At 33.7% G+C, this 62992-nt stretch overlaps 1 long non-coding RNA gene across 2 annotated transcripts; it reads left to right on the top strand.

The window, feature by feature from the left end:
• The first annotated feature begins 31287 nt into the window (after positions 1–31287).
• Positions 31288–58874, top strand: LOC136042683 (uncharacterized). 2 transcript variants are annotated; one of them, XR_010621390.1, is made up of 3 exons: positions 31293–31635; positions 33421–33582; positions 57364–58874. It is a non-coding gene; the product is annotated as an uncharacterized LOC136042683 (long non-coding RNA). The 2 variants fall into 2 exon arrangements; XR_010621389.1 differs by lacking the exon at positions 57364–58874 and having other exon boundaries at positions 31288–31635; positions 33421–33692.
• The last annotated feature ends 4118 nt before the right edge of the window (positions 58875–62992 follow it).

Genomic DNA, 62992 nt, shown 5'->3' with positions numbered 1-62992 from the left:
AGAAAATGATAAACTACCTTTTCTAGATATCTTATAGATTAAATGTGAGCTCCATTTACTTTTTTCAGTATATAGAAAGCCTACACACAGTGATAGGTATTTGAACTTTGACTCGTGCCACCAATTTCAGTGAAAAGAGGGGTTGTAATGGCACTGGTGGATAGATCTTTCAGAATTTGTCCCAAGGAGTTTTTAGATTCTAAATTGTTGTATTTGAGGGATGTTTTATTTTGTAATAGATACCCGATTAAATTCATTGATAAAATAATAAGAAATAGACGCATTAAATACAACAATAGAGTTACTGGGGTTTCCCAGTGCATAGAATTAAACATGCCAAAAATTTGCATTTCTTTACCTTATGTACCTACTTCGGGGGAGATGCTAAGAAAAATTTTAGGTAAACATAACATTGATACTTGTTTCCAATCAGTGAGACCATTAGGTAGTTTTTTTTTAATTCTGGGAAGGATATAACCCGGGAAGATATAGTTAGTGGGGTGTATAAAATTCCTTGTTTCTGTGGAAAGTCTTATATTGGTAGAACTCACCAACAATTTACTAAAAGATTTATTGAGCATCGCAACTCAATAGAAAAAAAAAACTACAATTAAGAAAGCCTCCAGAAACTTTTGTTTCGGCTCTAGCTGAACATACATTCTTTCATCCCGAACATTTTATACAATTTGATGAGGCTACAGTCATTTCTAATGATAGAGGTTTTTTCAGTGGGCGAGGGAGGCTATAGAAATTAAAAAAAACATATATTTGCTAATATTTCAATAGATAGAAACACAGGGAATTTGAATATTGACCCAATTTATTATGTTCTTTTGAAAAATGAACCAATAATCAATAAGGGAATTAAAATTTTACACAATCACAAGGGGAAAGATTACCTCCTTGACCAAAAAAAGTTGCTTCAATATTAGCTTACAACAGGATTATTTCGCAACAGAATAGTTAACTAAGTTTCAATTTTCATAAATTTTCCTCAGTTGCACTTTGAATCTAATTGAAGCTACTCGAATAGCTTCTTTTCCCTACTTGGATAAGAAACGACAATTGTATTTATTATTATTGATGGTGGTTTTATTTTTTTTAGTTTAGTTTTTTTTTTTCTTGTGTTTAGGACGCCTTGTTTGGATACAAGCGAAATATCTGCGTTGTTTTAGTCTTTCCTCTCTACTGGCCGTTGTCTTGTTTGATGGTTTCTTGTTGTACTTTTTATAGCACTTAAAGCCCCCTGCCCCTACACCTAAGTAAGCTAAGTTGTCCATCGCAAAACACAATGCATGTCATTTTTGAGGTATCTTTGATTCAATTTTCTTCAAAATTCATCCGTCCATTCAAAAGTAACACTGAATTAAACGAAAAACTCAAATTTTTAGCTCTTAAGGCCACCTCACCCTCGATCTAATGAAGCTAAGGTCTTAATTTCAGAAATCTGTGTGTTTTATACTTCTAGGCATCTTTGATCCAATTTTCATGGAAATCCGTTTCTCCATTCACAAGTTACACTTAATTAAACTAAAAACTTAACTTTTTTTTAGCACTTTAAGTCCCCACCCCCTCGTCTTGTTTTGCTAGGGTCTTCATCCTTACACTTGATGTGTCTCATGGTCCTGGGCACCTATAGTTCAATTTTAATCCAATTGGTGGTTTTATCACTATACGCGATTGTACAGACAGACGGACGGACAGATTTTGAGACGTCTTAGGTAGCCATGTTGCTGATTGAATCCCGAAAAAGGAAAGAATACCATAGCATCCAGTATCACCCGGGCAACATCGCCTATTTGGATGGTAGAAAAAATCCATCAAGATAGGTATTTAGGATCTGTCTGTGCGTCTGTCCGTCTGTTTATGCAATCGGGATTACCGCGAGAGCCACAAGTCACTGCAAAAGCACTACACAAAAAAAAGTTTTTGCATCAAAGGTGAGTTATTTGGAAAACAAGTACATTGTCAGTATCCTCAGTAATAGGTATTTCGTAATCATACTTAAGTATCAAGTAACGAGGGGACCCTGGAGTTTGTACTTAAGTAAAAGTAAAGGAGATAAAAAAATTTTCTAAGTAGTACTTCAAGTAAAACTACGTTAAGTAGGTGACAGCAGTGGTGTGTGTGTGTGTTTGTGGTTGCGTGTATCTGTGCGCGTATGTGTGAATGAGCACACTTGTCTGTGTTTGGATGTGTTTGTATGTTTATTTTTGTGTACATGTGTGTGTGTGTGTTTGTGTGTGTGTGTGTGGGTGTATGGGTGCATATGTGTTTAGGTGTTTGTAAGTCTGATGTTAAGTGAGAATGATTAAAATCACATATTCTAAATGTTATAGTTGTTAATTTTTTTTCTATGTGCATAGAAAACTTTACACTCCTAAGCACTTACAAAAAAACATTTAAAACTATACCATAGCATGTGGTTTTAATCATTCGTACTGAACATCAGGTTTACAAACACTTACATATATGCACAAACACACACAAACACACACACTCACACACACACAGAAACACATACACACACAAACACACACACTCACACACACAGACACACATACACGCACAAACACACAAACTCACAGAAACACAAGCATTAACACGTACACATACACACAAAGATATACCCATACACGCTGAGACACACTCAATCACAGACACATAAAAATATACACACATACACACTCAAACACACACTTACACGCACACACACACATAAACGCAAACATACACACATACAGACACGCACAAATACACAAACACAAACACAAAAACTCACAAACACAGACAAAAAACATGTACACACACACGAAGTCTTGCATACTCACTTGACCCAAAACGCACAAACACAAACACCCACAAACACTACCGTGCAACCTAAGAAAAATACTTAAAACTATAACATAATACATGTTTTTAATAATTGTTACTTAAATTAAGGCTTACAAACACTTACACAACACAAATAAACACATATATACAAAAATATACACACAAAAATACAAAGACATTCAAAGTCACAAACACACACACATACACGCACAAAAAGACGCACAAAAACACATGCACACATACATAAGCAGGCACAGACACAAAAAAAGCGCAAACACACTAGTGGCGCCATTTCAGAAAACCTTAGGGGGGCCGAACATCAATTTTGGACCACCATCCAGTCTTAAAATTTTAAATTTCTTGAACTTGCTTTTAGTTACTGTAATACCTTTGGGATTGGCATTTTGTAGCTTATTTAAGGACCAGAAATAGAAACGTTTACAGTATAAATCAGAAACTTACGTACGGATGCTTCAGCAATAGATTTCTCCTTTCTTCATTTTTTAAGTCGTCCACAAGCTTCTCAAAATCGAGCTCCTTCACTGCTGCCTTTTTAGATAATATAAGCAGCAAATGCAAAAGTCGTTCCTTATCTGTTGTTTTCCGGAGGTAGTCCTTCATAAGCCACAACACACAGAAAAACGTTCACTTGAGCACGTGGTGAACGGGAGTGTGAGGACTACCCTGATGACCTTAAGAAGCTCAGAATAGGTTTCTTTCAATCCTTTGAGGCCTTCGAAGATATCTAAAGCGTTTGCCAGTTTCTATGGAGGCTGTGGAATCTCTTTGGATTCGGGATTAAGCCAGCGTGTGGCTTCAAGCACTGGCATCTGGGCCGAAAAGTGCTCTTCAAACTCATTTAACACTCTGTTCTAAGCCTTTTAAAACTTTTTCTGCAATTTGTCTTATGTTTTGTATTTTCGGAGTCAATGTTGTGCTTTCCAATTGTTGTAGTCTCAAATAGTCTCTTAGTCTTCCGTATGTCTCCTAAACTCGTTTTGATTTAGCAGATATGGCTGAAGAGGGGAGCACTTGTTTCTGACAGATCAGCTCCGGCGTTATTGGCTATTTTCTTAGATTTGCCGTATAGGATACGAAAATATTCGTCATCGCGCATTTTCCTCAGTTCGTTCTTTGTTGCAATCATGAAAGTGCAACCATCTGAGATGACCATTTCTGCTGCCGGTGGTCGTTCAGAAAAAGGCTTTATCACTGCAAGAACTTCGTGAATGAAATGCAAACTGAATATGAAGGGAAACAATTCTAGCTGGTTCTCAAGGCCCGTAGCTTCTGCCGCTGCCTCCCTGTCTGAAGATTCTTGAACTACTGACAGAGCTAGAAGTATACAGTCGTATCTAACCAGGATCTTAGCCACTGATCTATATCAATGAAACCAACGTCTCTCTATTGTCCTTTCAAGCGTTAGAACAGGCACATTTGGAGTCTTCTGAGCTTCGACGAGCAACTGGTATCGAGTGTTGCTGTTGGAGATGAAACTGTAAAATGTTTGCAAAACTGAAAATACCGAGGAAATTCTTTGTATATTCTGCACACGATCGCCAATGACAAGGTTAAGTCTATGGGAATGACTGAGTGTGAACACTGCTTGTGATTTTTTTTCCCTGAGACGGGCCTGTTCTCCTAAAATGTGTCGAGTCATTACACTGGCCCCGAGAGAGCACTGTCCAGCACACTTTGCCAGTCAAGGACATTACCCTTTATTTCGTTGTAAATGAAGTCACTAAAAATCTCAGCATCAATCTTGCGCATGTGATAGCAACCTAAGGCCCATTCTTTGATATTCAGGTCATAAACATAGTGCACTGGGATCGCGAGTTGTTTTTTTTTTTCGAGAAGTCTTTCGTCTCGTAATCAAGAACGGTAAAATATTTTGCTTCTCTGACTTCTTTCACGATTGAACTTTAGATTATATTTCCAACGACCTCAGTATAGTCATTTTGGTACTCGTGTGACATATAATGGCCATAGGCCTAATGAGAGTTTTTCATCAAGTCCAGACTGCTTTTCGTTAAAAGATGTACTGTCTCTGCAAAATTCCCTTGATTGACGTTAGAGTCCTACTTATCATGGTCTTAAAACGTAAGATATTCCCGTCAAAATAAAGCTGTTTTTAGTAAAGCTTTTACGTACTGTCTATTCTCCAGTATTTCTTTTTTACGTTCTTTGGATAGGCATGACGCAACAGATTCAGCCACCTCCGTCTCAATAGTCTTAAACTGAGTCAAAGAGATAGTACGTGCTTTGTGTCGATTGCTGTTTTCGTGCTGCCGTATCAGTTCAAGAATTTCTTTCCACTTTCTAAATCATTCGTCAATGAATGCTCTAGCTCCATACTTTCGCCTGATCTTAGCAAGGATCCACTAAAATGTTGGCAATTGAAATAGAGCATCGACTCCTGTTTGTTCGAATATTTGAGCCATGGCAATGCCAAGAAATAGGAGTTATTAATTTATCTTGCGATTCCCGATCGTAGGGGAAAGCTGGTCAGTCAAAACTGGTTGGCTGGGGCTATCATACGAGTTCAAAGACAAATCAGTACTGATCGTTCTGGAAGCCATTCCAATGTTTGTGGTTTGCACAGATTTGCCTCCTCCAAAATTTGTCTCACGTCCAGGGTCGTTTGTCGGTGAGATTTCAGTTACCGATGGATTGTCCCTAGTCATCCCAGCATCACTATCCTACAGTATCCTTCAATTGAAAAAAATTTAGTTCAAAACAATAGAGAAATATTAGAAATATAATTCAAGAGCGTACCTTAAAGCACTCTTATGGGCCATTTTATAACCAAAAACTGTATTGGTTATATCTAGGTTGTCATACCTAAAAAATTACAAAAGTCTGTAGCCATTACTGTTTTCTTTTCCTACACCAAATTTACCTAGGCTAGGATACCATCTATCCCTATTTCTACCAAACTGGGCATGAAAATCTTTTCTACCTGGTACCCTGTCTATTTCCTCCTGCAACTGTAAGTAAAACTCATATAAGTCACTAGGATCTCCATTAGTCAGTTCTACAGGGACATATACTACTATAACTGATACCCTGAACTCTTTAGTATTAAAATGAAAAATTATTATTCTATTATTAATATCTTCCCAGCCTAAGCAAGAATTAGCAGCTTCTTGTTCCTTATTCATCATGGGCCTTACTGCCTGTCCATATACCCCGTCCTCCTGGGCTGAAAAATAAATTCTTTATCACCAAATTTCATGCTTTTTCTGGTTTGAATCTTTTGAATTGGTCAGTCATATTGTCGATACAATAGTAATTTCTTAACATCATAACATTTAAAGTTCCAATTTTCATGTTCTTTAAATCATTGAAATAATTTTGGTCTTAGGAAAAGCAATGATCTCGGATACTAATGCAGGATGAAGAAGAAGAAGAAGAAGAAGAAGTTTATTCAATATACAAAATTTATTAATTTTATTTCGTATTATACATTACGAAATAAAATTAAAAATGGAATTACAATGCACATATTCCCCCTCGAAAGGCTCCATGGCCAGGGATACAAGGGGAATACAAAAAAATACAAGCAACAATTACAATATAAGCAATATATATATATATAAAGGGATACAATATAAGCAGCAACTACACAAAAAAGAGCATACCTGAACATAGAGAACATACCTGAGGCATGGGAGTCAAAGCGCAGAGAAGACATCCATACACCAAGAACAGAACACGCGACATCAACTTCTCAGAGAAGAAAGTTACTCAATTTGATTCCTTAATAAATGATCTTTAAGAATCATTTTGAAATTCCCAAACGAGTGGCATCTTTGTACTGAAGAAGGTAGTGAATTCCTGACATGTTGACAGGCAATGAAGGGATTAAAATCTCATCGAATAGTAGGGGTAGCAGAATGTAAATATTATTTGAAGAACGAAGGCTACATGAAGCTGAATCAAAAATAAACATAGGACTTTTCCGAAGAGATTTCGAAAGATTGCCGTGAAGCTGATGAAAGACAGAAGAAGCACAAGAAATGATTTAAATAGACCGTAGACTTAAGAGCGGTGTTGGTGAGGAACATTTTGTGTCCAGAGCCAGTTGCCGTGCTTTATTATACATGACAGAAAGTGACCGCAGCGTAGATAGAAAATTAGATATCCATACAGTGGGGCAATAGGAAACATATGACTGGACACGACAAAAAAAAAGAAGTTTCAGAATAGATTTGGAAAATATATGTCTAAGTTTTCGAATGATACTCGAACTCCGTGAGGGGACCACATGTCCTCTCAAGTGTACAACGGAGTGCTTAAGCTAGCTTAGAACTGGACAGGAAGAAGTTACTGGGACTTCATATGAAGATTAAAGGCTTTGTGCAATCCTACGCCCATTTTGGTCAAAACATGGTTTTCAGTAAATGGTGATGATATTCCATCCACAGGAGCCAGAATCTTCTAAAGAAAGTCCCAAGTCCATTATCTCCAACTCATCTCATATTCATGCCCACGAATATTATGCTAAAACAGAGAAGCAGCCCATAGTAGATAAACTATCTAGGAAAAAATTTTTAGCCAGAAAGAACCCGTCAAATCAAACCAAGCCCAGAACATTTATTTATTGATCAGAATTCCATGTAAATGCTCTGTCGTTTACTAGGCCATAATTTCCTCTACTGATGCGACTCCTTAGGTGGGAATAAAATTGACCGCAAGGTCCCCAGTTTTGCAGGTACCCCGAAAGGGTCAAGGCCACCTTTGCAGAATCAGTTGTTTATAGACCTGGATCTTACACCCTGCTGGAGTTTTCATGCTGTAGAGGATTCTTCCACGATGGTTTTCTGTGTCACCATTTATTTTAGCCTATTATTGGAAGAAGGTTTGTTACTTACAGAACATACGGAAACGCCAGTGTGCCCTGTTGATTGCAAATTTGAGGGGCCTTCTTCCTTCTCCACCTGTATTTATGGGCCCGGGCGAGTGTCCCAGGTTTTATTATGGACCCCAAGGGATAAGTTCTCTCTTCCTCCGTGCCTCAAATGGTTGTATCGTACATACATGTAGGGCATTCTCTTATCCTCACCTGGGGACACGTAGAGTAGCTTTGAAGAAACAGTAAAACTTTACAGAAAAAGTTAGAAAAAGCTAATCAGTTCGACAAAAATACACTGTCTTCCTTATAAAAGAAGTTTTAGTTCTCCCCAATAAATTTTCCCCCAGTCAGTTTAGGCGAGATTTGAATTATATTTTCTTACATTAGCAACAAGCAGAGTAAATAATACAAACATTATAAATATGCACTTCAACAACAAAAAACTGAGAAAAAAGTGTAGGGAAAGATGAACCTTCGTGTTTCCCATCCCCATCCACTCAATCCAATCGATTCAATCAATCCCTGTTTACCACAACTAAACCAAAGACCAAAGAATAAGTTTGAACTAGCATTGCTTAGAATTTCGAAATTTTTCTTTTTGTTTCTTTCGCAATTGCTAACATATATTACCGATTTGGATAACCCCAGAACCAAAATCATGGTCCAATGTTGTTTTTTTTGTTTTATTGCAAAATGCGAGCTCTCCAATTAGATTTCGGACAAGACTTTGTCAACGGGAACATGAAAACTCAGATTTTATAGCTGGTTTTCTTAACTTTTTCAGTTTTACTTTTGAAGTTACGTAAAAGTGTTTTATCTGATTCATTCGATAAAAAATCAACCTGAAAATTAAACCAGAGTTACAAATTCTGAAAAGAACTTGGTAGGTTTTTTTAATGCTAGATATAATGAACATTAAGAATTTTCTGGTTACTTTCTGTAACAGGGCTTTAGAGTTATCAGTAATCTTAACTATTTTGCCTTATTTATATGAAAAAAAAAAAACAAATAATAAAGTCGTTCCGCCTTTCTTTGAAAATAATCTTTATCTTTTATGTTCACAAATTAATTTAAATAAAAGTTTTGATTGTTTCCGCAACTATAAATTTGTTTTAATTATTTTAAGCAGCTTAGTCGACAAAATCTAAAGTGTGGTAGATTTACAGTCAGTTTGAAAAACGAAGTTTATTGTTGTTGCATCTTTATTTCTTCCTCTTTCCTTTCGACTTTTACTTCCTTTTTTGCACCACTCGCACCGAATGAATTCATTTTTCAATAACCCAATTTGAACAGGAACTCAATTCAATACTTTTTCCCGGTTCATTATTTGGTGAATGGTATCTAGAAACTAAATATAAAACATCTCTTTGCAAGATGTTAGCCTAGACAAAAATGTGCCAACTGACGGTATTCATTAATTCCTGGAGACTCTTCAATGTCTCCGAGCCCAGAAAGGACTTTACAATCCCCTGCCAAAAGTGTTTTGGAAAATGGGTAACCATAAATTGATTGAGGAGAACGGCAAAACCAGGATATTTTCTTGAAATGCAATAATCGTTCAGTATCTTCAATTGGCTATTTAGTAATAATTCACAGCAGAAATACAGTAAAAAACAGAAAAAGGAGAACAAGGATTAAAAAAAAAAATTATATGATTGAAATTGGGAGCCTCCAGAAATCAGAAGGGTGTGCCCCCCCCCCAAAAAAATGGTGATACTGAAACACACAAAAACACACCCACTCTGATATTTTTGGGGAATGATTAAAAACACGTATAGTAAAGGTTATAGTTTTTAGGTTTTTTCTAATTGCTTAGAAGTGTATGTTCGCGTGTTTCTATATATGCTTGTGTTTGTATGTGAGTATATATTTGTACATCTTTGTGTATATGTGTGTGTGCTGGTGGGTGCGTGTATTTTTGCGTATAAGTGTGTGTGTGTGAGCGCACTTTTGTGTTTATATGTGTGTGTTTGTGTGCGTGTTTGTATGTGTGTTGTGTGTGTTTGTGAATGTGCGCGCGCGTGTGTGTGTGTGTGTTTGTGTGTGTGTGTGTGTGTGTGTTTGCGTGTGTGTGTGGTTGTATGTAGGGGTTTGTAAATATGATGTTAAGTGGTAATGAATAAAATCAAGTATTGTACAGGTTACAGTTTTTAATTATTTATATAAGTGATTAGAAACCCTTACAGTCCTATGCACTTAAAAAAACATTTAAAAATAAAACATAATACGTGGCTTTAATCATTCCTACTTAAAATCAGGTTTACTAAACCTTACATACACACAAAAACACACACACAAACACATACATACATACAAACACACACACAAACACACATATAAACACACTCACACACAGATCACACAAATATACACACATACATGTGTGTATGTAACACGTGTGTGTATGTGTACAAACATACACACACAAACACACACACAAACAACACACATAAAGACATATACACCCACACACACAAACACACACCCACATACACACACACACCCATTCACGAACACTTGCACACATAGATAAGCATAATCAAACAAACAGACACAAAAGGAGAAAACACAAACACACACAAAAACACACGCACTTACGCACACACAAACACGCAAACAAAGGCACACACAGATATACACCCCTAAGAACTTTCAAAAAGTGTTTACAAACGCTTACACACACAAAAAAACATACACAAACCCAAAGAAACGTTTAAATACACAAATGAACTCACAAACAGACACAAACAAAAAACCACACAGACACACAAGCGCACGCATAGGCAAACAAACGTAAACACACACAAACAAATAAAATTACCTATTGTTCATGTTATAGTTATTAATTTTTTCTAAGTGCTGGGAAACCATTATACTCCCAAGCACTTGAAAAAGTTTTAAAACTATTACATAGTGCGTGGTTTTCATCACTCCTCCATAACTTAAGGCTTACAAACACTTACATAAACACACACAAACGCACATATACATACAAACACACACATAAACACACGTAAACTCCCAACAAATACACACACACACACATACAAGCTCAAACAGACACACAAATACACACACTCATAAAAACAAACATACACACAAACACAGAAATAAACACAAACATACCCACACACATAAACATAATCACATACACACAGAGATACAAAAATACAGACACACAAAAATACACAAACAAACTCAAACAAACACACATACGCACACAAACACAAAAAAAAACACACATTCAAAATATACCCACAGACATATTCACATACACTTAAAAACACACACATACACACGCAGTTACGCATGTACACAGACGCAATCAAAGGCACACACACATATACTTCTAAGCACAAAAAGAAAAATCAAAACCAAAACAAAATCCTTGGTTTTAATCGTCCTTACTTAAAATTAGGTTTAAAAACTCTTACACACACGCAAACACATAAACACAAACACAAAGATACGCACAAACACAAACATATTCACAAACAAACACACACACACACATGAAGAAACATACACATGTGCAAGCATACGCAAACACACAAACAAACGCAAACTAACACACACAAAGACACACGTACACAATCCTAGGCTTCCAAAAATGTTAACATAATGCTTGGCTTTAATCATTCCTACTTAAAACTAAGTTTAAAAACACTAACATACACATAAAAACTCAGGCTTGCACACACTCACGCACACAAATGCAAGCACAAATGAGCAAACAGACAAACACACACTCACTCTCACTCACAAAAAATCAAAGACATAAACACACATATATGCAAACATGCACACATACGCACGAAAACGTAAACACACATGCACATAGACAGGCACTCCTAAGCAATAACCAAAAACATTCAAAAGTATAATGTAATACAAGGTTTCAATCATTCCGACTTAACATCAGGCTTAAAATGCTTACAAACCCGCAAGGACACAATTACACACACACACACACACACACACACACACATACACACACATATACATGCACAAACACAAACACATGAACACATACAAAAACGAAAACAAACGTAGACCTTAAGAAAAAAATATAAAAACATAGACGCACACACGCATACTCACACGCAAGCAAACCTACACTTGTGTGAGGATGTGTGTAAATTTTTGTAAGCATGATGTTAAGTGGGAATGATTAAAACCACGTATTGTATACGTCATAGATTTTGATTTATTTTCTTCTTCATATGCTTAAAAGCACTTAAACTGCTAAGCACTTGCAAGAAAACATTCGAAAGTATAATATACTTCATGGTTTTAATCATTCCTAATTAAAATTAGGTTTACAACCACTAATTAGGCTTACAAACACTCACGCATAAATATACACAAACAAACACATACTGACACACTAACAAACACACATATACACACAAACACACACAAACACTAAAAAAGCACTCAAAAGTAAACAGACATACCCACACGCGCAGCCACAAACACACACACACACAAACACACACTCATAAGTAAACACACACACACACACACACACACGCACCCGCAAACACACAAACACACAAATACAAACACATACTTACATACAAATGCACACACACACACACACACAACCACACAAACACACACAAACAGACACAAAAAAACATACTCAAACACACACACACAGACACGAACATACATGCACAAGCATGCATACAAACAGACGGACACAAAAGCACACTCACACACACAAAAACACATGCACTCCTAAGCACTGGTAGAAAAACATTCAAAACTATAACAAAATGCGTAGATTTCATCATTCCTACGTAAAATAAGGCTTTACAGGATTGAAAGCTTGCTCCTAATCGATGACTGAGGGCCGAAGTTGTTTGACAACGAAGAGACTTCTCAATTATTAACCTAAGAGCGAAAACATGGTCAACACATCCTCTGCCTTTTCTAAGACCGCATTGCACTACCCTTAAAACTTGTCTACGGTATATCTCAGTCTATAAAGTATCATATTACTCAGTTATTTGCTACCTATAGAGACCCGACTAATGCTTCGATAATTACGACACTCATTCTTGTCACCTTTCTTATACAGTGGTCTAATTAAGATTTTCCTAAAATCTTTGGGTATTACCCCTTTTTCAAGAATCATGTTCATAATCTTCAGTAGCTTATTCCTAACCTCAGAGCCACCATATTTAAGAAACTCATTAATCAAACTATCAGCACTTGGAGTCTTATTATTTTTTAATCTTTTTAGTAGTGTCGCTAACTCTTCCTCACTAAAAAAATCTTTCTTCACATCCAAGGTATGACAAACTTTTTCATTTTCATCTATATTTTTCCAGCAAGTGTATCTCGGTTTAGCACATTCTCAAAACGTTCCTCCCATCTTTCTTTAACTTTTTATTTATCAGTAATTGCCCAATTTTTCTCTTTAACTGGGAGTAGTCTGGATTGGCTACTCCCTTTTAATTTCTATACATGCCAGCATAACATTTTGCTAGTATGTCGTCTAGCCAAATCTCCCAGATCCTCAGCTATTTTATCCATGGCTTCCACTTTACATCTCCATAGCTCATATTTTAATGCTCTCTCCACTTTCCTTACATTCCTTTTATTCTCATAGGACACATCACTTAGATAATACTTACACAAACCCCTTTTATTCTCTATTAAACATAAAGGTTTTTCACTAATATTCCTAGTTTTAGTCTAAGCAGTCTTCCCTAAGACACCATTAGCATTTTCAAAAATTGTGTTTTGAAATTCTTCCATCCATCTTCCACATTGTCAAGTTTCAAACTCTCAAGTTTAGTATTCAACTGTTCCTGGGAATTTTTTGGAATGCATCTTCGAGTCTACCATTATCAAAACTTTCCGGGAGGTAGTTAGTCTTCCAAAATTTTAGTTTTAAATTAACCTTAGACACTACCAGATGGTGATCTTTACTTTTAACATCAATAACAGCACTCCTATATACCATAGTATCTTTTATTGATCCTGCAAATCTTCTGTTTACAAAAACAAAATCAATAAGGTTTGCTGTCTTACCATCACGTGAATACCATGTCAACTTATGGGTCATTTTGTGACCAAACACCGTATTGGTTATAACAAGGTTGTTATACGTACAAAATTGCAAAAGCCTATAGCCATTACTTTTTTTCCTATATGAAATTTACCTAGGCTAGGATACCATCTATCCCTATTTCTGCCAACCTGAGCAATAGCGTCTCTTAGCAAAAACAACATATTTCTACGTGGTACCCTGTCTATTTACTCCTGTAACTGTAGGTGAAATTCATCCAAGTCACTAGAATCTCCATCAGTTGGTTTAGTGAGGGCATATACTGTAACTGATACCCTGAACTTTTTAATCATAAAATAAGCAATTAGTATTCTATTATTAATACTTTCCCAACCTAAACAAGACTTGTCAGCTTCCATAATCATCATGAGCCCTACTTCCTGTCTGTTTACCCCATCCTTCCTGCCTGAGTAAACAAATTCTATGCCACCTAATTTCACTCTTTCTACCCCTGTAATATGAGTTTCTGAAACTCCTAATAAATCCAGTTCAAACCGTCTGAATTCGTCAGTCAAAATGTCGATGCGATGGTCATTTTTTAATGGCGTAACAATCCAAGTTGCAATTTTCATGTTCTTTAAGTCTTTGAAATTATTTTGGCCTCAGGAAAAGCAGTAGTCCTGGATACCAGTGCAGGACGGGGACCAACATATCTTCTCAAGTCCACACCGAAGCGCTTAAGCCGGCTTAGAACCGAATACCACGAGGTCCCTGAGACCTCCAGTAAGTTCTAGGCTTTGTTCAATCCTGGGCCCATCTTGGTCACAACATGGTTTTCAGCCTCTGGCGATGCTCTTCTATCTACAAAAGTTGAAATTCTGCACAGATAGTCCAAAGCCTATTACTTCCAACTCATTATCTATTCATGCCTACAAATATTATGCTACTATGGGGAGGCAACCCATACTAGATAAATTAGCTAGGAAGATGTTTTTCAGCCCGAAAACGCCCATCAAAACAAACCAAGCCCATAATTACACCCAATAATCAGAATCCCATACGAGTGCTGTGTTGTTTACTAGGCTATAATTTCCTCAAAGGCCGCCACTCATCAAGTGGGAAAAATTGACCGCAAGTTTTCAAGTCTTGCAGGTACCCTGAAAGGGTCAAGGCAGCCCTTTATAGAGGCCATTCTACATAAATCTGGATCTTACGCCCTGCCAGAGTTGTCCTCCTATAGAGGATCCTCCAGCGATGGTGTTCTGAATCACCATGCAATTTAATCTGGTGCCAGGGGAAGGTTTGTAACTCAAGTGACATGTGAACACGGCAAAGGACCCTTTTGAGTTTACATTTGAGGGGCCTTCTTCCTCCCCCACCTGTATTTATGACCCCCAGGAGAGATGCCCTAGTTTCTGTTATGGACAAACACGCAAACACGCACACAAAAAAACACAAACACATGCAGACACAAAGGCAGACACATACAACCACCCATACACACAAATACACACACGCAAACGCAAGTGCAAACACACGCAAATACACACATACACAAGCAGACGCAAATGCACAAGTACACCCGCATACTTTTAAGCAATTTGAAAAAAATATTAAAAACTATAGCATATGAAATAAGTGGTTTTAGTCATTCCCACTTAAGATAAGGTTTAAAAACGTTTAAACACACACACATACACACAACAGATACACGCACACACAAAAAAACACACATATATGCATGCACGAACACACAAGCAAGCACAAACACACACAGAAACAAACTCAAAAAATAAAAACAAAAGCACACACACATAAACACACACGCACAAACGCCCCCAAACCCACACACGTGCGCAAACGTACAAAGTGTATGTAAATGTTTTTAAACCCGATTTTAAGTTTGAATGATTAAAACCACGTATTTTTTATGTTATTTGTTTAACTGTTCTGGACATACTTAAATATTACCCCCTTTATTCATTATAATTTGAAGATCATCTTGTTTTATTATTGAAAAATCCCCTGTTTTGAGGGATTTACAGATGGGCACAGATGGATTTACAGTTGCTTACAGTTACAAACAGGTTTCCAATTTATATCGCTATCCAATCTTTTAAGTATTAAATTATAATTAAAAATCATTTGCCCAATAGTTTTTGAAAATTTATAAGTTAAAACTGGACTATCATTATAATTCAAATTACTAGGAAGGGCCTGTTTCACATCCCGCTGATTTAAAATTTCCGGTAAATTAATATCTTCAATCTGCTTTCAAGTAAAATTAATAGGTAAATATAATATGTTGTCCTTATTACCAATCTTATCCAACTTTTTCTATTTTGAAATAAATTTCGTTTTGTAGCGCATATTACTTAAAAATTATATTCAAGAGCTGTATTATTCTTAACAATCCAGGAAAGTTTGATTAAATTCCTTTTGGATAAATATTTAGACATTTTATTACAGAAATTATACCCCTTGATTCAAGACGCTGGCATAGATCTATAGAAAGCTCATGTAAATCTAATTCACTTTTTTTATTATTTTTCCTATGTCCTTTCGATCATTTTTTACGTTTAGAAGGACAAGTAAAAGAAGGATGGTCCATAAAACCATCAATACATTTAACAACAACATGAGATATGTCACCGTATTTTGCTACGCGATCATTTAGCCCAAAAGGATAAGCTGTACCAAGAGTATGGATCCTGAAATCCTCCTGTTTACGTAGTCTATTATTCTTCTCTTCTTTATTTAAATTTTCTAACTTTAAATTTTCTAAAATTGTGACAGTTATATCTGATATGGAACACATACCATTGTTACAATGTTGAAATAGATATTTATTTGTTTTTTTTCTTTATTAACTGTTGTCTTGTGTACAGAAAATCTTTTATATATATTACTAAATATTTCCCCACATATTGTAGGCAGCATTTATTACATTCTAATAGGTTAATTACATCAGTTATTTTACAATTAACATTACCACGTAACTTGCATGTAAAACTTTTATTATACAATGTACTCTTAACAGAAGTCCGTGGGATGAAATAATCTTGGCAAAGAAAACAACGACTTTTACACTTACTAACTTTCGAAAAATCGCTCCGAGTTCCGAGGCTAAAATTCATATTTTGTTGCATTAAAAATCTTAAAAAATAAATCCAAATCAAGCCAACATCCGAATCAAAATCAAACAATCGAAGTCCAAAAATCGTGCCATGGTCAATGGGTCAATAAATACATAAACATGAAAAAAAAAAACTTGCATTTGTGCAATCTCACCAATAATTAACAATATCAGGTTAAAAATCAAGACCAGGGTAAAGGTCTGTCGGGGAGAAAACTAAAAAGTTTTCTCCACCACCACTGGATCCAGCCTGGAATAACATAATGAAAAGAAAAATCACCAGTGCAACAGCACAAACACATAAAAAAAGGAAGACAGAAGGAGAAAACGAAGACTGTTTTCCTACGTTAGTGATTAATATAGACCAGCACTTGAATGAGGCCTTAACCCTACTTATCCATACAATCACATAGGTCAAACAGCATAGCCATACACAATCAACCATAAAGAATAATCCATGAACAGGCAGTCATGTCGTCAATAAACATAAGTCGTCATTTATCAAACAATAAAAACAGTAAAGACAAATAATTCAGAGGCAACAACCCTACAAATGGGCTCATCAGGAGAATACACATTTGCCTATAGGGTATCGGCACTTTAAATTTTCTACCCAGTCAAGTGGTGTGCCTACCATAAATTACCTATGGTATCCCCGTGATAGGTGTTACCCCCAAAATATATGCCTATGAAAAAACAAGCAAATGTAGAGCAACCAAGTAAAACCAAAACAAGCATATCCTACCTTAGTTCTGGCTCTTATGTATTTAAGTTACCAATTCACAATCCATATTCAAATTAAACTATTAATCAAAGTTTTTCACTATGTCAAAATTTTTAGCTGATTTATCTACTGTGGGTTGCCTCCCCGTAGTAGCACAATATTTTTGGGCATGAATAAATAATGAGTCGGAGGTAATAGGCTTGGAACTGTCTGTGTAAAATTTCTACTCTTGTTGATAGAAGAGCATCACCCAGTGCTGAAAACCATATTGTGAACAAAATGGGCCCATATTGCACAAAGTCTCCAACCTATTGGAAGTCCCAGGGACTTCTTTCTGGACGGCTCTAAGCTGGCTTAAAACGCTTCGGTGTAGACTTGAGAAGATACGTTGGTCCCTGTCCTGCACTGCTATCCAGGACTACTGCTTTTCCTGAGGCACAAATAATTTCAAAGATTTAAAGAACATGAAAATTGGAACTTGGAATGTTGCCACGTTAAAAAACGACTATCGTATCGAAATTTTGACTGAGGAATTCAGACGGTTTCAACTAGATTTATTAGGAGTTTCAGAACCTCATATCCCAGGGGTAGGAAGCATGAAATTACGTGACATAGAATCTGTTTACTCAGGCAGGAAGGATGGGGTACACAGACAGGGAGTAGGGCTCATGATGAATAAGGAAGCTGCCAAGTCTTGTTTAAGCTGGGAAGGTATTAATAATAGAATACTAATTGCTCAAAAGTTCAGGGTGTCGGTTTAGTATATACCCCCGTTGAACCAACTGATGTAAATACTAGTGACTCTGATGAATTTTACTTACAGTTACAGGAGCAAATAGATAGGGTACCAGGTAGATATATGGTGTTTTTTGCTATGAGACTTTAATGCTCAGGCTGGTGGAGATAGAGATAGATGGTTACCTAGCCTAGCTAAATTTGGTGTCGGAAAATTGACCTATGTGATGTATGGATGAGTGGGGTAAATGCCTTATTCAAGTGCTGGTCTATATTAGGCACTAATGAAGGAAAACAGTTTTCCTTTTCTCCTTCTGTCTTTCCCCCCTTTTTTTTAATGTTTTTGTACAGTTGCAATGGCAATTTCTCTTTTCATTATATACATATATATATATATATATATATATATATATATATATATATATATATATATATATATATATATATATATATATATATATATATATATAAATATATATATATATATAATATATATATATATATATATATACATATATATATATATATATATATATATATATATATATATATATATATATATATATATATATATATAAATATATATATATATATAGATATATATATATATATATATAAATATATAGATATATATACATATATATATATATATATATATATATATATATATATATATATATATATATATATATATATATATATATATATATATATATATAGTGATATATATATATATATATATATAGTATATATAGTAAGGAGTGAGGCCTTAACCCTACTCATCCATACAATCACATAGGTCAAACAGGATGGCCATTCACAATCAACCATAAAGATTAATCTATGGACAGGCAGTCGTGTTATAAGTAAGTATAAGTTGTCATTTACCATAAATGAAAAAATGAGAAATAGATCAGAGGCAACAACCCAACACAAGGGGTCATCAGGAGAACACACACTCTCCTATCCGCACTTTAAATTCCCTACCCAGCCAAGTGGCACGCTCACCATAAATTCACCATTGTTTCCCCGTAATAGGTATCACCCTCAAAATTTATATATATATATATATATATATATATACATATATATATATATATATATATATATATATATATATATATATATATATATATATATATATATATATATATATATATACATATATATATATATATATATATATATATATATATATATATATATATATATATATATATATATATATATATATATATATATATATACTTACCAAAAGCATCGTCATAGAAAAGTTTTGATAAGAGCAATGGCAGACGCATGATGACCTTGGTTTTACTGTGTTCATGGGTGGTAGCATTATCTACTCACTTCTACCATCGTCAAAACTTACTCCTACCGGAATATATCGAGCAAGCACACCTTCATCTGATGGAATTATAGCTCTTTCCATTTTCATGGGATCCAAGACCCTAAGCAAGATGGCTATTAGAAGAGATGGGACACTTTTTGGTCGTTTTTCAGGCAGTGCCTTGAAATACCTTTACTCCCTTTGACTGAACCCTTTTATTATTGTCAAGGTGAGTTTCTACGCGTCTAACAGTTTTTCAACCTACTAACCTATAATAGTATCTCGAAAACAGTCGCCCAACCTCTCAAGTAAATTGGCAGAAAACCCATGAGCAGAAATGAGAAATATAAAAAACACCTCAAGCTAAAAACAAAGTTGGATGACTCCTCTTCAAATTTTTTGCGCCTTCAAATTATATATAAATATATATATATATATATATATATATATATTAGCTGTTGGGCTATATATACTAGCTGTTGCCAACACCTAGTTGGTGGGGGTGTTTTGCGCCCCTCCAGGCCCCCCCAAGCACGTAAGTAGTTACGCTACGCGCCATATTAGTTACGCGCCATTGTAGTTTTGTCCCTGTGTCCCACCTTTGAATATATATATATATATATATATATATATATATATATATATATATATATATATATATATGTCTGTGTGTGTGTGTTTTTAACTACGTAAAACTTGCGAATATACAACATTCTTCGCTGTCCCATTGCCTGTGTATATAAATAGATTGTCAGGTTTACCGACTCTTGAACATGCAACATACAATTGTCCTTGGGAAAACCAATCCGTATTCTGATCTATACCTCATTATTCTAATGATTGTCCTTGAGCTTTGTTGATGGTGATTGCTAATCAAACATTCCCTGTGTCCCTTCATCGTTTATTTATCCCCCTGTGCCCCCCAGTGTTCCCGTTTTAGTTTTATCCCTGTGTCCCGGTCGTCATTTATATTCCCTGTGTCCCGATCGTAATTTGTGTCCCGGTGTCCCAGTCTGTAATTTTTCTTGGAGTGTCCCGGTCGTAATTTGTGTCCCGGTGTCCCAGTCTGTAATTTCTCTTGGAGTGTCCCGGTCGTCATCTATATTCCCTATGTCCCGGTTGTCATTTGTGTCCCGGTCTGTAGTTTCATCTTATAATGACCTCATATACAAAGCCTTATATACTTATAATGACGCCATATACAAACCCACAAACAAACAAACATGCATACACACAACTTATTTTTATATATACAGATATAGTTTCTTTTGTAGTTTATCATTTTTAGTTTTTCTTTTTTCAGTTTTGTAGTTTTTTTTGCAAACTAAAAGGCCGTAGAATAAATGGTTGGAAGCACTAAAAATACTTTAACGTGAAGAACGTGATAAGTATTGTGTAGGAGATGAACCCCCTTATTTACTTAGTAATTTCTGTTTTTTTGGTTTAATGCTGCCCCTTACTTCCAGCTGATTTTTTTTATTTATGTTATCTTTGTTTTTCTTAAATAGTCTTGGATAATCCTGCAGCCCCTTCACGGAAGTTCTGTTCCTTCATGAAAATTTCCTCCATGGAAAAATTCTCCCCCATAGCCCCCTCCCACCCTTCAACATGAAAAATCCCCCCTGAAAACAATCTGTACGCTGCCCAATAGCCAGTACTATATGTTAACAATGGGCAAAATTTGTAACTTCAGCCCCAACCCCAGGAACTCTGGGGAAATTTCGTCACGAAAGACATATTTATTAGGTAATTCGACTACTTTGAACAAAAATGGCTATCTCAGAATTTTGATCCAGCTACTTTGAGAAACAATGAGTGAGGGAGGTGGCCTAGTTGCCATCCCATTTTTTTTGGTCACTTGAAAAGGGCGCTAGAACTTTTCATTCCCATTATAATGAGCCCTCTTGCGACATTATAGGATTAGTCGTTACGATCACCCCTGGAGAAAAAACAAAAAAAGACAAAAAAAAACTAATAAACATGCATCCGTGATCTGTCTTCTGGCAAAAATTACAAAATTCAACATTTTTGTTGATAGGAGATTAAAACTTCTACAGTAAGGTTTCCTGATACGCTGAATTTGATGGTTTGATTTTTGGTGTGATTGAGATCCATTGACTTCCATAGGGTGTTTCCCCCTATTTTCTAAAATATGGCAATTTTTCTCAGACTCATAACTTTCGATGAGCATAACTAAACTTGATCAAACCTACATATTTAAAATCAGCACCAAAATATGATTCTTTTTTATTTAGTTATTGGTATTAAAATTTAGTGTTTTAGAGTTTCGGTTATTATTGAGCCGGGTTGCTACAGTTTGTTACCACGAATTGTTTGATATACATAACATTGACAATGGACCTAATATTTCTTAGAGACTTAAAAATTCTCTAGGAACTTGTAAGCATTTATTTCAAAACCATTGTGAAGTTAAAAAGTCTCTTTTTGCACTGAATTTGCGCGCTTAATAAAAGTTTAGCATCAAAACAAAAATTTTACAAGAAGAGAGTTCATTAAAAGTGATGGATTTTAGCGTATTGTGACAATTTTTCAGATATTTTTTCATCATGTAATCAAAATTAGTACTTTCAGAAACTATACCTTCAAGAGATTTAAGAAACAGAAGCCTCACTTAAATTCCTGAAGCTAGATTGAGCTTTTATCTCTTAACATCCGCAACGAAAAAGTTTATATCAACTAGCAAACAGCTCCTGTCTCAAAATTCTGAAAATAGGGAAAAACATTTGTGGTTTTATTTTATCTAGTTTTAGAGATAAAAGCTTAAATACGAAGAAGTATTAATTTTTATATTTTTCATGTTTCAACCTCGTGCTTTACTGTCATCAGAAAACTATATTAATTCATTTATAAATATTTTTTAGTTCTTTTAACATGCAAAAAATGTAGCAAAATAATATAATCTTTCAATCAATTTATTAATACTAAAAGAAAAACTATTACAATAGGTAAAGCGGTTACTAGGCCCAAAAAGTATTGCTTGTAATGGACCACAGAGAACAAGAATAAAACATTTTTATAAAATGTACAAAAAAAAGACTAGAACAAGACAAGGACATTTAACAAATAGAAGGTATAGGAGGAGATTTAACATATAGCTGAAAAATGATTTTAAAATAAGAGAAGTGACATACAAATTAGTATAGAATTAAAAAGAGAGACAAAAATCATAGAACTGGAAAGACCCAATGAAATAATGCCTTTGCAGAAGGAAAAAGAGAGACATTAGAGGGGATGGAGCTCCAAGAATTGACTGATATAGAGGACACCTCTTGGCTCCTGTATAAGATCGCTTTGGTAAAATAAATCGTCGAGAAGAATTACGTAAAGAAGAAAAGTACGTATCTGAGCCTGTCCATGAGAAAAACTACTGCAGGGTTGGTGGGAGAGTACTTAGAAAAGCAGAATGCACTAGATAAAGAGTACTTTTACCTATAATATCATCCTACGGAGCTATTTTAGCATCATTAGAAAAATCAGAGGCAGGGTAAAGTCAAGGGAAAAGAAAAGCAGCCTTCACTGTCCTATTTTGGGCTCTTTGAAGTGAGCAGAGAAGAGATTTATTAGTATTACCCCAGACAGAGCAGCAATAAGAAAGGTAACAATAAATAAATGCATAACGTCCCTTTTTTTGCTGTTAAGAGCTATACCATTTGACCAGCACCAATCCTTTACTTTATCAAGAAGACCTTGAGCCATAAAAGTTGCAGATGGCAGGTCCACTACAGCAATGAAAAAATTACTGTCATTAGCAAAAAGAACAGGGTGAACATGGGGATGAAGACCATCAACAAGATCATTAATGTAGATTAGAAACAAACGTGGTCCAAACACGGAGCCTTGTGGAACGTCTTTTAATACAGGCAAAGTATAGGAAGAAGTACGGGTTAACCAAAACATACTGAGATCTCTCTGAGAGGTAGGACCTAAACTATTCTAGTGTGACTCCATGGACTCCAACTAAAGATAGCTTAGACAGAAAAACATTGAGGTCCAACATACCAAAGGCCTTTGAAAAGTCAAGAAATAGACCCAAAGCACTCAAGCCCTTGTCAAGATTAACACGCACAAACTCTGTTGCATCAGAAAGTGTATGCATGGTAGAGAATGAGGGGCGGAAACCATACTGATGGCTAATGATGAGAGAATTTCCAGCAGTTGAATTAGTTCTAAATACAAATGAAGAGAGTCAACAATACACTACTTTTTCAACAACCTTTGAAAGACGGGAAGAAGAGAAATTGGTTTGTAGTTTGAAATTACAGACGAATCACCTTTTTTATGCAAAGGTACAAGAGTACCAACTTTAAATAAATGAGGGAAAATACCAGAAGAAAGACGGAGGTTAGTTATGTGTGAAATGGAATGAGAAACAAACTGACTCACTTTTTAAGGATATTTTTACTCAAACCAAAACTATCAACTGAACAATTGCTTGGAAGTTGAGAAGTTATACCTGATATCTCAGTAGTACTAGATGGGGAAAGGAGAAAAGACTTCTCCGTCAAGGGAAAACAACTTAATCTACTCGGGGGTGGAATTAAAACCGAAGGAAGTGTGGTGAAATACGAATTGAAGGCACTCACTAAGGATTTTTTGTCCACAGCAGATCCATCAGCTTTCCTATAAAGACATGGGGAAGAATGTTTGAGTTTCTTGCGCGAGAGAACTTCATTAATTACAGTCCAAACCTTGCACAAAGTATCCTTAATTCGACGCGAAAAATACAGTTTTTTTGCTAAACGAACTGAAGAAGTGAGTACATTTTTGTAATGTTTATACTTCAAAAGATCATCCTTACTTTCAGTATCTTATTTTACATGCAGTCTTGAACAAAGACGCCTTTATATGGGTTGCATTGATCAGACCTCAAGACATCTATGGGCATTTGGGTGTATAATTCCTTTGCTTCTTTCTAAGTGGAAAATGCTCATCCAACAGAGTTCCTACAAGACACAAAAATAATCTTGTTGTACAATCAGCATCATTAGCTTCAAGAACACTAGACCAATCAATACTCTGAAGACCATGTATTAAATTGGAAATTACTTTAACTGTGAAAGTTCTAAAAGAAGACTTGCCTTTTTCATCCTCAGTAATCTCTGTTTTAGGCACAGATAGTGATAGATAAATAAGAAAGTGATAAGAAGCATCAGTGAAAAAAAGACCAGAAGAGAACTTTAGAGCTTTCTCAAATTAGAAGAATGAGAAGTAAAAATATTATCTATTAAAGTGGCAGAATTTTTTTAAGTGTCAACGCGAGAAGGAAAAAAATTGAATACGACATATTTATTTCTTCAGAGAGAAAATTGATGGAAACTATTTTGCTGGAAAACCTGTCCACTGTTGATTTCACTCAAGTTGTTACATTAGAAAGGTATTTGTTTAGCCACTATTTTCGCTTGTCCAAGGAACGCCTCTATAAAAAATTGGAAGGTTTGCAAAATGAACCATCGATGACAAACCGTATTTATTTTCTAAGATTCACTCCTGGACCTGCAATCGTTAACCTCTCTTCTAAAACATTGGAAACCCAGGAAATTTAAACACTGGAAAAAGGTTGAAAATTCTCTTCTCTACAATTACAGGTTTCTGAAGAAGATATAGAATCCTCTTTAGAGTCCACTTTGCATAAACACTATCCTTCTGTCTCTAACCCGAATGAATTTAGATCAATTCTTATGAATATCCTTTATAACAGTCAAAAAAAGTCTAAGCCTCCTACCACTTCCAAACCGAAAAATCTGCATGCAATAAAAATACTATCTAATCTCCGAAAAGATCCTTCAACTATAATAACTGAAGCATACAAAGCAATTCATTTGTTGTCATGAATACTACAGACTATGACAACAAAATTTATTCGCATTTAAATGACACAATGACATATTAAACAATAACTCATGATCCAACTAATCAGTTCGCTAATAATATTATAAATGAATTAAAGCAGCTAAAGCAAAATGGTAAAATCACCCCACAACTAAACAACAAATTTTTCCTCGTACTAGTTTCTGTCCTAAACTCTATGGTTTATCAAAAATACATAAACAGAGTATTCCCTTAAGACCTATCGTAGCTTGTACTAAAGCCCCCGTTGCCAATATAGGAAAATGGCTTTGTACAGCTTTTGAACCTTTATTGTATTCTCAAAATTCATATATTCATAATTCGGCAGATTTGGTTAGAAAACATAGCGACACAAGGATTTCGGAAAACACAATAATTAGTAGTTTTGACATTGTTTCCATGTATACAAATATAGATGTTAATATTTCTGAGGAATTATTAAAAAACAAAATAGAAGAAAATTACCACTTAATCGAGATTTCAGCGACAGGAATTGTTTGTGAAGTTTTAATGACTCTGGTTAAAATTTATAACAAGTTTTCTATTTATTTTCAATTTCGCGATTCTGTTTATCAACAAAAAATGGGTTACCCATGGGGACACCTTTATCCGGGCTACTAGCAAATATTTATGTAAAGAACCTTGAGAATTAGACATTGAATTCTTATTTTTTAAAACACGTCTATTGGGGTTGTTATATGGATGACGTAATTTCACTTTGGAATTATGGGGAAGCTGAACTTCGGGGCTTCTTAGATCATCTTAACACTTATGACCGAAATTTGCAGTATACCCTTAAAGATGAAATTGAAAATAAACTACCGTTTTTAGACGTGTTAATTATTTGTAATGCTGATAAACTGGATTTCACGATCTGTCAAAAGCAAAAACAAAACAATAGATATCTTCACTTAAATTGAAATCACCCTCCACAAGTTAAAAGAGCAGTTGTAATTTCCCTAATTGATCGTGCCATAATATTTCCTCCAAATCGTATATAAATCCAGAAACAATCTTCATGAAAGATATTATTTTTGGTAATGGATACTCCAATCCTTTTGTGAATGAAATAATTAACAGTAGAATAAAAAGACATTCTCGTAAAATTGAAGAAGATACTTTACAATGTGATTACAATGAAGATTTTAAAGATCAAAACAAAATAAAAAAATATTTGCACAAAAAATAATCTGTACGTAGTTTTTACTAATAATTTTAAAATCATTAATTTCTTAAATTCCGGTAAAGATATTACCCCAGTTACTTGCCAAAGATGCGTCTACCAAACACCCTGTGATTGTGGAAATAACTATGTCTGCAGGACCCATCAGAATCTAGAAAAACGGTTACAACAGCATAAAAATAACATAGGCAAGAAATTAATTTCAAAAAGTTGCAACAACTCCTTTGATTCAGCTTTAGGTTGGCATATATTTAATAATCCGTCCCAAACGATACTTTTTGAAAACTCTTTACTCATCATTAATGATTTGGGGATAAAACAGGTGGTTCGAGAATCAATCGAAATTAATCTCAAATTGAATTATAATATTTCCATGAACAGCTACTTAGGGGAATACTCACTGAATTCTTTATACTCAAATTTAATCTATAATGATTTAACAAAGTATTTTACTAAAATGATTTATAATAGTACTGAACCAGCTACAAAAAAGCCTTTGAGACAGTCTGCTAAACAAGCAAGGTTTGCTCTAAGAAATTGCATTTAATCACTTTGTTCTTTTTAAGTTGAATAAGTTTATATTCTCATTTGATTCTTTTCGCCAGTGCTTGTTGAGCTTCGTTGAAGTAAGGATGCTAGGGCTGTTTGTAAAAGTTTTTAAAAAGTGTTTTCAATTATTTAGTTTTAAGTCTCATTATTTGACTTAAGTTAATCTATATATATATATATATATATATATATATATATATATATATATATATATATATATATATATATATATATATATATATATATATATATATATATATATATATATATATATATATATATATATATATATATATACATATATATATACATATATATATATAGATATATATATATATATATATATATATATATATATATATATATATATATATATATATATATATATATATATATATATATATATATATATATATATATATATATATATATATATAGTTTCTCTCTTGTTCTTGTATTGTGCTGAAGACGGCCCTTGGACATAGAGCCGAAATATCCACAGAACTGATTTCCACTGTCTTGAAAAGATTTTCCCTATTGTTTCTAGTTTGTATTTGTTTGTACACAATATCTTTGCAAATGAACACAATATCCATAGAAACAAGCTGAAGTAATAGAGGGTGGATTGAAAGGTAAAACTTACAGGCAACAAATGAGAAAACAACCGCAAGAACAAAAAACAATAATAAACAACTATGTTCAAAAGGAATAAAAATAATAACAAGCAAGTTCAGCGATAAAGACAAAAACAAAAGAAAAAAGGCAAAAAATAAAGGAGCAACAGTAGGAGAGAGGTATCAATGGTTTTTGCAATCCACTAAGATGAATAATGTAAAACAACATAAATGCAAACATTTAGCAAAATAAATGCAACATTATGCAAACATAGAAAAACTAATAGATCATAAATAAATTTTCGAAACAGAGCTGAAAAAAAACGGTTTATTTCAGTCTTGGGAGGGGCTTTGATGAGCTGTAATTAACTGATAGAGAGCATTAGTTTGAGATGCTTCTTTGACAGTAATCACTTTACCATCAGAAAGTTTGGTGAGTATTTCCCTTCCACTAGACCATGTAGACCTCTTCCCAAGCTTTGATTTAGTATAATTAAGCAGCTAAAGTCTAGACTTTGCGAGTGACTCAGAAATAAAGACACCACTACCTTGCAAAAATTTATTTTCTCTAAGAATGAGCTGCTGCATTCTAGGAATAGAAAATTCAACAACAAATGGGCGAGGTTTGAAACCTGAGCCTTCTTTACCAATCCTTCTAGCAGAAACTATATCATTCTGGGTCACAGGAATACCAAAAAGTGTAATTCTGCAAAATCCCAGGAATGGGCTGTCAGAAACTTGTGGGAAAGGGTGTTCTTTTAAACCAAATAGGACCGGGTTATTTGAGAGTTTCATTTTGTCAAACTGATCATTCAGATGATCAAAATTGGATTGCATTGGTTTGAGAGAATTATGCAGCTGTGACAGACCTAAGTCAGCAATTTCAGGGATGATTCAAGCTTTGACATCCTCAGGTCATTTTATTTGAGTGATTTTTCAACAAGCACATCAAAATATATTTTCAGGCTAGTGTATACATCTTTTTTGATGATTTCTATACTGTTGGTATCAAAAGCAGCAGGTTCATGACTAGGGGTAAGTTTTTTAATAGAGGCCTAAACCAAAAGACCAACCTCAAAAGACAGTGCTTGACTTACAACTTCTGCTGTTGTAGTTTTAAGAGTTGATCAATCAGTGAATCCGCAATCAGCTTCTCCTTGTTCTTAAGGGTGTTAATATGTGAGGTGAGTATGGCAGTCTACTCTTTAATACATTCAGCACCTCAAAACTAGATGGAGCAGTCTTATCTCTTCTCTCTGGTACCAGGAGGTCTATAGTTCTTTTTTGAGGTGTCACCCATGCTGTAGGCTAAAGTGAACTCCAATTGAACTAGGCTACTCAAACTACAAGCCAAAAAGAAAAGAACAGAGAAGACAAGGGATCTTTTGGCTGGTACGAGCCGTTATCAGAAGGGTAAATTTATGGCTAAGCAAAGATGTAGGCATCAAGCATCAAGCACAAAATAAAAAGACTGTACCAGGATGGTCCCCAATTGCACCCCTGGGATTAGGGCTGTTAGACTTGCCTTCCTTTTACACTAAACTGGCTGGTAGACCAAACCTTCCCTTTATACTATTCCGAATTTAATGGATGGATTACAGATGTCACACATTCCACTTATATAAACAATAAAAAATTCATTTGTATATCTTTAATTTTGAATTTTCCGCCACAGCAGGTTGAGATCAATGGGACATTTTGACTTACTATACTTTAGTTTTTTTTAACCAATACATTTGAAGCCATAACTATGAGCTATAGCTATCCTTGTATTAGACCTTAGATTTTTCCTGTGACACCTAGGCACCCATGACATCTATGAGACTTTGTGGATATTTTCTTACTGAGACTGCTACGTTTAAGTCTTCCCAATCGGGTTGGAAAGAAGCATGAATACTGTGCAGATCAGACTGGTTAGATGCAAATTGTTTTCGAGGAGTTTCCCACCTTCGACTTCCGTTTGTGTGCTAATATAAAATGGCTTTTGTTATATCAGTGTCCTTCATTTGTAGAACATTACCCAAGCATGTCCATCTTCGAGCTCCAATTGTATAAGTCACAAGAGACTGGTTGGCAAGTTTTTGGACTTTTCCATTTGTGATTCTGTCTGACCAATGAAAATTTAAAATTCTTGGAAGACAATTGTTCAGGAGTGAATGGATTCTCTTCTCCCGTTATCGCCTTATATTGGTTTTGGCTGTGCAAAGGAGGACTGGGAGGACGCTGTTGTTGAACAAGTGTTGTTTAAGCCGGGCTGAGTAATTTCTCGATGTCCATATGTGCTGGGACCTATTACTTAATCTAATTAATAGATTAAGTCTAGATGGGATGAGAGATGAGAGAAAATATTTCTCATCTCTCTCCAGAGACAGAAACAAAATCACTGTTCCAAAGTCTCTTTAAGGGCATTAAACTATTATATTTCTACGAAGTTTTATATTTTAAGAGAATGCTAAATAGCTAATTGAACAGTATAGTTTCAGATAATTTGAATTTATACAATGAGAAGACTTGAAATTATTAGAAAAGAGTTAAGTGTCAGAACGGAATGATAAGAAATTTTGTAAAAGCTTCTCGTGGTCTTATTGGCCTATGTCCAAAGCATCTAAGATGTGAGTCCCCTCTCCTGATTGAGCATCTCACCTTAATCTCTCTGATGGTATTCTGTTGTTATGTTGCTCATTATTTGTTCAACACGAGAGTAACAAGCCCGGTACTAAAAAGAGAAAAGCCCTTGAACCAGTGTTCTTCTTTTTTGGCCAATTACGATGTCACCGGTTTTTTGCAAAGCTTTTGAGTTACTAAATATTGACAAGATATCTGATAAGTATTATACACCGGATGACCATTGTGGCTTCAAGAGAGGAGTCGGCTGCAACCTTGCTCACCATTTGATTTCTAGTTTACTTCTACATGCTAAAGAAAATAATGAAATATTAAATATTTTTGTGTTAGACGGATCAGCTTTCGACAAGGGGCTTACATCTGCCTATTTTATTAACTACTTATAAGCGTGGAGTTTATTCTGTCATCAAATCAACAGGTAATATGTATAAAAAGCTAAATGCCAGATTTAGGGCAACCATCTCACCTGTCACGATGGAACTAATTCCTTCAATTCCAGTTAAAAAGGGTACCAGACTGGGCGCCGTTACTTCTCAGCCCTTGGTTAATATTACTGACATTGTGCCACAACGGAACATTGTGACTGCATATTTAAAGGTATTGATGTTTTGCTAACTAACTATGCTGATGACATCCTTGATATTACTAGAACAGTCTTTGTAATTCAGGGTTAAATTTTCAAATTCTCGATAGGGAGCACAAGCTTATTGGTCTTCGATTTAATGAAAATAAGTTTGACTAGTTCAATCACCCTTTAGATTGTCCGAAAAATGTTCAATTTGGTGAACATTATATTAAAGCACAAGATAAACTGACGTAACTTGGTGTACCGATTGTGTCAAATCTTCGCGCCACACGTCAATTTTTGAAAGATTTTTGTACCAGAAAATCGAGGAATACGTAGGTTCTCTAGTTGTTTTCAAGTTTAAATTTAACTACCGTATCTTAGCCAGCGTTAAAAATGCGTGTGCTGTTCTGCATCTACTTACCCTTGCAAAATTTTGTCTCTTCTTTCTACTTCAGATAGGGATATACGGAAATGTTTCTACAATTATGCGAAATATTTGCCCATGGTTGCCTCTCTGAACTAACAACAGCTCCCTATTCTTCCGGTATGGAGTTGCTAGTCGAGTGTTCGTGGTTGCAGAAGAAAACCGAGGTAAATTGGAGACATTTTATTGGTGAAAGCACATTTGAAAGTGTCATTCGTTGATAATGTGTCTCGTCTTACATATGATGCCCATATTTCCCTTTTTTCTTTTTTTTCTGTCAATTCTTCTTTGTTTTGGTTTTGTTTGTATTTGTTTGGTTTTGTAATGGTTTTGTTTGTCAGAATTTATTTGTTTCTTTCCCTTTTCTTTCATTATTCTCCATCAGTGGGGCATTTTTAAATTTATGATAGGCAATAAATTGATACATACATACACATAATGGAACTTTCTATTTTAGGCTTTTCTTAGGCATTCTTTAATCACATTATAAACAAATTAAAATTGGCAGCCTTAGAAGTGTCTAAGACTAAATAGAACAACGATATTTAATTACTCTTTGCTTCTTTTGAAGACATTTAAAGTTCATCACTTAAAATTTTGTTCTTGATATGTGTTTTCCATTTTACTTTGCCCATGTCCTTTCGTGTTATTCACAACTGATTGATTCTCAACCATAAAAGCTGCATGAAGGTTAATTAAAACTTAATTAGTTCAGCCATACCTATATCGTTGGAGGAAGAAGCGGATAATACAAATACTAGACTTGACTTTTCACGCTCTAGCAAGCACTTTCTCTCCACTTAAACAAAATGAGAGACTTTTTTTCGCCAACACGGTTTGTCAATAATTGAAATGTTAACATCAATGCAGAATGTTTTTCCCCAAGCGTGTCTGCTATAAGTATTTTAGACCTTAGCCTAACTAAAGAAAGAATTCTAGATATTGGTAAGGGACTATCCAATTTCAATACTAAAATTTAAATTTCAATTTCAAGTTTTTTAGATAGAAAGCACAATTATCATATAAACGTGCATCATATACGCGTGAAAAAATCTTTCTTTTTCGTGGACACTCACAGATATCCTAACCAGCTTCACGGATCTGACTGTACCCAAAAAAAAATAACAATAGTTGTCTTATGTCTTGGAGGATCGCTCTTTTCTTGCTGTTTTATTTATGTATTGTAGTGAGAAAACGTCAGAAATTTTCAACAGTTGAAAAAAACGTGCCGATCTTTACCTGATTTTTCAAAATTTATTACAGTTGAGATTTTCTTATTTTCAAACGGCTTTTGGATCTTTAATACTCTAAGATGAATTGAAATAAAAAAAAATTCTACAATCTAAAATATCAAATTAAATTATCAACTATACATAAATTTGAAATACCGTAACGTCAATATTTCTGTTTTACTTAATATCACACTTTTACAACAAAGTAGTTTTTAAAAATGAAAAATGTATTGAGGGAAATCTTTGCCACTTTACTGTATGTTTCTGATGGTAAACCCTTTAAAATTTTTGGCTCTTTTTGGTTTGATGTGTTATTATCAAGAATCATACGTTATTTTGTTTTACCTCTGTATCTAATATCCTATACACTATAAATTGTAAATAAGAATAAAGTTTCAACAGTATTATAAAAGAGTATTTGAAGAGGTGGTCAAAGAATTTTTGTTCAAATATATCTTAGTCAATCTTAGTTAGTAACTCTCTGGTATTTTGTTTCTTAAAATATCATGAGAGGGATTAGCCTTAATATGTGTTTATTATATGTATTTTTTCATTTTCTCAAAATCCAATAATTCAAGAAAGTTGGACATTTTTTTTTATTGTGAAACTGGATTGAATAATCGCTTCCCAAACCTCACAAATTTTTTATCATTTTTCTTATGATTAGCAAACTTAAAGTTTTGGTTATCACCGTTATAATTTTTTAATTTTCAATTCTAGAAAATTTGAGACGATGTTGACAACCAGAATAAAACAAGAGGCAAAGATGCTTCGCAAATTCAATGAGCTTCTGTATAAATCTTGCAATATCTACAATGAGAATCTAAGCTTAACCAAAAGAAGATTTACAAAGGCAAACTTCTCAGACCCACTTCCAAGCAAGTATGTTATTACCTTTTATACGTGAATTAAGAAAATGGAGTGTAGCACCTTTTTAAATATCTTGAAATCGTAATTAAACACAGTTTCTCATTCTCAAACATAAATAATAATGTGCCATTTCAGTCTTGGACAAAATTTTAAAAAGTATTCTAAGATAGTAAATATGGGAACAAACGTCGGATTGGGTAACCGAACTGAATCAGTCAATCTACACTAGTCTCAGTTAAAGATTGGAGAGTGGCAAGATTACTGATAAGGAAAGAGTAAACAGACCTTGTAAAAATATTTTGAGAGAATAATTAACCGAAATAATGTAAAATATTTACTGGAAGACTATGAAGTTTGTGGCACTTTGTCTGTAAAGGAAGGCAAATATTATGAGGAAGAACTAGCGATAGTACCAAAAGAATAAAAAATTATAAGGACCCAGGTAATGATAATGTGGTTATTATTTTCAATTAATACTGTAGTAATAACATTAGAAATAAGTTACTGAAAATTTGAATAGGATTTTTAAATGTAAAAATCACTTAGCAATCCAAGGAAAACCATAATTAGATCCCTGTACAAGAAAAGGTTATAAGAGTTAGTTTGGTAATTAAGTAGATATTAGTGTGGTCTCTTTAGGTATCATTTATTTAGTAAGACTATATTTTTTTATGCTTACATTCTGTAAAAAAAAGTTTCTTAGAGATGTAGAATGTATTTTTGGGTAGGGTAGAATATGTTTGGATCCACTTTTCACTCTTAGGCTAGTAATTTAGAAGCTCTTGAGCCACTCAGTATCTTTAATTGTCTGTCTTATTGATTTTGCGTAAGCTTTTCCTTCGGCTAGTAGAAGAGTTTTATCGAAGGTTTGATCCTTGTATGGTGCATCGAATAAATACGTTAAAGTGGTTATTGATACATGCGACAGTAACATATCTGCGCTGAAGGAACGAAATAAGGTTAGTGGTCGTTTTTGTAATAACCATTACATGACCAGACCCGTCTCTTTGGATAAGATTGGATGAAAAACTGATGATTCTTGATCGGAAAAAAACGCTTATTCCAACTATGCTAAGAAAAATACCCAAAACAAGTTGAAAAAATCCATAAACAGTAGCCAAGCTAATTATTCTGATCAAGTACTTGCCTAAGAAACCTAGAAGTCTCTTTTAACAAGTTCTCTTTTATAGTAAAAATAATTTACAACAGTTTCATTGATGGTACTCAGCAATATAGTTCACCAGTTTATTTATAGAGCGTTACGCCAAATTTGGAGCATATTGAGAATAGTCTTGACTGAATTGGCTATACAAAACATATTTGACATGTTGAGTATTGAACAACGAAGTAAGGCATGTGCTCGCTCAAACCACAAAGACAGACATCCTTTAAAGCCGAGGAACCATTATTTCCTCCTCTATTTTTGTTAATTGCAACAATGTGCTGGAATGTACTATTGTTTTTCTTCTTTGACTGTGGCATAGACACGAGTCTTCTTATGAACCTTTTTCAAAATTCAAGCGCTGTAATTTGTAGTTCAGGAAACAGCAGAGTTTGAAAAATGTGGGCAGATCATCAAATCAAAGAATACCAATTAAAGCCAAAACCATCATTTTCAAAGCTTTCTATCTTTACCATATGCTTACTTTTTTTAGTCCAAAAGGCCTAGTGACCTTAAATGAACATAGTAACATTTTCTTCTTGAATTTTTGTGATAAAGAAGGTAGACAAATAAGTCTTTCACCTTAAAGAGGAAAAAGAGGCCCTTTGCTGTGGCTGGAGGCAAACAGAGGAAACCTAGTATGTCTTTATTTACTAATGAATCCACATTGCCAATGGTGAAGGCTCACCATATTTACAGCTCTGTAGTGCAGATAGTGCAGCAATTAGTGCAGCAAGCCAAAATAATATCTTTTTCAAACAGTTCGTGGTAACGAACTGTAGTAAGGAGCGAAGCGGCTCAATAGTAACCAAAAGTCAAAAAAATGGAATTTTGGTACAAATAGCTACATCAAAAGAATCGTATTTTAATGTTGATTTTAAATATATAAGTTTCATCAAGTTTAGTTATACCCATCAAAAGTTACAAGCCTGAGAAAATTTGCGTTATTTTAGAAAATAGGGGGAAACACCCCCAAAAAGTCATAGAATCTTAAGAAAAATCACACCATCAGATTGAACGTATCAGAAAACCGTACTGTAGAAGTTTCAAGGTCCTATCTGCAAAAATGTGGAATTTTATATTTTTTGCCAGAAGGCAGATCACGGATGCGTGTTTATTTATTTATTTTTTTTTCAGGGGTGATTGTATCGACCCAGTTGCCCTAGAATGTTGTGAGAGGGCTCATTCTAACGGAAATGAAAAGTTCTAGTGCCCTGTTTAGGTGACCAAAAAAAATGAAGGGCACCTAGGCCCACTCCTACGCTAAGTATTTTCCCAAAGTAAACGGATCAAAATTCTGAGCTAGCCATTTTATTCAACGTAGTTGAAAAACCTCATAACTATGTCTTTGGGGACGACTTACTCCCCCACAGTCCCCGTGGGAGGGGTTACAAGTTCATAATTTTGACCAGTGCTTACATATAGTAATGGTTATTGGGAAGTGTACAGGCGTTTTCAGGAGGATTTTTTGGTTTTAGGCAGGGATTGAGAAGATAGGGATATGCTGGGGGAACTTTCCATGGAGAAATTTGTCATGGAGGAAGAAAATTTCCATGAAGGGAGCGCAGGATTTACTAGCATTACTTAAAAAAAAAATGAAAAAATAAATTTGAAAAAGTTTTTTTTCAGCTGGAAGTAAGCAGCAGCACTAAAACAAAACGAAAAGAAATTATTACCCATTAGAGGGGCTCACCTCCCTCTAATACCTCGCTCTTTACGCTAAAGTATTTTTAGTAATTTCAACTATTTATTCTGCGGCTTTTGTGATTCAGGGGTCATTCTTAATGAATTTGGGCAAAATTTAAGCTTTAGTGTAAAGAGCGAGGTACTGACGAGGGGGCGAAACCCCTCATATATGTAATAAAAACATAAGAATGCAAAAGTTCTTTACTCAAGCTAATTTACAAGTTACGTAAATCTTTTACTTATAAAAAGATTCGTAAGAAATTAAAAGTTCTAGTTGCCTTTTTAATTAGCCGAAAATTCGAGGGCAACTAGGCTTCCTCTCCCGCTCTTTTTTTCTCAAAATAATTCGACAATAATTATGAGAAAGCCATTTAGCCAAAAAAAACGAAATATACAAATTTTGTTTTAATTATTCCTCTGCATAGAGCCAAAATCAAAACATGCATTGATTCAAAAACCTTCAGAAATTAAATTAAAAAAAAAAGTTTTTGAAATGAAAGTAAAAAGCGACATTAAAACTTAAAACGAACAGAAATTACTCCGTATATGAAAGGGGATTTTCCTTCTCAACGCCCCGCTCTTTACGCTATAGTTTTTTACTGTTTTAAAATGTAGAGTTAAGAGAAAGAATGTAGAGTTAAGTAGAGTTAATTTATTTTTCTTAATGTGTTTTTCTATAGTTTGCCATAGTTTGTGTTGCTATTCGTATGTTGGAGAACGATTTCAACAATTTTAAATCCTAACAAAAATAGTATTTTTTTTAGTTCAATTTTATTAGTTTGAGTTAATTTTAGTTTTAGTTGTCCAAACGATAAGACTTAAAATCATTTTTTCTTAACAACCTCAATACACTTGCACTCTTTTTACTTAATGTAAATTACGATGGCAAAGCTAGTGCAAGTTGTAGCCCCAAAAGTTTCAACTTAATACCTCCGTTCTATCTCGAAAAATTTCTGAGGTGTGCTATTGGCAACCATTAACACAATACCTTTTAATACAGCTTAAATCAACCTTTAAATTTAATGTCTAATGGACAAATTGCATAATTCTGGGGTTTTACATGCCCAGTGTCGCTAATGCAATTGTTGCTGGACCATTATACTATGCTGAACGAAATGGCTGTCTCAACATTTTGACTGGAAGGGTTTGAAAAATGAACGGACTTAAGAGAAGGACTGCTTGTCCTCCAGTATCTGTTTATTGTTAAAAAGGACACCAGAATTTTTAATTTTGTATCTAATTTACTCCTTTAAAAAGTTTTAATGAGACTTTTAACTATTATAGAGTGTTTTTGTCTGGGATATTGCTTTTATATCCTTTTGAAAACCTACAGGCATACTGTTTTTCGTTTAGTTGAAACTCCTCCTGTAAGTTCCTTAACAGTTTTAATTTAATAGACTTATCATCACCAGTTAAATTAACTCTAGTGGTAGTATGAAAATGATATACATAGTGCCTTCTGGCTGGTTCAAAATCCACCACAAATTACCCAAAAAGTCTTAATTTAATTATTTAAGTTTTTTTTAGATATTACCTTCTCATGTTTTTGAAAATCCACATTTTGGTAGTTTGTTCTGATTTAGTTCAAGCACCGTAAAATTTCATCATTGATGAAATTTTCATCTCAATACTCCTGAGCTTATAAGAAGTTGCAAAAGAAAAATCCGTAGTAGTCGTAGTAAATGTAGCAGTAAAAATAGTATTATCAGTACCGTGCATATATTGCATATTGGTGAGATGATCTTTCCTTTATGCATGCTCTGAAAATTCCAACTTAATACCTAAGGATTACGTCCACCCTAAGGAAACAAGACACAATCATATAATCCCATGTTATATAATTCATCTGTAAAAACTATCTGTAAGAAATGGCTCACAATCCCTAAACTTCAATTGATTGGGTTTCGGAAAAAAAACACGATTTCAGAGGTTTTTTTTTGGGGGGGGGGGCTCAATGATTTAAATTATGCTTGACTCATAAAAGGGAACTAAATTTACACAGTCCCAATAAAATGAGCCTCTTCTAAAGTTCAGACGACCACACATTCCATAAGAACTTGCTATGCCCCTAGGGCACCCATATCCCTAGTCTCCGAGAGATTCTGTCTATCCCAAAAGCCATATTATAAAAATTTTGTACTATATTTGAGCAAATGGTAATCTAAAAATTTCTTTCGGTTGCATTGATGAAAAACACAATGTGGAGAGGACGGAGTGACAGCCAACGATCCATTTGACTCCCGGAAAGGTCAATTCGAAATTTGGCTTGGATAATTTTGGGGAAACGGATAGCTTTGGAGGAAGGTTATTTACAATGCAATTACTTTTGACTATTCGAAATGGCACTAGCTCTTTGAATTTTCAATCAATAGAGCTGTTTTCGAAAGTTTTGCGACAACTCCTTTGATGCAAAGTGCTCTGGTCTCCTATGAAAAAAGACATTCTGCCACTATCATTCGCTGCCTATAATGATCTTTCCCTTAAAGCATTTTCTGAAAGTTTCAACTTCACACTCAAATCAACTCTTGAGAGACGCTGTTATTACAATTTGCATGCACTTAATGTTTTTTGATTAGTTAAACAAACACGTAAACAAATAACGTGTTTCGACTTAGTTTAAGAGTCCCCTCAACATTCTCTGGGTGGCTCCCCTGAATGCCCTTCATCTTCTTGGAAAATAAAGTTCAGACAATAAATAATACCCTCCTCCGTAATTCAATGTGTAAACAATGAACGAATTGCCCAGCTTTCAGTCTTTGTCCTATAGAAGACTTTGGGGAGGTAAACATCCCCAAAGACATAATTACTAGACCTTTCAACAAGGCTGAACAAAATAGATAACTTAAACTTCTGATTGGATATGTTTTGAAGATATAATTTTAAGGAGTGGACTAATTGCTTTCCATTCACTTTCGAATCTTAAAAAAGGCACTAAAACTTTTGAATTTCAATAGAATGATCTCCGTCCAATCCATAGCTTATACGACCACCCTTTTCAGAAAAACAATATATGCGCTATGACATAACGTCCATTGGCTATGTGTTCTGGGGATTTTGTCCACCCTAAGAACATTGCCATATTATTTTAGACTGTTGGTTACAACATTGCTTTCTCACAATTACGATTTAGTGTATTTCGGGAAAAAAGGATTTCAGGGAAGGGGTGCTATTTGCTTTTAATCATGTTTGAATCTTAAAAAGGAACAAGATTTATACATTTTCAGTCAAATTAGCCTATTCTAAAATCAACAAGACAATCCCATATATAAAAACCTTGTATTTTCCAGCATTATCACTTACAACCCTAACCCCCAGACTCTGGGGGACTCTATCGAGCCCAAGAGGAATATTATATGAAATTGTGACTGTATTTGAACCAATGGCCATCTGAAAATTTTTATCAGATTTGTTTTTAATTAAAACATCAGATAGCCATTCAGATGAGCCTATTTGAAAGTTTTTACAACCATCCTTTTGTTAAAAACCTTGTTTGACCTCAAGGCATAAAATATAACCCTTGCCAGAGAAGACTATGGGACGGAATTGTCATTTCCAAAGACATAATGTCTGGACCATTCAACTTGGTGGAACAAAATGACTATCTTAAAACTTTCATTAGATTTGTTTTGGGTTTTCATCATTGTGGAGGGGGAGGTTTGTTACCTTCCAATCACTTTTGACTACTACAAATGGCCCTAGTCCATTTAATTTCCATTCAAATGAGCTTTTTCTGAAGTTTTGCGACAACAAATGGCCATATCAAAATTTCAGTCAGATGCATTTTGGGAAAAAAAGTGCTGGGGGAACCAACCCTGCCATCACCCTGAATCTTAAAAAGGGTACTAGAATTTCTGATTATTAATCCATTGAGCCCCTTTGTAATTTTATACAATCACCCTTTCTAATTGGACCTTATACACCCCCTTGTCCTGGGAGGGCTGTCAGCCTCAAAGACGTAAGAAAATCGCTATCTCAAAATTGTGATTTGATGTGTTTAGGGAATTGATGCGTTAAGGAGGTTGGCCAGCTGCCCTCCAGTCACTTTGAGTATTAAAAAGGGCTATCACCCTTTCAATTTCAATAGAAAGTGCCCTTTTTAATTTTCTAAGATAACTCCGTTGATACGAAGTGCCCTGATTTATAACAAACAAACAAACCAAAATAAATGAAAAAATATTAAATAGCGCCTACATCGCTCTTCACTTCGACAGCGCCTTTGTGTTACTTATGATTACTATTGAATTACGTTTATCCACAACTTCTAGTCTTATATCGTGTGCATTACCAATATCCTTTGAAAACACAATTATTCTCGTCTCAACCTTTGAGATCATTAATTTGAGTATTTTTAGGGGGATTTAGTCAAATTTTTTCATTACTCTTAGTTTCTATTTCTGTTTTTCGGTCAAGGTACTTTTGCTTAATATTTGGACGTGGGAATAGTTGAGCCGTATACATATATAATTTTAGGGTTTTGACTTGCCTGTTTTGATTGTAAAAATTTAAGTTTAGTCTTTCCCTTGAAAAATTTGAATCATGTTCAAAAGAATTTTGGAAAAATTAAGTATTTTGATTGAAATAATAGTTATTAAGAAAACCAAAAAGCTTATTGCTTAACAAAAATGTATTTTCGTTACAATTTGAAAATGGGAAAATATTCATTTTCAAACAAATCAATTAAAAATTAGCAGGTTTAAATTTGTTCTGTGATTAGTTTCGTTACTTGCTTTTAAATGATGTTTAAAACAGAAGGACCTAGGTAATATTTTATTTATTTTAGAATTTTCTAAAACCTTTTGATGCGTAATGATATTATAATTTTTTGGGTCAAAATTTAAAATCATAGAATTAAATTAGTGTTTTTTCACACCCAGGCAACATGTAAACAGTTTTTCAGATAGCACTGGTTTTCCATTTAAAGAATATAAAAGAGAAAAAAACAAGCATAATTCAAATAGTATAATTTAACAAAAAACATCCACATGCCATAAATAATAGAATCCAAATATTTAGAATCCACGTCGGAATATATTTTGAATTTCGAACTTCCAGTCAAATTAGCTTCATTCGATCTGAAGTTTATACATCCAACCGTTATCAAAAAATCTTATATGCCCCAGGGCATAGTTTAAAGCAATTGCACGTGCACTCTGGGGGAAGCTGTATTTACCAAAAAGATATTGTTGTATTTATTTGGACTATTTTAAACAAAAATGGTATCTTAAAATTTTAATCGAATGTCCGATGAGAAAAGGGAGTTGACAGATGGGAGCGAAGTTGTTAGGGAGTGAAAGATGCGCTAGTTGCCCTCCAATAATTTTGACTCTTACGAGTGAGCTAGAATTTTAAATTTCAAATCTAATTGTCTAACTTGAGAGTTTACAAACTGTATGTTCTATCTAATCCTTCTAAGCCTCCGGAGTATAATTTAAAAACCTTTCTCCATGCTCTCTGGTTTCGTTTCAACCCCAAAAAACTTGTTTTGTAAATTTTGTAGCAAACAGCTGTCTTAAAGTTTCTACCGGATGAATATTGGGAAAATGGGACGTAAAGGGGAGTAAATTACCCTCCCATCATATAACTGTTAAAAGGGCACTAGAACCAACTAATATCCCTTTAAATGATATCCTTTTTTTACAACCACCCTTTCCACTAGAACTTTAATGACTCTTTAGCATAATTTACAATCCTTGCTCTGAAGAAAGTGGAGTGGTTATACTCCTTAAAAACATAATTGTTAGACAGCTAGTCGTAATAGAACACCTATCTAAAAAAATATTATTGGAAGTGCTTAGAGAAATAATGGGCACGAGGAGATGGTTCCCCGCCAATAATTTTTGGCTTTTGTAAAAGGTTCTAAAACTTGGAATTTCCAATCGAAAAAGCCCCTTTTGAAGTTTTTAAGACAAATTTTTCTATACAATGTGCCACAGTATGAAAAATTATAAACAAATAAATAATTCATTGTGCCCATATTACTGATTAATAGTTAATGCACCTGTTTAGACATAAACAGCTGATTATCACCATACCACTGTTTAGGTAGTGCTACTGCGCTACCTATAATCGCAGTATTTTAGAGGTTATTATTATATGAGAATTTTGTTTTTGCTTTGTTTTTGTTTGCTTGTGTTTTCTTTACTTGTTTCTTTTGGTTTTATTAATATGCATTTTCCCTTTTTTAAAAGCTCTTCGACGTAGAGTTTATATACTCAGTTTTATTTTGTAAGGTTTTTTATTATTATTTTATTTTTGTTCCCCTTTTCTATTTAAATTTTGTTGTTCTTTTTCATTCTCTTAAATTCTTTAAACAAAAAAGTAATGAGGCTTTGCAACTTATTTTCCTAGTATGTCAGTGGGTATATTAATTCATCAATCAGGCAAAAGTCAACAATAATTTTCCACCACCCTTTGTGATTCTCTACTTGAAAATCCTTAGATAGATATTGGATGCCAGTAATAGCTCTAGCGCAACTGTTCTGTGACTACAGCAGACTTTGGTTAGAGATGGAAAATATAAAAGTTATTGGAGATTTCAAAGTTTTTTTTTTAATTTTCTTTTAAAAGTGCATAATCTTACCAGGGGGAGTTTTGTGGTCCATTTACTTCAGGTTTAATGTATCAGGAGCTAAGCCTTATCAGAATTTTTTTCTCGTTCATTTATATTTTGTCAACCTACACTTTAAACTGACTGATAACATTAAATTGGGCTTAAAGTTTAAATAGATCAATTTTTTATTACTCAGGTCACAATGGAAGAGTGTGATGTTAAAATCTTTGGGATTGATAGGGAATGCAGGAGTGGCCAGTTGGTCTAATTTTTCGCTTGATTGATTGGAATCCCACTGGTAAATGAAAGAAAAAGCTTTACTCTATGTGTGTAGAGGTTTTCATTGTTCAATCAAGTCAGTTCAACCTAGTCTAAGTTTTTGTTCAAGTTTATAGAGAGGGTAAATGTATGATAAATTTTGGTCTCACACTTCGGCTTAAAAAAATAGGTATATCTGTGAACCTGCTTTTGATTATTCCATGGCTCAGTTGGACTAACAAAGATATGCTTACGCAACAAAAAGCAAACTTTAAGCATAGCCTAGGCCATATTTGCCTCTGGGATGGAGTGATGAGATAAAATCAAAGTGGCAGTTACTATTAGTTTTGGAAAAAATATATGGAATAGGGAGTCCAAAGGTTCATATCTGTTATTTCATTCTTATTTAATACAATTCAATTCTTAGGCAAATAACATTTCTATAATTTGTTTTTCATACCAGAACGTTTAAGTAAATGTTTTGAGCTCCCTATAATATTAATAATCCTAAAACCGAAATTTTATCCATAAAATTCGACCTTAATGAAACTGGAATTGGCCAGTGACAACGAATCACTTCAGCTAAAGTTGGAACTCCCCTATAAGGGGAGGGGGGTATGCTGAAACCCCCAGATGAGAATTCTCTCCTTTTCCATTCGTTTTAGATTACCCTTAATTAACTTCGAGGATTTACATGTATGGTGTACAAATAAATTCTCTGCTGATTCTAGTCCTAATCTTATATACAAAAATGGTAGTATTAAACTACTAGGCTCTTAAATATTTTCCTCAATAGTATTTTATTCTATTTTGATCTTTTTACCGTGCTCAAATGTCTGAAAATGGGCTATATGTAGTTTTGCCGTGTTTACCATTTATTTATTGAACACTCATCAATCCCATAACATGATACAACGAAGTAGAGGAAGAAACAAACACAAAAAACAAACATAAGAAAAACACAAGAAGAAGAATAAATTGATTACTGTACTAACTCTTGTCATAACAAGGATTTTTACGAATAAAAATAAAACAGGAATAAGTGACAAATTCAAAAATTGTTGCAGGATGCAAGGCCATTACACAGACATACTAAAATACAAAGTTTTGAGCAAGACAGAGCACAAACGAGAGAGAGATAGAAAAAAAGAAACAACAACAACAACATATGACAAAATAGCACACTTTACGAAATAAGCAATCAAAAAAAAAGAAAAAAAGGAACAGACTAGTAAAATAATACAGAATACAACTCCTTGGCAGTTATATTCACTTTTTTATTGTGTTTAGCTATTACCCTATCTACTGCAATATTCGGGTCAGCAATTTGAAACTGACGGACAATTTTTGTATTGCTTTACCCGGGCAGAAGGTGGCTCAAATATTTTGCAAAATGGAAGAAGAATGAACGCATTTTAGTTCGGTCAATATTAGCTAGCAGTTTGCAAAAGTGTGAAATATACAGAATGTGAAGGAGAGCTATTGTATTGAAAAGGCTTGCTAGCAAGTACCGGTTGAATCTGAACTTGCAGGAACTTATTGACATATAAGAGGCGAAAATGGAGCGGGTTAAATGTTCAATAAGGAGGTACCGTGTGTGGTGTAGAGATGAAGCTATAGGAGACCAGGATACTTGAGGTGATCGACAGGTGGAACTGAAAAATTCCAAAGTTTAACTGAATTGAGTTAAAAGTCAAAAAGTTAAAGTAAAAGTTAAAGTCCAATTAAAAAGGACTATTTCCGACTTGGCAAAATTGAAATGTGGACCAAAATTAAGGTATTCTGCCTGGAGGATAGAAACAACATCACTGACTCGTTGCAGGATGCAACTAAGATTCAGAACATCGTCAACATAACAAATTATTGACAAATTTCTTGCCAATAAAGTTAATGAGGAGGGACATAGATCCTAAGCGTCAAGAAGGTAGTTATTAAATAGATCAGGTGAAAAAAACTACTCCTTGGCGTGCACCTTTTTAAACCAGAATAAGATTTTTTCAAGCAACTAAAGGCATATTCTTATCTGGCGGTAATTTTGAACAAATCTGCCGTCAAGAATACATACCCTGAAGTTTCAGAATGACCTTACGATTGTACGACTGTTTACGACTGGGTTTGGCACGACTGTAAGTGAATCTGCACATCTTGTTCCACGTTTGAACACAAACTGATGTGGTGGAGTGTAATATGTCTTTTCAAGATCATCTCTTAAGAGAGGTTCAATAAACTTACAGAGAGATGTCGCTACAGTAATTGACCGAAAGGAGGAACATTGAAATGGTGTATTCGGGTGAAAAGAGGTATTCTCCAGAAATAGAAAATTTTCTACTATTTCTATTCTTTTACACTATTTTCACAATAATTTTTGTAGTTCGGCTATATTAATACTTTTGCTCTCCCATCTTAACATTAATCATTCTTCAGGTCCCTTATTTCTTCTTTTAGAAATGTCCTGATATGAAGCCTAGGGTATTTGCGATTGTACTTTATTAGTAGGATGAGGTTTTCGAAGAATTTTATGAAAAATAATCTTTTGAAACCATCTATGAAAGGGCCTTCATATGAATCAAAGGAACATAAAATTTTTTAGAGATTCAATCTGTGACCTGACTTAGGATGAGTTTAAAAATATTTGAATTAAAATATAGTTTAAACGATATATGGACACTAAGAGGATTCTTAGGTGTGCGACAGTTCATTTGCATAATTAGGCTTCGTTTTGAAAAACAAACAGACTACATTAGATCTTTTTCTTGACTTTTCATTTTCCGTTAAGTTCTGCTTTTGCTTAAAAATCTAATTTTTACAGTGAAACTTCCCTCTTCATATTTACGGTAGCCATTAGTGCTGCCAAGTTTCCAAAACTTTACAAGGAGATTTTTCCAAACAGTAACAAATTCAATAGTAATCCCGGCTCAATAGTAAACGAAACTCTAAAAACCGGAATCTCGATGCTAAAAGATACATCAGAAGAATTGTTTTTTAGTGCTGATTTCAAATATATAAGTTTCATCCAATTTAGTCTTTGTCATTAAAACTTATGAGCTTGAGAAAATTTGCCTTATTTCGGAAAATAGGGGGAAACATCCCTTAAAAGTCATGGAAACTAAACGAAAATCAGACCATCGCATTCAGCGTATTAGACCGCCCTACAGCAAAAACTTCAAATTCCTATCTACAAAAATGTGGAAATTCCAGAAGATTTCTTTTGCCAGAAGAAACTCGTGGGTGCGTGCTTATTTTTATTTATTTTATCAAAGAGGCTCATCGTATCAACAAAGTGGTTTTAGATTGTTGCAAGATGGTTCATTCTAACAGAATTTAAAAGTTCTAATGCCCTTTTTAAGTGACCAAAAAAATTGGAAGGCACCTGGGCCCCCTCCTACGCTCATTTTTTCCCAAAGTCAATGGATCAAAACTTTGAGATAGCCATTTTGTTCCACATAGTCAAAAACCATAATAACTATGTCTTTGGGTTGACTTGATCCCCCACAGTCCCTGGGGGAGGGGCTACAAATTACAAACTTTGACCAATGTTTACATACAGTAATGGTTATTAGGAAGTGTACAGACGTTTTCATTTTTTTTGGGGGGGGGGGGGGTTGAGGGTAGTGGGCTATTTGGGAGGCTATTCCTTGGAGAGATATGTCATGGGGGAAGAGAAGTTCAATGAAAAGGGCGCAGGCTTTTCTAGCATTACTATAAGAAAAAAACAATAAAAAAGTAAAAATGAATAAGTATTTTCAATCAAAAGTAAGGAGTAGCATTAAAACTTCAGACAAACAGAGATATTTACACATATAAGGGGTTTTTCTCCTCCTAAATACCTTGCTCTTTATGCTAAAGTATTCTTAGGAATTTCAGCTATTAATTCTACTTCCTTTCTGATTGAGGGGTAATTCTTAAAGAATTGGGACAAAAGTTAAGATGTAGTGTAAAGAGCGAGGTATTATCGAGGGGACGGACCCCGTAATATACATAATACAAGTATAAGAATATAGAAGTTTGTAACGTAAGTTCATTCATAAGTTACATATATTTTTACGAATAAAAACTTTCGTTAAATATTAAAAGTTCTAGTTGGCTTTGTAAGTAACCGAAATATTGGAGGGCAACTAAACATCCATCTCCACCATTTATTTCTCAAAATCGTCACACCAAAACAAAGAAAAACCCATTTGGCTAGAAAAAAGAATTGATATACAAATTTTATTTGATTAATTTATGTTCGGAGAGCCATAATCAAACATGCATCAATTCAAGAACGTTCAGAAATTAAATTTAAAAAAGTATTTTTAACTGAAAGTAAGGAGTGACATTAAAACTTAAAACAAACAGAAGTTATTCCGGGCTGTTCCCTTCTCAACGCCCCACTCTTTACGCTAAAGTCTTTTACTTTTTAACAAAGTAGAACTGAGAAAAAGAGTCAAACTTTAGCGCAAAGAGTGGGGCTTTCAGAAGGGAACAACCCATTGCATACACGGAGCAATTTCTGTTCGTTTTAAGTTTTAATGTCACTCCTTACTTTCAGTTAAAAAACTAGTTTTTTTTTAGTTTTTTTAATCTAAGGGTAGCAAATTTATTGTTGTTTAATTTAATGCAATATTAAAAAAAACAAAAAAAACAAAAAAACCAAAAAGGCCTCAATTTTTTTTGCGAAGCCACTATTGTTCTACTAATTAGTAAGTGGTCGAAAATCTACCAGCAGCACTATGCTTCGACATATTAAACCCCTATCTTCCTTAGTCGTTTAAAAATACCAAGCTGGTCTCCGTCACAGGAGATTGACCGTTAGTAAAATTGTTACTGTTAGCTAGATTCTTGAACAATCTCTGGTATACGATGATGACTTATACCAGCTCTGAATTTACTGAATTTACAGGTCAAACCATTTGACCTGATTTGGAGAAAAGGCCTCTGATAAATCCTCTTTTATTAAGAGCTTCCATGAAACCTAGTCGTTCTAGTCAAAGAAATTTACTCTAAATTATGAGTTTTATCATGACTAGCAAAGGTTCCACTGACAGCTTAAAGGTCTGCCGGATGTTCGAGTCCTAAGACCTCAGGACTCAAAATTTGTTGCTAATAAAGTCCTTGAAGTGAATAATTTTTTAGAATTCTCATTAATGCATCCAAAAACAAGGCTGTGTACTGCTCACCAAAGCTGCAGAAAATAATTAAGCAAGAACTAAAACTAAATGAGGTGGGTATCCAGTGGGTTGAAGATTTCCTTCACATTGGCAACATAGTCTTCAATGACAAAACTATTAAAAAGATACAAAAATACAGCTCTGCTCCGGACTTCAAGTCTCAAAGATCTAATGCATTTATGGTGAAGCAAGGATTAGCCATTATTTACATACGGTGTAATAAAGATCTGTTTGAAACTTTTATGATCCCATTCACAGTATACCCTTGTATGACATGGAATGAAGGTAGATAACCAGTGTTGACCCACAAAGTTTAAAAAAGAGTAGCTGTGCCTTATTGCTGTTATTACCTACCTTGATCAAATTTTAATCAGACGTCTTCATGAATTTAAAATACAATCAACAATCCTCTTCGAAATCTAGATCAAACAACTTTTTTGCATTGGTAACGTAAAGAGAATTCGTCAGTTCCACCTCCCGGATATCATCTTTAAAGGATCAATTTACCATTCTTGCTTTTTTGGCCATCACCCGAAAAGGTAGAAAATTTTTTTTGCACTTTTTCACTTTTCCAAATTTCGTCACTTATGGGAATCAAAAGACATATCCAAGCCATTACGAAGAAGGACATCCCAAGACCACTTCAAGCATGAACAGAACTTAAGTCAAGTAAGTCAGGGCTAAATGAACTAAGGAGGGAACATCTTCCGTTCCTTAACCTCTAATGGATACTATTGGTAACCTAGGGTGTGGAATTGTTATAATTTAAAATTATTTTCTAAAAATCATTTCATTTTCTATTTTAAGGAAAGGGAATCACTTAAAATTATACAAAACAGAGGTTAATTATTATGTGATGGGGGTTCCCAGTCACAGAACCTACGGTTTAAACTAAATTTTAATTTCTTGTCCCAAAGGCTTTAAAGAAGACTACTGAAAAGCTATTGTAAATATAATGGAAAAGAAAGTTTTCTGTAATGCCAAAGAGCTGGTGAAATGAAAACAAAATGTAAGTTTGATTTCTGGTCAAGTTTCCATCTCATAGTTAAGCTGGAATGAGTTTAATACCTTTTTAAGCAATATCGAAGAATTACATAAATGTGTACACGATTCTTTTCCACTACTCTCATTGATTATTTTCTTCAAACTCTAGAGATTTTCCGTGATGGCTGTAGAATTTTCCACATTTTAGATATGTTGGGTGACAAAATAACCTCTAGCCAGGCTATTTCGTAGCCGCACGGAAATTGGTCAGATACTAATAACAAGAAGGTCGTTAGAAAGTAAAAAGTTTATGTGCTTTTTTTTCTTGCCGCCCAAGCCAATTTTGACCAGAGGGGAGTTATGGTGGCCGTTTACTTCAAAGGGCCCAGACAATAGGCCGGAATTAAAATATAAACATCTTGTAAATAATACAGTTTCCTCTTGTAAATAATATTTTTGAGCGAAAACTTTAAACTCACTGATAATATTAAATTGAATTTGAAATTGAAAGATCTAGATATATTGTTTATCCGTCCAAGATCCCAGAAGGTAACTTTCAAAACTTCTGTTTAGATAATGAGGGAAGAATTAGCCTTTTCGTTTAATATTATCCTTGATAGTTTTTCTATAAGGTTCCAAATCGACCGAGTTGAGCTTTTATTAAAAGAAAACTGAGACTTTAATTCAAAATTAGGCTTTTTGAAAAGGAATCGCTTTATGCGAAGTTTTATCATAATTTAGGGACATTTTATTAGAGATAATTATGCTTAATTTGAAATATATATCTACCAAATAAGATATTTTCTTTGACGTTGTAATCATCGCAAAGATAGCGTTTTCTTAATTGTTAGGTTCCTATAATTTGGTTTCCCTTAGCATATTTAGAGCAACCATCAGTGGCATCAAGTCACCAAATGCTTATTAACAGTTGTTTCATTTAATCTAAAGGGAGCAACTATATTGTTTTCCGAAAATGTTCTCGAGAAACCATCAGGATAATTTATAGTTCAAAAAACATTAAAACAAGTATGTTTCAAAATTTAGAAGTCCAAAATTAAATTTAAGGAGGGTGCATGCTCTTCTCGTTTACCCCCTTATAGAATCCCCTGGTAACCATGGATAAAGCCTTAAGAACATTTAGAAAATAAAGAAAATCCTTTTTTATTTGAATTAATGTACACAACAAAAACTAGACACAGATAACTGGTGCTAATCAGTGTATGAGGGGATTGCCAAATGCTCAAAATCCCTGTTGTATATATTAAAATTTGATTTCTTGTCCAAAAATCCTCAAATATAATTACAAAATACAAGGGCAATTAGATTTGGAAAGAAAGTTTCCTATGATGCTAGAAGACATCCTGTGGCAAAGAAGAAAAATTTGATTGGTATCTGGTTAAGTTTGAGACCTGAAGTTAAGCAGGGTTATGTTCTATTCCTTTTTATTGGGATTATTTTTGGGAGCTTTGCAGTAGGAAACTCAGTAAAAGCTCAGATGTTATACTTATTTAAATTTAAAGCTAAATTTTCCCTTGCCTTGAAATATCCAGAAGTCAGACTCATAGTTAAAAATATGAGCAAATACATGAAGTTTAGGGAGTATGAGTCACTGGCGTACAAGAAAACTTTCAAAATTAGTGTTGATGAGACTAAGTCACTAATAATGGGAAAATTTTAAGCCGAAGAAATGGTTTTTCCCCTAGAGGTAGTGCAAATAAACTAGATGGACATTGCATGAATGTTGATTTAAATATAGCCTTTTTTTTATAAAATAGAAGATAAAGCGATTATTTTGGTTTTTAAGGGCATTTAAGCTCTCTTTTATCGTTTAAACAATGTTCTATGAAAGAAAATTTGTTCTTATTTTAGAAACCCAACACAATAAATAAGTTTTTTTCTTGTTTGGCAATAATCTTTATAGAAACAATAAATGGTTATCCCTTTAATATTTAGGGTAAAATATTTTATTTATTTTGAATATTGACAAAAACTAGATTTTCAACAAAGGTTAACAATAGTTTCAACTGAAAGTTAAGACTGACCTTGTGGTGCCTTCCTTTAGATGATAATCACTTTAAAAGTACGTTTGATTAATTTACCAATGGCTTAGAAGTGGCTAATCTAACTAAATATTAAATGAAGTAAAAAATATATTATAAGAGTGAACTAAAGAATAAGAGTTTCCACTGAAAGATAAATTAATACTAATAGTATATTAACTAGAAATATTGCACATAATCCAAAGCTAACACGAAAGTAAAATAGCTGCAACTAGCCATTGGCTATATTTAATTCCCTTGCAAAGGCTTTCAGTGGAGATGTAATAAAATATTGGTTTCGACTAGGACCTTTCGAACAAGTGCCTAACTTTTTGTTACAGCTGGCTTATATTTCCATTTGATAAAAGTATTTATTATGTTATTTATTCACAGTAATAGCCGTTTTTTACATATCACTGCGAATAATTGACCCTGCCTTCCAGTTTACATAATGTAAAACTTCAGATTATATTGTATGGTAATGTATGCTTGCTCATATATTTAGCTTTATAAAAGCAAACTGATGATTATTATAAGCTGGTTCAATAGTTTAAAATAATTAAGCTTGTTTTCCAAGGAGACGGAAATTTGTAACTTTGTCATTTTTCTTTCTTTTAGGTCGGATTTATTTTGCAATGAAAAAAAAAAATTCTTCTACCGAAAGTAAGGAGCAAAATTAAAACAAAAGAGAAACAGAAATTATTCCGTCTGTGAAAAATGCTGTCCCTGCCTCAACACCCTGTCCTTTATGTGAAAGTTTTGATAGTTTTAAAAAGTAGAAATTAAGGAAGAGTCAAAATTTAGCGCAAAGAGCGGGGCGTAGAGGGAGATTCAACCCCTTTCATATACAGATATTTATGTTTGTTTTAAGTTTTAATGTCGCTCCTTACTGTCAGTTAAACAAATTTATTTTTGTTTGATTTCTGCAAGTTTTAGAATTAATACCGGTTTTGATTTTTTCTCACCGTACATGAATAATCGAAACGAAATTTGCCAACTTGTATGGTTAAATAGCTTTCTCAAAGTTTTGAATCGACGATTTTGAGAAGAAAGAGTGGGAGAGGAGGCCTAGGTGCCCTCCGATTTGTTTGTTTTCTTAGAAAGGTCACTACTAGTTTTCTTAATTTTGTTTACTAATATTTTTTTAGTAATAAATATTCATAACTTATGAATTAAGCTATGTAACGAACTTCCAAATTCCTATATTATAATTATTGTATAAAGAGGTTCACCTCCTCGTCAATACCTCGCTCTTTACACTGAAGTTTGAATTTTGTTCAAATTTTTAAGAATGACCACTCATTCACAAAGGCTGTTTAATTATAATAAATAGTTCTTCTGAAATTACTCAAAATACTTTAGCGTAAAGAGAGAGAGAGGTATTGAGGAGAGCACAAATCACCTTATATGTGAATAATTACTGTTAGTTTTTAATTTTAATGTTGCTCCTTACTTTCAGTTGAAAAAACCTGTTTTTCTTATTTAATTTCTCATTGCTTTTTTAAAATAATTCTTGAAAATCCAGTACCCCCCTTCATGGAAATTCTCTCCCCCCATGATGAGTTCTTCCATGAAAAGATCCTCTCACGTAACCCCCTACCTCGACACCCCACACCACCACCAGAAGAAATCCCCATGAAAACGTCTTTAAACGTCATATTTCCCAATAGCCAATGCTGTATATAAACAATGGGTAGGTTTTACAACTTGCTGCCCTTTCTTTGGGGACTATGGAAGATTACTTCGTCCTCAAAGACACTTATTAGACTTGTCGATTATGCTTAATAGAATTTTTATCTCAAAAGTTTGATCTGGAGACTTTGGGGGGAAATATAACTTTCTAGAACTTCCAATTTCGGTTAGAATGAGCCGTTTCACAGCGTTCTAGAGCCACTGGGCTGGTACGATCATCCCTGAGAAAAAAAATGCAAAAAAACACACATCCGTGAACGTTTTTCTTGAAAAAAACAACACAAAATTCCACATCTATGCAGATAAGAGCTTGAAGCCCCTGTAGTAGGGTTTTCTGAAACGCTTTATCTGATGTTGTGATTTTCATTAAGATATTAGACTTTGAGGGAGGTTTTCCCCATTTTTTTCAAAATAAGGCAAATTTCACCAGGCTCGTAACTCATAATATAAATATATGTAATATGGCTAATTGATAAAGGAAAAAGAATATTGTGGGTGTACAAGACTCGCATTTAGGTGACAAACGAAAAGAGATCACATCGATCTTACAGATAAAATTGTGCGGGATCTTTTTGACCATACTTTTTTTTCTGCTCATAGAAAATTACCCTTCAAGAATTGAAGTAGTTTAAAAGAAATTTATTCTATGATATATTCATAGAATATGATAGGTGCTAAAAGCATCCAAAAATAGTTCTTTTAAACTTAAACATGAGAGTTTTGAGCTACTGTTCCTTATGAAGTTAGTATTGTGGTAAACTGACAATAGTGGTTAGATTCTAATGCAATTAAAATAGATAAATGTACACAATTTCTCTAAGATAATAAGTTTTAAGAATACGCATTAAACAAAGAAAGGTTTATAGGCTGAAAATAAGTTGAGAAATACCCTGATATCTGTTATAAAAACTGGGTGCGTGGTTAGCCACACATATTTATGTTAAATTGTCCTCTACCGTTGTTTTCTAGTTGCAATTAAAAAGTAAGAAGTGTCTCTCTTGCAAAGCTCAGTAGGCAATGTCTCTTTACAATTAGCTTGGGCTATTCATACATTCGTACGCCATCAATAGTTCTTAGTTACTCAATCAGGTTGATGACAAACCTCGCTGGTAATGACAAAACTTGCTGGTTGATTACATAACTCCTACCAGATCAGTTTACTAAATCTTCAGTTTTTAATGTATTTTATTTGCCTTTTATTCCTATCTACGATTTTATCTTTCTTCCCAGGATACTATCAGCAATTTTGCAAATTACTTTCCTATTTGTCTTCTAGGTTGTCAAAATTTAAAATTTTCCCATTAGGATTCAACTGGTACAAGGAAAATCTTCTCAAATTTTCATTCTTGAATCTTGCAATGTCGCAGCTTCCTGGACAATATTTACCCTTCTTAATCTTAGCCTTAAATTCGCCCAAACACTCCTAGAAATTCATCTTTGCTTTTAACATAAATTACAACAATCCCATATACCCTATTATCTTGTATTTATCCTGCCATTCTTTAGTTTTGAACAAAAAATCAATCAGGTTAGTTTCACCACCACTCTGTGGATAGATTGTATTTGTGGGCTATTTTATGACCAATTACTTTATTGTTAATAATTAGATTGTTATACCTACGAAATTGTAATAGTCGATAGCCATACTGGTTTTTTTTTCCTATAGAAAATTTATCTGGACTAGGATACAAGCCTCCAAAATAGTTCATCCTCGCTGAGAACTCTCCCAATACAATTTTTTACTTATGATTTCGTTTGATTATGCTCCATAGAATAGTTTTATTTCAAGAAAAAATTGTTTTTGTTTAGTTTATGATTCGTATTTATATCACAGTAGAATGTCTCGCTTATGAAATATATTTTGAGGAAATCTCTTTCCCCCGACGGAAAGTTTTTTCCGTGGAAAATTTCCCAATGGAGAATTTTGTCTGGTAATGGCTTGCCCATGGAAAAATTTCAGTGGGGAATAGAATCTTTACCCTGCAAAACTTTGACAGTGAATCCTAGCTCTGCTTAAGCATTCCCCTCAGACAATTAACCAAATTATTCCCATATATATAATGCGGTCACCAATGAGAAAATCAGACAAATAAAACAAAACTTCTATTTGAGTTCTGGCAAATTTTTTCCATAGAAACATTTTCCTGGAAAGTTTTTCCTCAGAAGTCTGTATCCAAATCGAAATTCTCTTACTAGAAAACCCGTCCCAAGGTAGCCCTCTCCTCGAAATTGTCAGTATACTTCCCAACAATAAATATTAACTGTAGACATATGGCAAATGTCAAACCCTGAGGCCCTGTTTTCAGAGGCTCTGACACGCCACGTCAGATGCAAAGTTATATTTCTTGGGCCCTCAAACTATACTGAACAAAACGTCATCGAAAATTTTTTCGGACTGCTTTAAGGGAAAAGGCAAAAGAGCAGGGGCTAGTAGCTCTCCAATTCTCCAATCTTGTGGTAACTTATAACTAGGCACTAGAACTTTGAATTTCTTTTCAATTTTACCCACTTCCAATGCTGTTGGAATATTGTTTTGATATGACTTCTTCTGAGAAGAATAAAGGAAAAAAACCATCGATGATCTTTCTTCTGATAAAAAATCCAGATTTCAAATTTTAAAAGAAAAAAACTTGACTATTATCAACATTTTTATATATTTAAAAATTTAGCAGATTTTCCAAATTTACCCCTTGCGTAAAATAGCTGCAATTAGGCATTGACTATATTTAATTCACTTTCAAAGGCTTTAAATGGAGATATAAGAAAATATTGGTTTGGACTGAGTGCCTTTAGAGCAGGTAGTCTAACATTGTAACAGTGCTGGTCTTTGCTTCCATTTGGTAGAAGTGTTATGTATAATCCCATTCAAAATAATAGCCGTTTTTTAGACCTCAGTAATAATACTTAACACTGCCTACCACTCTATATGATGTAAAACATTGTATTATTTTTTATACGAGAAATTGTTAGCTCATATGGCTAGCTTAACACTAACAAAATGAAACTGTAGTACTGTATCATTTGTATCTCGTTTTGGTCAGATTTATTTTGCAACAACTTCGTTATGAATTGGTTTGATGCCTCAATTACAAGAAATCAACACTCAGAAATAGAGAGAATTTTCAAATGAGAAAAAATCACATAAACTTAAGAAAAAGTTTCTAATCTTTCTTCAGACAACGTATAAATAGTTTTTGGGCAAATAGAAGAATTATAAAACTATGGAAAAAAAACTGTACAAAAAAAGTATTTAGAACATGAATAATGTCAATATTTATGTGATTTTTTTAGTTTGAATTATGAGCACAAATAAAATAAATAACACAAAAAACAAGGGAAGCCAAACAGATAAACATGAATAAAGAAAATCAGAAAATGAAAATGATAATTTAACCACACGGTCCATCTAGCTTAATTATTCAATGGACATTAAAAAAATCATCTAAAGCAATAGCAGTCATTTTTTTTGTGACTTTAAATTTTTATTAATCTCATTTAAGAATATTGATTTAAATCACTGGATTGAAAAACTTTGAAAAAACATAATTGCTTTAAAGAAGATATGTGAAATTTGTTAAGAATATTTGAGTCTGAGCAGTTAGCGCCATATTAATACGGAAAACTTGAAAGATAGTGCAATATAAAAATCCCCATAAGGATTTCTTATAGAGTAATGCAAAAGTGTAATACAATATAAAATATTCTTGAATTGGGAATGGTTATTTACGACAACTTAAGAATTCCAAGGATAGTTGCGACTATTGATGAGAGTTGCCATAGTTGAATTATATACTCTCGGAATAATTACGCGTTATAATCAGATAGTTTTTCTTAACAAAACTGCAAGTAAGGATTTTATTCTCCCAAAGAATTTTGGTAACAATAGATATATCCAACGAATTTTTCTTTTTGAATCTTACTGACAATTGTGACGTCAGACTCATAGCACAGAAAAAACCTGCTGTGAAGTTTTCAAACTCCTTTTTTTAAGTTTAGAATTTGGATATTTTGCCTACAGAAAAATCATGAACATTTTATTTTTATTTTTTTGTCCTTCCCAAAGGTAATCATGTCTATTAAATATTCCAACAAGATTGAGATATGACTTACTCGAAAAATTAAAATTTGTAGTGCCTTGTTTTAAATTAACAAAAAATTACAGGGTAACTAGCCCCTTCTCGCTCTTCTTTTCTTTTAAAGTAGTCTGATGAAATTTATAAAAGAGTTTTTTTTTCTGTATAATCTAATTAGCCAATAAATATATGTATGCAGATGAAGGGGTCAGCCACAGCCTATTATATGAGCGCAACGCTTGTTCATCATTATAAAAAAAGTGATTTGTGTACTGTCGTCATGTTTGTCGACTGTCGACTGACGTCCACGTTTGTGTGTCGACTGACATAATGTTTGTCGACTGACAAGGATTGGGCAATATCTCGTCATGTATGTATTTTGTATGTTTGTATATGACGTCAAAAACTTGGTATATGACGTCAAAAGCTTTGTATATGACATCACTATAAGTATATAAGATGGCGTTTTAAAGAGAAATTTTTAGTATGGATCTTAAAATGACAGAATAAACAGCCGAGGAAGCTGCTCAAATAGTTAATTCAAAGAGAAATTTTAGTATAAATCTACAATGGCAGAAGAAACAGCCCAGGACGCTGCTCAAAGAGTTAATGCCAAAAGGCTTGGGGCTAAAGAACGCAAAAACCACGCAGTAAGATGAAAATCAACATGGGCAGCGAAATTCAAAACACATCAAAACTTAAAAAGATAGCGACGATGATTGGGCTTGGGGTTTTGACTAGGATAAGGTCATCAAAGCCGAACAAAGGTTTGGCGATATGTTTTTCATAGTGACGAAGGACAAGCCAAGGTAAATCAAACCAAAAACTTGAAAGTGATACCGATAACAAAAAAACAACGTTGAAAGGACAATCGTTTCCATGTTGCAACATCTTTTCCACAAAAATATAATTTAGTGCTTCTGTTCAAAACAGAAATTGAATTGATGCCGACTGACACGCAACTATCAACGAAATGACAATCGTTATGGTCGGTGATCAGTTCTTACCTCGAAATAATATTCTTTATAGGCGAAAAAATCAGTTGACAAGAATTGCTTAAGCTCATCGATGCTACGTTGCCCTACAATATCCTATTATTTTTTGGATGAAGCCGGCAGCTATCACTTTGATATTAAATTGATAAATCTAGTCACTTACAAAAATATGGATAAGAAATGCAGCACAATGAAATATTATGCCTATAGATTAATGATTCGTCATTTATTAAATTTACTTATAATCTATCTTGGGATTAGATACAACAGCTTTTACATCCTAGACAGTCGCCAGTTCATAGATATGACATTATGGCCCATGTCTTCTGGCAAAAGTTGCTCTCCTTCATCTTCTACAGAGCTATGGAAGAAATATAAATCGCAAATGCCGAAAATAATCTCCACCGAAAACGGCTAGAAAGGTCAAATACGACCTTGGACTTTATAAAAGAAATTTAGAACTGCACTTTAGTTATGATTGAAGATTTGTGCTTAGCTATTGCAAACAGACTTCTCAAGCGTTTAGGAATGCCTTCACTTATTCGTACTGATTCAATTTCTACATGTGTAGAATGGGATCGTGAACAAAGTTACAACACAATTGATCTATTGTCGTATGCTACAGACCGGGACACCGGGACACAAGGAATACAAATGACAACCGGCACATTCAAAGAGAAATTACAAACCGAGACACCGGGACACAAATGACAAGTGGGACACAGGGAATATAAATGACGACCCGGAACTCAAAGAGAAATTACAGACCGAGAAAACGGGACCCAAATGACGACGGGGACACACGGAATATAAATGACGACCGGGAGAGAGGGACAATACTATGGGGACGCCGGAAGGGCATATGGGGGATATATAAATGGCGACAGGGAAACAGGGAATATTTGATTCACAATTAGCATCAACAAAGCCCAAGGGCAATCATTACAAAAATGCTGTATAGATCTGAATACGGATAGTCTTCCCGTGGACATTTAAATGTTACATGTTCAAGAGTCGGTAAAACCTAACAATCTATTTGTATGAACAGACAATTGGACAGCGAAGAATGTTGAAAATTCGTATATTATATATATATATATATATATATATATATATATTATATATATCATGAAAAGAGAAATCACCAATGCTACAGCACAAACACAAACACACACAAAAAAAAAAAAAAAAAAAAAAAAAAAAAAAAAAAAAAAAAAAAAAAAAAAAAAAAAAAAGACAGAAGGAGAGACAGAAGGAGAAAAGGAAGACTGTTTTCCAAAATTAGTGATTAATATAGCCCAGCACTTGAATGAGGCCTTAACCCTACTCATCCATACAATCACATAGGTCAAACAGCATAGCCACACACAATCAACCATAAAGAATAATCCATGGACAGGCAGTCATGTCGTCAATAAGTATAAGTCGTCATTTACCGAACAATAGAAAAAATAATATAGACAAATAATTCAGAGGCAACACCCCAACATAAGGGCTCATCAGGAGAATACACTGGCCTATATAGGGTTTCGCCACTCTAAATTCTCTACCCAGCACAGTGTGTGGCTACCACAGAATATCCATGGCATCCCCGCGTCAGGTATCACCCCCAAAATACATGCCTATGAAAAAAAACAGCAAATGTAAAACAACCAAGTAAAACCAAAACAAGCTTATCCTGTTTATATATCCCTCCCTTTAGCAACAGTAGGTAAACTAAATATTATAAATTTTACCAAATCACAAATATTAAAACATTGCAAAAAACCTGAATGAACTAAACAATTATAGAATTCATCTTTACCATGTGGCTAATTTTTTAAAAATGCGCTCAATTAGAAACACAATTCAAAATAAATGGCGCAGTGACAACATTTCTCGAACCTCCGAAATTAGTTAAAAATTTCTTTAAGTATTTCTAGATTATTCTTTTGATGTTTATTTAAAAGTTCGTTATAATGAAAACTAAATTTTTTAAATTGCCCAAGTTAATTTATTTGCAGAAAAACCTCTTGATATCAATTTTTGGCTTAAGATTTTTACATCTATTTTAAAATCAATATAATTACTACAAATCCTTGCATAGCGAAGTAACTGCGAGAAAACGCTGAATATGTGATATATATATATAACAAAAAGAGAAAACACCAATGCCACAGTACAAACATATAAAAAAAGGAAAACAGAAGGAGAAAAAGAAGACTGTTTTGCCACATTAGTGATTAATACAGACCGGCACTTGAATAAGGGCTTAACCCTACTCATCCCTACAATCACATAGATCAAACAGCATAGCCATACACAATAACCATAAAGAGTAATCCATGGACAGGCAGTCATTTCGTCAATAAGCATAAGTCGTCAATTTACCAAACAATAAAAACAATAAAGACAAATAATTCAAAGGAAACAACCCAACACAGGGGTTCATCAAGAGGCTACACACTTGCCTATAGGGTTTTGGCACTTTATATATAGGTATATATAAAGAATATATATATATATATATATATATATATATATATATATATATATATATATATATATAAATATATATATATATATATATATATATTTATATATATATATATATATATATATATATATATATATATATATATATATATATATATATATATATATATATATATATATGAAGTATATATTTAAGCAACTTGGCCCATTTGTAAATCCTACTTACAAACATGTTATAACAGGGACTTGTCAATAATAAAGCAAGATGATCTTAAAATTATAATCAATAAAGGAGCTAATTTCCGTCTTTCTCATCATCTGAAACCATCGAGTGTTCTTGATTGCTTGGAAAATAGTTTTGATTAATTTATTGATAAGTGGTGTAAGAAAGATAATAAAAATAAAGAGAGTTTTCAAAGTTGGAAGAATTTAATTATTAGTAGAATAAGAAATAAAATATATTCTAACTTAAAAAATAGTAACACTAAATCATTATTTTATAATGCGAAGATTAAACAAGCAAATGCTAATCTACAGAATGAATTTGTAATTGTGCCAGTGGATAAAGCCAATAATAATTTTGCAATAATTTGTCAGAAGCTGTATTGTGATATCTTAAAAAGGGAGTTATGCACAACTAATGTTTACGAAAAGGTAAATTTAGAGGATGAGAATTTAATTGAAAAGACTGAAGAAATACTTTTTAAAAAATTTAATATTAAAATAAATGGCAATGATAAAAAGTTCCCTTTCCTATATTGGACTGTAAATTTCATAAGAATCCTCCTAAACCGTGGTTTATTGCTGGAGCAGGTAAATGTCCAACCCGTATTGCTGCTACTGATCTCTCTTTAATTTTAAAGGAAATTGTAAATAAATTTAAAACCTATTGTTCTGGTATTAAAAAATTTTCGAATTTTAATCCATATTGGAGTGTTAATAATTCACTGCAGGTGATAGACTCTTTAACAATGGTTTCAGCTAAAACAACTGAGTCTTTCGATTTTGCGACAATGTATACTAATTTATCACTTAATGTAGTGTTAGATAATTTAAAAACTGTTATCAAGAAATCTTTCCTCTTATCTAGTAAAACGTTCTTAAAAATAGACACTTATAATAAAAAAGCTATATGGACAAATTGCTTTAATACTACAGTTAACTTGAGATGCTGCAGCCTGGATATGATTTTTGAGTTATTAGAATTTGTTTTATGCAATACTTACATAAGATTTGGTGGTGATTTGTACAAGCAAATCGTGGGAATTCCCATGGGGGGGGGGAATGCCAGCCCATTTATAGCTGACTTGTTTTAAGTCAACTAGAATATAAATATATGATGGATAAGAATAATCCAAATAATTTAAAACATGTTTGTCAAATAATAAAAGACATTTAGATGATATTTTTGTCTTAAATTGTAAGGATTTCATTGATATTTCTAAAAATATATATCCATCAGAGCTTACTCTTGAACTTAGTCATGACGCTGGTCATGTAGATCATTTCTTAGATTTAAATATTAATATTTGTGATAATAATAAATTAAGTTATAAAATGTATAATAAAACGGATGATTTTGGTTTTGAAGTGATTAGTTTCCCATTCCCTGAAAGTTATATACACTCAAATATCACATATTCGGCGTTTTTCTCACAGTTACTTCGTTATGCAAGGATTTGTAGTAATTATATCGATTTAAAAATAGATGTAAAATCTTAAGCCAAAAATGATATCAAGAGGTTTTTCTGCAAATAAATTATCTTGGCAATTTAAAAAATTTAGCTTTCATTATAACGAACTTTTAAATAAATATCAAAAGAATTATCTGGAAATACTTAAAGAAATTTTCAACTAATTTTGGAGGTTCGACAAATGATGATGCAGCACCATTTATTTTGAATTGTGTTTCTAATAGAGCGGATTTTTTTTTTAAATAGCCTCATGGTAAAGTAGAATTCTATAATTTTTAGTTCATTCAGGTTTTTTGCAATGTGTTAATATTTGTGATTTGGTAAAATTTATCATATTTAGTTTACCTATTGTTGCTAAAAAGAGGGATATATTAACAGGATAAGCTTATTTTGGTGTTACGTGGTTGTTTTACATTTGCTAGTTTTTTTTTATAGGCATGTATTTTGGGGGTGATACCTGACACGGGGATGCCTTGGATATTCTGTGGTAGCCACGACATTTGACTGGGTAACAGAATTTAATGTGGCGAAACCTATAGGCAAGTGTATTCTCCTAATGAGCCCTTGTGTTGGGTTGTTGCCTCTGAATTATTTGTCTTTATTGTTTCTATTGTTTGGTAAATGACGACTTATACTTATTGACGACATGACTGCTCTGGGGATT

The sequence above is a fragment of the Artemia franciscana genome, unplaced genomic scaffold, assembly GCF_032884065.1.
Source record: "Artemia franciscana unplaced genomic scaffold, ASM3288406v1 Scaffold_1755, whole genome shotgun sequence".
Classification (NCBI taxonomy): domain Eukaryota; kingdom Metazoa; phylum Arthropoda; class Branchiopoda; order Anostraca; family Artemiidae; genus Artemia; species Artemia franciscana.
The sequence above is the reverse complement of the archived record's forward strand: the minus strand, read 5'-3'. Positions and strand labels throughout refer to the sequence as shown.